The sequence below is a fragment of the Telopea speciosissima genome, chromosome 1, assembly GCF_018873765.1.
Source record: "Telopea speciosissima isolate NSW1024214 ecotype Mountain lineage chromosome 1, Tspe_v1, whole genome shotgun sequence".
Lineage (NCBI taxonomy): Eukaryota > Viridiplantae > Streptophyta > Magnoliopsida > Proteales > Proteaceae > Telopea > Telopea speciosissima.
Window position 1 is genome coordinate 35,699,774 of NC_057916.1, and position 71,683 is coordinate 35,771,456.

Below are 71,683 nucleotides of genomic sequence, written 5' to 3' on the forward strand. Positions count from 1 at the left end.
TGTGGAATTTTGTTCAGTTCTAGCTATTTTTACTTGCTGCATTTCTAAATCTAAACCAATCAGATATTGGGGTTAACAGTTGCTGTGGTCTGCTTCTTCAGTTGATTGGTGGCTTCCCATTAGAGGGCATTCTCCCATGAGGTCAAGGGATATACTCTCTCTTACCTAAAAAAAAGGATCTACTGTCCTTTTTGACATTTGTGCAAATAGGTATCTCTTCGCCTCTCCCTTTAGTGGTTAAAAAAAGACCCTTGTAGTTATAGACTTTGTAGTTAATCCATTGGGCAGTTTGATACGATTTAAGAAAAAAAAGAAACTTTCAGTTCCCAATCGTTATCCCCTTCAATCCGCCCCCTCCTCCAATTCCTCACATATCTTATCCCCTGTCCGAAAATACTGCTCAAAATGGGGTCCACTCTCTCCTATTAGAGGAATTGGAGGTACCTGCAAATTGGAGGTGATAATTATTTGGGATAAATAGGAAGTTCATTTCTATCAAAAAAAAAAAAAAAAAAAGAAAAAAAAAAGAGAGGAGGTTTACTGATAGTATTCATGTGTATCATCAATAGCTCCAGAGATCGCCTGTGAAGCCAAGGAATTGAATGTGGTTAATCTATCAGACACATGATAGATGGGGCCTTCCGTGCTAGGCATCTGCAAATGTAATACATTTTGAAGTAAAAAGAGGTGCTATGAAGTTTACAACATCCTCTAGAGCTGCTGCCGCTTCAAGGGAGGGGAGCTATTGGTGTTGTATCTTGACCACCTCCTTGTTATTAGATTCTACTTGAAGATGGTAGAAACCTAAACAAGAGCTTGGGAGAGAGCATACCGGATTGCTAAAGCTTCACCTTGGATAGGTTAATTAACTAAAAAAAGGGGGAATGGAGATAGCTTTTACTTGGCAGCCCAAATGACTTCTGAAAGCAAAACCTAGTCCGTCCTTTGATTTTCCTTGTAGGAGTGTTGAATCATAGTTCACCTTGAGGAATCCCGATGGGAGGGAGAGGTTTCCATTTGTTATTTCATAGATCCACAATTGGAGCAAGAGTAGATCTTTGATTGAGATACTAGTAGTTGCTGAGTAATATTCAAGGTATGCTCTTTCTGCTTTTATTTTTGGGAGGATATCCATTGACAAGATATGCTTCCAAACCATTTCTGGAATTTGATCCCATTGATGAGTGTGTAGAAGCTCCTGAAGCAACCCAGGCATGGTTTAAGTAAACAGCAAATGATACGCTGATTTAACCGTAAAAATACCATTTTTCGAAACCCCCTAAACATGTTTGTCAATACGAGGGAAAAGACGAAGATTAATCTTCAGGATTGCTTCTCTCACCACCGGCTGGAATAATTGTTGTAGCAAATCAGTTTTCTAAGACCGAGCAATAGGGTCGATGAGTTCTGAAGCTTTAGTTACTCTGCAATCAGAAGATCTTTGGTGTGGAATCTTAAAGTGCGGGAGATATGGCACCCAACTGTCCAGCCATATATCAACATTCTCTCTAGTGCCAATTCGCTAAGCAAACCCGCCTTCCAGAGTGTTTTTCTGCCTTCCAACAGACTACGCCAACTCCAGGAAGGTTTGTTGCCCAATTTTACATCAAAAAAATCAATCGTAAGGAAGTAGATTGATTGACTTAATATATAGAGTTCAATGGGAGTCGGGTAATGACCGTAAACGCTAAGACACCTTTGCCAATAAAGCTTGATTTTGAAATCTTGAATCTCCAAAGCCCAAACTCCCCCCCCCCCCCCTTCTCCTTGGAACAACTAAGTCTGGACCATGAGATCCCATGGATCTTTGACCCCTTAACTGAGTCTCCCCAATAGCTAACTGTCTCACTGACTACAATACAACAACTTAGCCTTATCCCAATTGAATGGGGTCGGTTACATGGATTCTTGTTCTTCAATCAACTCTATTCGAGGTCATACTTGATACAATGTCTAAATTATGTCTATTTTTCCTCAATACTTATTTCTAGGGTCATTTTAGGTCTACCCCTAGCTCCTTTAATTCCTTCAATCTGAATCAAATCACTCCTTCGTATTGCAGCATTCCAAGGCCTACGTTGAACATGGCCATGCCACCTCAGAAGACTTTCTCGTAGCTTATCGTGTATTGGGGTAACTCCCAAATCAGCTCTAATATGGTTATCCTTACTTTATCCTTTCTAGTTTTGCCACACATCCATCTCAACATCCTCATCTCCGCTATGCTTAGTTTATCTATTTGAAGCTTCTTAACTACCTCACATTCTGCCTCATACATTATAGCCGGTTGTATGATTATCTTATAAAATTTTCCTTCAAGGATTTAAAAGAATACGTCAATCACACAACACTTCGGTCGTATATCTCCACTTCATCTTCCTATTTTAATTCTCTGTGAATCTTCATGCTCTATATCACCTTTTTTATTTATGATTGAACCCAGATATCTAAAATACTCACTTTGCGATCTCTCTCATCAATTTTCGCCATCTTATTATCCATCTTAGTGTAACTAAAGTTACACACCATATACTCCGTCATCGTTTTACTTATCTTTAAATTTGTTGTTGATTCCAAGGTTGATCTCCATAACTCAAACTTAGCGTTAATCTCTATTTTTGCCTCATCTTCAATATCCCTAGTTAAATCATCTATAATAAACGCAAACAAATAAAGACTTAAAGCTGATCATTGAAATAATCCAATTTTAATTGAGAATTCACTACCTTGACCTCCCATAGTTCTCACACTAGTCACCATGCCATCATAAATGGAATCTTATCCACATATTTATACCAACAACCTCATCAATACACTTAATTGGTTGAAGATAAAAAAAAAAGCCGAAAAAAGGAATGAAGTACAATAATAGAAAAACACAAGAGAGTAGCTATGGTGGGGTCTTATACTTGCTTGGTTGAGTCACTAGCGTGTGATGAGGTCTATGCTTGTCTGGTTTTCCTGCTATTTTCATGTTGACTTTGATGTGTATTCTAGAAAGTTAGAAACTCATTCCACATAGATGAAAAAGAGATCCCTGCATATTTGCAGTGGAATCTCACCAACCAAAGTTGAAATACCATATTGGTTTTTATGGTAGATCATATCTATTAGCTTTGATAAGTGGGAAAACTTTCGGATTCGGGGATCTAAAAGCTTTTAGTTGCTGAAATCGAAAATCCCTCATATTATATGGTTTGAAAGGTTGATATTCATCATATTTGATGGTGAAATTTGAAGTTGGGGTTACTACTTTTGGGAGGAAAAGCTGCCTACCTGCTCAAATCGGTTGGAAACATTACAGCTAGGGAGATCCGGAACTCCTCAAATCCAAGTTCTTTTGCTCTTCACGCAATCTGAGGTTTATTTTTGTGATTTCTCCTTTGATTTTTTGAATTTGGTAATGATATTATAGTATGTTGTACATAATTTGTAATCAAACTTTTTTTGTCTATCATACAATATCGTGACAATATAATAAAAAAATCTAATAATGTAATTTTGTAGAGAGAGAGAGAGAGAAAAGGATAGAGATAGATGACGGGGTGGGGTTGCAGAGGAGAGGAGGGGAGGGGGAGGGGAGGGGGAGGGGAAGAGATCACTGGCTGAGATGGACATGGAATTATCTCTCTTAAACCCAGATTCTTTCCTGATGATGAGGTAATTCATTAGCAGTCGCGATGCTTCAGGACCCTAAATTAGAGGGTAGTTCATCGTTCATCAAGGATGGCAACTAATGTCAATACATAAACAAGTAACCATTGTAGACACAGGATGTGCCAGTTTCCTGCTAGAAAACATTTTTCATGCATACATAAACAAATGTCAAATGGCACTTAATTCAACTCAACCAAGACCATTTTGCAAGACTTGAGGTCAGCTGATTGCATGACTCAAGTCTCACCATTTCCAGTGTAATCAAGCCGACATCTTGTGGTAACTTGTAAGCAGGTTTGTTTAATTTAGCCACACAGATGATAAAATTTCCGACAATAATAATGTTCTTCCCAATTGATGTTCCAATCAAGAAATATCCTTGGACACAAGCTGCGACTCTATAAACAACTTATATGAACTGGTCCATAATTTTTCTGCAAGTTCACGGTCATAAGAAAGTTTTGAGGAATTGACTGTCCTTCCTCTTCCTCCAAAAAAGTACTCTCCAGATGATTCCTGAAACGAAGAGTTAAGTATCAAATACTTGAGACTTCTAAACATATCAAAACCGAAAAAATTGTATAGCAATGTTCCAATATGCTTTTTGAAGCAACATGTTTCAATCTCTCTCCAACTTCATCAGTACAGCAAATTCAATGCCAATCAAACTCATTGAAGAATGTCACCACTGGAGATTCCAGTAAACAATTGTTAAGGAAAAGCATAATGTGGTTGACTCTCATGCCAGTAGACAAGTTATACAGGTTCAGCATGCTCTTTGTTCGGTTATGTCCAAGCTCAACACTTGTTGGGAAGGAACTCCAGCAGGACTTTTTTTTTTTTATCGTTATATTCAAGTCTTCAGCAGGTTATAAAGGTTTGAAAGCCTCTCCTTCAGTTTTGTTCAAGATCAACCTGGATGCACTGGGGGTAAGAGGATGTACATAGACTTGACATGGAAGGAGACTCCACCAAGACTTAACTTTCTTCATTATATTTGGGCCTTTCCCTTGGCAGAGAGGTCTTCAGAATATCATTCTTATGGAGAATTTCAGCTTGCTGGTTACATTTGCTGTGTTCTTTCACAGAACACTGAAACCGGACATTAAATTGGCTGATGATATGTCAAGGAAGATATTGTTATGCCATTCAGTTTCTTTGTGCTGCTTGGCTTTTCTTTGTTGTGCTTTGGATCTTTGCTGCTCAAGTCTTATATGTTCATTCTTTGCAACAAATTCTGTCATTCATTAATAAAAGGAAAAAAAAAATTCCCCACTTTGAAAAAAATTTAAAATGGCAAGTTGGGAAGAGTCACAAGCTTGCCATTCAGCATCGAAAGCATGATGATTAGTCGCCAATTCAGGTCAACACCTGATAATTAATCAAAGTGTCAACCTAAAATATCTGATACTAAAATCCCGAGGGGCAGCGGTCTGATCAAAACTCTAGACAAAGGGCCTTTTGGCATTTCTACAAGATGTCAAGCACTGAAATTCTTAAAGATTACATACAGATCAGCAAAGTAAGCCAGTAAGGGGAAAAAGAATTATATAAATCAAAACATTTCCAGAAATGTCAAGTTAGAGCTTTTCACATATGATAGACCCCATTTTTGCTAATAGTAAGGGCAGAAAGATATTTTATTCATTATAGAAAGCTTATCTTAGGTAATTACTACAGTAAAAACTACATAAAATGTCCAAGGGAAATAGTGGAAAGGGGTTAAGAGGATGGAGGAGAAGATGGAAAGATTGAGAGAGAATCCATTGTCCATGAACTTAGTTGAGTTGGTACGGAATATGAAAATCTCAGCCCAGTTCTTCTGCCCCAACCACTGACTTCTTTTCTTTTTTTCTTTTTAAATTGGAAGTTATGGTTCAACTATTTCAATCAAATATTCAACCATGTCATTTTTTTTTTGGATAAATATGGTAATATATTCAATAAAGCACAAAACGTATAAGCAGCTCAGAAGAATGAGCAGGAAAAAAAAAAAAATACAAACTGACTGAAAAATATCTGGAGCACCAAGTCTACATACTCTAGAGAACAGAATAGGAAGATCCCAAGAAGCCACAATCACCCTATTCCAAGGGGTATCCTCACATAACCCAATTGGATCACCCAGTTTGCTTCTTATCTCAAAGGATATTGAGTTCCAAGTCTGGTCATATGATCTCAAAGGATATTTGAGTTCCCCACAATTGTTAGATATTGAGATTCTCTTTTATAGAATGTTGATTACAAGGGGGCCTACTGTATTGGCAGCTTAGCGACATATGATCCCTTTGCAGCTCACTTTTAAGCAATATACCAAGGGTGCAACTTCAGTAGGCTGGGTCAGGTTGAGTGCCAACTGCACAAACAGAACAGTCTACCCATAACCAGACCTCCCAGAGGTACTCAACCTGCCCGACCAAACCTTAATTCTTATCTAGTAGATACCATCTCAACTCAGATCATATCTAGGCCAGGTTAGGCTTGTATGACCAACATTTCAAGTTAGAAGCAAGAGTGTACGCATTGAACTCACATAATCCTGCAGTAGAAAGTAACCACTAGTTCTCACTATGGTTATTTATAATTCAGTGAACCACACATGTTGGGCTTGCATTTGGTCGGGTAACTGAGGCCCCAATCCATGCACAACCAATAAAGACAGTCAAGTTGGTATTTCCTGATAAAAAAGCCAACCTAAGATCTAAAATTTCAACCTAACCCAACATCTCTTATGTCAGATTTGCTTTAAATGCAAGCCAAATTAAAGCCGGAGACTAGATATGAGTGACGAAGGGAAAAGCAAACTTACTGGAGGTGCGAGCGTTGCATCAACAATAGACTCAACCCCATTTTCAGGAGACTGCAGGAGACCCAGGAGTCTTAAAACCATAAAAGCCAGCTGAGAAAGACATGATGGAACTTCCCGCATGATGTTAGTTTCTACAACCCCAGGATCCACAGCACTGTAAAATTGCACAAAATTGTTTTATGAGGAATTCAAACAATTATAGAGCTAATATGAGAAAAATTGATGAAATAAAGAAAATCAAAGCTTTAAAAATAGTGTGAGCACTATATATCGGAATTACCATTATAATACGCATTATAGGGACATACAGTGCACATTAGGATGATGTGCCCATTATTCCCTTTGGTATAACAGCATCAAAGATCATGTTGAAGATTTACCTAAGATACATGCCCACCAATAAATGGTCGTCATCATCTGAAGGCTAATAGTTTACCTAAAAAATGTCCTAGATGACAGGCACACTCTAGATCTCAACTCCTTTTTCTCAACATGTGTCCCAAATGGATTTGGACAACAATCATTAGTTGATTCATTTCAAATAGTCAGATTGTGGGTTTATGAAAAAAAAAAGACGAACTTCAAAAATACGTACAAGACAGAGACTTTGCAAGATTTATCTTTCAAGTATAGTCGCCGATGAAGCTCATAAGAGAACAGCAACAAGCAAACTGTAAATTGAAAACCACAAATGGTGATTAGAGTATAAACAAATCAAAGTTGATTTTATTTATATTTTTAGGGACATCTGGCTCACACTTAGAGTATTCATAAATATGAGCACACGGATACTGTTTTGATCTTGAGAAATACTTCCCAGCCAAAGTTTCCTCATCCACTTGTGTACCAGACACTGCAGGAAAGCAAATTAACATAATTAACTTTATATTAAATGACCCTTTTAGAGCTATCATGTAGACCATAACTAGGCTGTCGAGTTTAATTTTCAAACATAGAGATAAATAAAGCACTTGATTTCACTAGAAGACTGAATAAAACATAAAAGATCCTAACCGATCAGGCACCAAGTATGCGTAGATCCAAAGGTCAAGAAGTTGGATCATAAATGACAACCATGCAGGTCTGCTAAATTATAAAGCAAGGGAATAAATGTTGAGTAAGCCATTCAATGCAAGATCTTCTCAAGGAATCAAATAGCTATTTAACTCAAAATCTGTGGACTTGAAACTTTGCATAACTATTAAAAGCATGCTCACCACATCGATGGGTAAATGATGTAACATTAACTATCCGAGAAGGAACAGGGCTGCTTCTGAGAAGTGGTAACAGTAGATTAGTCAGAGCAAATGCACCAATGTAATTTGTTCCCATCATCCTGGAACATAAACAAAAAGTTCTCAGAGGGTCATGCTTTTTCTGGAGAGTCAATACCTGATTTCTACCATACAGGCAAATAACTGACAAAAACACAGCATTTAAAGCATTAAAAATATTTAAACAAACTCAAACTTGCTTAGGTTATAGACTTATAGTGGAGAGAGGGATTCAAACTCATGCAGCCTGACTTGCTCATTCACTTGGATGCTGAGTGGTGAATTGGAAAGCAGATGACTTCGCCAAGAAAGAGGTGATTAGACCTTTTATTTTCTTTGGGAAAAGCTTCCTTAATAGATTGGGGTCAATTTTGATGGTTTCTTGATTCTATCGTGGTAGTGTATAAGTCACCAATTCTTTGCAAGGTGTATTATGTTTTCATCATCAATAAAGCTATTGTTAGTTATCAAAAAATAAAAATAAAAATTATATGTGCTAAACTGCAACTGTGTTGAGTCGATGTGGTTTCAGACCCTACCTATATTAGTAGTGGACTATGTTCATCATACTCCCCCCATCCAACGACGACTTTTATCGCCTCTAGTTCTCATCCCAGTACCCCCTTTAAACACTGAAACATGTCTTTCTTTAATCCGACAGTCAATATTGAGAGACAAGAATTTAACCCTAACCTGATTTTCAAACCCAACCCTCCTCTCTCCGAACATTCTAAGACCAACCCTGGATGGGCCTGGCCCAGTCCAGTTCTAATTGGAACTAACCCAGCTCAGAAGTGAACTGGCTGAAGCGGCAAAATTTGGCATTTGACACCCATGGTTACGTCAACATTCAAAGGATTCGATTCACCAGCGAGATCCTGTCGCTCGACATTCTCTGCTATTGAATGATCCCTTCAAATGCCGAACGTAATCCATGAACCGTCGACCCTGTTAAGTCCACCTAACGACAAACACTAAGTTCTGTTCGACACTGAAATGCCTGACTCGACATCGAAGCCCGCTCTTCAACATGGCTTCGATGGTGAAGTTCTTTTTTGTTTGTCGAACTTAGCCAGTTCGATGTCGGATTCTGGGAATTCACAAAAAATGTGGACTGTATATTTTTAGACTCTGATGGCTATTGCATGTTGGGGATCACTCTTAGAGGCCAAGAACCATCTAGGTTCAATTCTTGACCCCCAAGGCACTCCTTGAATATGATAGACATGGTTACTTGCTCCATTTTGATTGGCCAAGTGGCGTTGGCACCCTTTTGCACCATTGATGAGAAACCACCTCATGAGATGCAATTTGGACGATTTGGAAGGGGTTTTTTGACCCTAGGATGTGTTAAGGAGTTAGTAGTCCTCCTTAAATCTATAAATACAAGGCTTCTCACGTTGAGAAGGATCTTTTGGCAAACTCTTGGATTATTGAATCCCTCTTTGGCTAAGAGTGAGCTAGAGAGAGAGCTAGTTCAACACTAATTGGTGGATGGTTAGATCCGAATTTGGGCTTCTCTCTTGAGTTAAGAGCAGCCTCCAACCTTCCTCTTTCATGGTTCTTCAATCAAGTAAGGGTATCTCTCCTTCTTTTACTTATTTTAATTGCATCTACTCTTGTGTTCATACACCTTTCTTTGTGATTACATACAAAAGGTGGTGTATGATCCTACCTCCCTAGGTAGTGGTCATTCACCCATGTTGTAATGATTTTACTCCTTGTTTATGTGTGTTCCTTATGTCTTCTAACCATGCACGTCTCATTATTTCTCTAGCTTTCTTAGGTTATGTTTTGAATGTTTTGCATGTTGAGTCTAATTCTTCTTATGCTTCTGTGACGCTTTCATAACGATGATCTCTTTTAATGTTTACGGCGGTAGTAGAGCTTCAACCACAATGGTCTGAAAGAGAATCAGTGCGGGAAGAATGCGGCCTAGGAGTAGTTCCAGAATCGGTCAGTCAGAGTCGGTGAGAGCCAGCAACTGGCTATTGCTTATATCATCAAAGAAAAACAGGACGTAAAACATGTACAGATCAGCGATGCATTAGACTCCCAGATATGGACAAGGTGCATATGAATCGAAGAGATTTAAACTTGAACATGAGAAATAGACATGCAACGATATTAAGGCATGAGACTTAAACTATATGCATGCATGGAGAACACATTTCATTAAGATGACATAAAACAATATCTACTGAAAGATGATCATCATATATCATATAAAGCATTAGGGAATCCACAATCATGAAAACCATCATAAATTAATGATGAGAAACATAGAAAATAACAAAAACTTAACTTACCATGCACAGACCTAATCTATAGATGCATAGAGAATAAGAACGATGATGTATTACTACAAAGGAAGAGAAATCCATCCATGAAAAGAAATAATTATATTAGAATAGATATTTTTGTCGATTTTTTAGGGTTTTGCCTTGATCTTATGTTTTCTTCCTTCAAATCCACATTTCCAATGTTTTCTTTGTGTTTTTACCAATGATTTAACTTCAAAAGGATTTTTCCTATTTTTTGGGAACTTTTTTGGATTTTCTAGTATTTTCCAAGTGTTTTCTAGCCCTAGTGGGCAAGCCTTGGCACAACGGTTAAGTTGCTCTATTGCAACCTGTTGGTTACGGGTTCGAAACTTGCAAACAGCCTCTCCTGCGAAGCAGGGAGGCTGTGTACATTTGCCTCTTCCAGACCCTGCAGTAGCGGGAGCCTCATGCACTGGGAAGCTCTTTAATACTAACTCTAGTTTTGAAGTCAGCCACTTTGGGTATGTGCCATAAATCCTAGCTTTTGCTTTTATGCATTTTATTTATTTTCTTTTGCTGTATTTTAGTTTTATCTGCATGTGTTATATAGTTTAGCCAATTAACACTAAGACCGGTTTAAGTGAGCAGATGGGTGCCTAACACCTTCCCTAGACCGTAACATTGACTTGTACTCAGATCAACGGTTCGACAAGTCCCCATTGAGTGGTCATGGAGTCATTTTTTGTTTAGTGTGGGTCCTAGACCCTTATCTAGGTGGCGACTCTTGATTTGATTCAACTCCCTCTTCCCAAAGAGATGAGGTGGAGGACAAGTGACATTGCCCACCATCGTCTGTTCTCACAATCCCCCCCTTCTTCTCTTCCTTTTTCTCTACAGTGTTATTTTATTAATCCTGCAAAAGGTCACCAACAGAGAGGAACCGAGACTCCCCTGTTTCTCTGTTTGTTTGTTGTTACAACCCTTCAAGACTGCTCCATTGATTCCTTCTGAGAAGTTGGTGCAGAAGACTGATATACACCCTGCAGCACCTAGTGTTTGGAGTTCTCTGGCAGGATTTTCAGACCTTGATATATCTTAATCTGGCCATCAGCTTCAGGCCATATTCTGGTATATTACTACCCTTCCTGTACTCCTGTACCCTCCAATCGATGATGGTTTGAACTCCATCCTTTGGTTAAATAGAGCTGTGACAGTAAGTTGCTATTTTCTTCACATAGTTTCTAATTCTGTGCAAGAGCCATTACTCCACATCCAGCCGTCCTTTGAGGTTGACCTTTTGAAGTGTTAAAGGGTACCCCAGATCCTTCTTTCAACAGAAGTTTGGACTCCATCCATGGTGTCCATCGATGGCTGCAGCTAATTGAAGTTTAGACCTTTAGTTTTTAATTTTGGAGTGCAGCTGGCTTGAAGTTTCTGTCCATTGGATTACCTTGGGCTTGATATATGTTATTCCCTATATTGAATGGCTGTTATGTTGTTATTTTGATTTGGGGGAGGGGGGTTTACTGTGTTGATGTGGAGTTATAGCTAGGTTACTAATTCTGAAACCTAGTTGCTATTTTGGTGGACTTGCATTATTTCACTATCCCACTGTCGGATTTAGATCACTTTATTGAAGACCCTAGGGAGACCATCTACTAGTTAGATTTAGGTTAGGGAAGTAAGTAGAGAAGAAGAAGTTTGACGAAGAAGGGGAAGACAAGAGAAGAGGTAGGAGAAGAATAGAACAGGTTGTAATCGATTGTGTTGGAGAGTATTCTCCATACACCTATATTAATCCAAACATAATAATAAAGAGAGAATTACATTCACCTCCCTAGGGAGGTACTAGAGAAATAAAGAAGAAAGAAAATTACATAATAAGATAACTAGTAATGTAACTAGTTCCAAAACTACCCCTGTTACATGAATTCTAACACTCCCCCTCAAGCTGGAGAATATATATCATGCATTCCCAGCTTGCTTAGGAGAGTACTGAACTGAGGAGAGCCAAGAGCCTTGGTGAAGATATCTGCCAACTGATCCCCAATCTTCACAAAAGGAATACAAATACAGCCAGAGTCAATCTCCTCCTTGATGAAGTGCCTATCAACCTCAATGTGCTTAGTCCGGTCATGCTGAACAGGGTTGTGAGCAATCCTGATGGCAGCCTTGTTGTCACAGTACAGCCTCATGGGTCCTTCAGTGTCAAACCCCAATTCCTGAACAAGTCTCTTTAGCCAGATGAGTTCACACACCCCATGTGCCATAGCTCTAAATTCTGCCTCGGCACTAGATCCTGCCACAACATGCTGTTTCTTACTCCTCCATGTGACTAAGTTACCTCCCACAAAGGTACAATAGCCGGAGGTGGATCTCCTGTCTGTAATGGAACCAGCCCAATCGGCATCTGTGAAGCCTTCCACTCTCAAGTGATTGTGTCTTGCATACAACAGTCCTTTCCTTGGAGAAGACTTCAAATACCTCAGGATGCGATACACAGCATCCAAATGGCCACTCTTGGGAGCATGCATGAATTGGCTGACAACTCCCACTGCATAAGAGATATCTGGCCGAGTCATAGAGAGATAGATAAGCTTCCCTACTAGCCTTTGATACTTTCCCGCATCAACAAGAGAAGGACCACAGTCCTCTCCTAGTTTGTGATTCTGCTCAATAGGAGAATTTGCTAATTTGCAACCTAACATCCCTGTCTCTGTCAACAAATCAAGGATAAACTTCCTCTGACATATGTTGATTCCTCTTTTGGTTCTTGACACTTCAATTCCTAAGAAGTACTTCAAGGGACCTAGATCTTTGATTTCAAATTGCTGTGCCAAGTAACTCTTCAAATTACCTATCTCAGCAGTGTCATTTCCTGTGACCACAATGTCATCAACATAGACAATAAGAGCTGTGATAGTACCATCACCCTTCTTGGTAAAGAGAGTGTAATCAGCTTGGCTCTGGGAGTACCCATTCTTCAGAATGGCCTATTGGAAGCGCTCAAACCATGCCTTTGGTGACTGTTTGAGACCATATAGAGCCTTCTTAAGGAGGCACACTTTCCCTACAGCGGAAGGCATCTTAAAGCCTGCATATACACTTCCTCTTCCAAGTCGCCATGAAGAAAGACATTCTTCACATCCAACTGATATAAATGCCAATCTTTATTGGCAGCCAAAGATAAAAGGACTCTTATTGAGTTGTGCTTGGCCACAGGAGCAAATGTCTCCTGGTAGTCAATTCCATAGACTTGACTGTACCCCTTGGCCACCAACCTTGCTTTGTATCTCTCAATACTGCCATCAGATTTATACTTGATTGTGTAGACCCATCTGCATCCAACTGGGACACGTCCCTTGGGAAGATCCACAAGTTGCCAAGTACCATTCTTCTCAAGTGCCATCATCTCCTCAGACATGGCTTGTTTCCACTTTGGGTCAGACATAGCATCAATGACATTCTTGGGAATAGAAGCAGTAGAGAGAGCAGTGATAAAGGCAAGACCTGTAGGAGAAAGTGCATCATAGGAAACAAACTGGGATATAGGATTAGTACAAGTTCTTTTTCCTTTCCTAACAGCAATAGGAAGGTCCAAATCAGATGGAGGCGAAGGAGTATCACCTGACTGAGAAGGATGGATCTCAGGATGTGGATCTGGATCTGAGGAGGACTCTTGGTAGGTCTTCTTTCTTGTTTTATGCAAGCCTTCACCCTTTTGGTATGTAATGTGGTAATCCTTCTCCTTACCAGAACCACTTTCAACCACCAATTCAGTATTCTCCCCTGGTTGATTATCAGTGTCAACCACATCTACAGTCCTGTGTTTTCCAATGTCAAGCATAAAAGGAGATGTAGGTAGGGGTGAAAGGAAGAAATCAGTAGCCTCTTCACTCCCACAATTCTCCCCCTGAAGAGGATGCTGAGAAGGAACAAAGAAAGGAACAGGCTCAAGAAAGGTAACATCCTTAGAAATGAGACAGCGGCGGGAGGATAGGTGATAACACTTGTAACCCTTGGTAGTAGAAGAGTACCCGAGGAAGAGGCATTTGAGAGCTTTGGGGTCAAGTTTAGTGCGAGCAGATTTGTTAACATGCACATAACAGACACATCCAAAGACTTTAGGAGGAAGAGAAAAAGCAGAGACCTTAGGAGATAAGATGTCCAAGGGAGATTTGAAATTAAGGAGCTTGGTAGGCATACGATTGATAAGAAAGGAGGCAGTGAGAAGAGGCGCAGACTAGAAGGTCTTGGGGACATGCATGCCAAACAAGAGACTACGGGTGACCTCTAGTAAATGGCGATTTTTCCTCTCAGCAACCCCATTTTGTTGGGGCATGTCAACACACGCTAGCTGATGGATAATGCCATGAGTAGTAAAGAAGGTTTGAAGGCCACCAAACATGTACTCTCCCCCTTTGTCAGAGCGGACAATTTTGATTCGAGTCTCAAATTGAGTAAGAATCATTTGATAAAAATTCTGAAAGGCATCACAAACATCACTCTTATGCTTTAGAAGAATAGTCCATGCGGCACGTGAAGAATCATCAACAAATGACACAAAGTAACGATAGCCAAATAGAGAGGTAGTAGGGGAAGGACCCCAAACATCAGTGTGCACAATATGAAAAGGAGAAACAGTTCTATTGCCATGAAAAGGATATGAAGACCTACAATGTTTGGCAAACATACATGGTTCACATTGAAAAACATGAGAAGAGGCAATAGAAGAAAATAAATGAGGCAATTGTTTCCTCATTACAACAAAAGATGGATGGCCAAGACGGCGATGCCATAACATAACAGAATCCATAAAACTACTATCATTACGGCCACACACATAGGATTGAGCTGTGGGCAAAAAAGGGTAAAAAAAATAGAGGCCTTGCTCCTCACGTCCACTACCAATAATCCTCTTCGTCACCAAATCCTGAAAAAGACAATGAGAAGGAAAAAATGTGACACAACAGTTGAGAGATTTAGTCAAATGACTCACAGATAAAAGGTTCAGTGTAAGGTTAGGGACATAAAGAACAAAAGAAAGGGAAATAGATGAGGTCACAGGGATAGTACCCTTACCAGAGATGGAGAAAAGGGAGCCATCAGCTACCCTAACCTTATCCTTACCAGAGCAAATGGTATAGGAATCATAATAATGAGACGTACCAATCATGTGGTCTGTAGCACCAGAGTCAATGACCCAAGACTGAGCGGCAGAAGAAGCTGAAGTGGAGACCTGCAAAGCTGAGGAGGATGAGGAGCCAGCAACACTGGATGTAGAAGATCTGCTCAACTGTGAAACAACCCTGCGGACCACTGCATCCATAAAGGTGGAGTCATCTTGAGGAGCATCAGCCTCAGTTGTCACTGAATGAGCTCGAGCTCCCCCTCTACGGCCACCACGACCACGTGTACCAGGAGGACGACCATGGAGAGACCAACACCTATCCTTGGTGTGGCCAGTTCGTCCACAATGATCACACTTAAATCTGTCTCTCCCAACTCCACTGGCACCCACTGCCTTTACAGTACTGGCTTCCTCCCGGTTAGGCCGTTGGCCTCTACCACCTCCACAGGTGTCCCGAAAAGAACTGGAATTAAGAGCAGACCTCTCATGAGATGATGCAGGTGCTGGTGCCATAGTAAGCCGCCGAGTCTCTTCACTCTGTAGGTAACTGCAAACCTCACTAAGAGAAGGGAGAGGAGACCGGCCTAACAGTTGGAGTCTAACTGGCTCATAATCAGGATTCACACCACCGAGTAAAGAGAAGACACGCTCCTTTTCAAGAGTCTGATACACCTTAGCCTCATCCTCTGGGTTGGTCAAATGAAGGTCTCTGTAGTGATCATATTCCTCAACAAGACTAAGGAACACACTATAGTACTCAGAAATAGTGCGGTCACCTTGCTTCAATGAGTGAATTTTTTGGTGGAGCTGATAGACTTTGGCAGTATCACCTACTCTGTCAAAGGCTACAGAGACTATCCCAGATAGCTTTGGCAGTTTCCTTCCTTATAAACCTTCTCCCAATCTCAGGCTTCATGGATAAGATCAACCATGTCATAATTGTGGAATTTTCGGTCTCCCATTTATCAAAAGTGGGTGAACTAGCCTCTGGAGCCTTGATAGTGCCTGTGATATAACCAAGTTTTCCTCTACTCCTAAGGGAAAGTCTCAATGAGTGTGACCAATCCAAGTAATTGGTACCATCGAGTTTCACAAAGGAAATCTGTTGGCGAGTATTCTCATAAACCAACTGAGGAGCTGTTGAAGGGGGCTGTGAATCAGCCGAACCAAGCTCAGAAGACTCTGTACCAGCCATCATGTAGGGGAAGTGGTACTTGACCATAAACCAGATAAAAAACAGCAAGTGGGGAGTATAAACTCTACCCAAATAGAGATTCCAACTAGGAAGAAGCTTCAAGATTGCAAATACAGATATGCATAACCATCTCTCAACCAAACAAGAAGCTCAAAGTACCCTAGATGCAAGAACAGCATTATCGGATTTACCTGGGCAGAGGAAGAACACCACAAAAAACTGAGTTGTGCTCAACAAGGAGATGCATCCATCAATAAAGGACACCAGAGACAGAAAGAGGATCCTTTTTCGATCCTAATGGGCTACTCCAACCACCAAAGCCATTCCCAAATAAGGAGGTGCCAAGGTCTGCAACTGAAAGCAGCGGAGATCTGAGCAGAAACTGGATCCAACGAAAAAGAGTCTGTGCTCAGATTGGATCTCCAAGCAGCAAGAGGAAGCAAAGTCACTTAAGTAGCACCCTTGGGCGATTCTAGAGAGCTACTCCAATCCTCAAACCCATGCTAGAAGAAGAAGATACAGAGACTGCAATAGAAGGCTGGCGGTAATCCTAGCACAGGCTAGCAAGGCTTCAAATCATCAAATGGGCTGCATCAAGGCTCAACCAGCAGCTGTAATAACTTGAATAAATCATTCTAAGCCTATTCCATAGTGCTCTCACAGATTCTTTACATAGGAGGCTTCTCCTTGAAACCCTTTATGCCCTAGGATTTCAAAGAGAAGGAAAGAATGAAAACAAGAAGCTGGATTCGACTCTCAAACCGTAAGGCTCTGATACCAAGTTAGATTTAGGTTAGGGAAGTAAGTAGAGAAGAAGGAGAAGTTTGAGGAAGAAGAGGAAGACAAGAGAAGAGGTAGGAGAAGAATAGAACAGGTTGTAATCGATTGTGTTGGAGACTATTCTCCATACACCTATATTAATCCAAATATAATAATAAAGAGAGAATTACATTCACCTCCCTAGGGAGGTACTAGAGAAATAAAGAAGAAAGAAAATTACATAATAAGATAACTAGTAATGTGACTAGTTCCAAAACTACCCCTGTTACATGACTTCTAACACTACTGCTGTTAGTTTAAAGCTGATCAGATTTGTAAATTGGGACTAATCTTGGTGTTCAAGCTACTGTTTAGTGAGCCCTCCAATTTTGTTGATGGGATTGTAACTTCTATGATAGTGTTAGATTGAATCCACCAACTTGGTATCAGAGCTATGGCAGAGAGCAGTACAAGACCCCAAACTCAGCTCATGATCCTTTAAATCAAATATTGGAGATGATGCAACAGATGTCGGCAGAAAACAATAAACATTTTGAAATGTTGACAAGCATGGAGCAACGGATGAGTACCCTTATCCCTACACAAGGCAGCTTTGAAAATGTAGGGGTGTTAGGGGGCAGCCTACTCATTCTATAGCCAATAACACTCAGAAATTTATGGGTAGAGGGGCATAGAGAATTCAAACACCTCAACCTACCTTGGAGGTATATTTGATGATGTCATGCTTTGAATGTAGCAATTGTGGACAGCATAGACACTTTGATGATTCTCAAAGGTTACCCTGGAGTTGAAAGAATATAGTGGAAATTTCGACCCACAAATTTTCTATGAACGTTCTGGATGATCATTTTGAGTGATATGAGCTGACAGAACCAAGGAAGATGAAATTAGTGCGTGCAAAGCTTATTGGGCTCGCAAAAGAGTGTTGGGATAATCAAGAGCAAAGGTTACACATACGAGGTGCATCACCTACTGACCTACTACTTGGGATGAGATGAAAGAAAAATTGAATGACAAGTACCTTCCACAAACTTTACGAGCACAACTGCATAATCAGTTAAATTCCTTGAGGCAAGGCACACTTCCTATCACTGAGTATATACAACAATTTGACTCGCTTGAATTGCAGAGGAGGATTGAGGAACATGACATAGCTTCAGTCACGATTCAAGTTACGGTTATGGCCAGAGATTCGGCGAGAGCTTGGTGTGGTTGACATCTATGACATATAAGATTGCTTTCAGAAGGCTCTACAGGCTAAGGAATTGTTAAAACCACCTATGAGGAGACTTGGTTTCCAAGCCGAGGAGTATACTAGGACACCTAGTAGTGTTGCTTCAGATGGTCATACTGATAAACAGACACATGCTCCCACTGTTACAAAAAAGGGGAAAGCTCCCATGGTGTGGAGGAAGTGAGGTCAAGCATTATCATTGTCTCAACTATGGTCATTTTGCCAAAATTTTCCCTTATCACAGCCAACATTGAAGCCAACCTGGATATGGAATCTTATGACGGAGTCCCTGCTGACGATATGGTCGAGAGCCGAGGAGTATACTAGGACACCTAGTAGTGTTGCTTCAGATGGTCATACTGATAAACAGACACATGCTCCCACTGTTACAAAAAAGGGGAAAGCTCCCATGGTGTGGAGGAAGTGAGGTCAAGCATTATCATTGTCTCAACTATGGTCATTTTGCCAAAATTTTCCCTTATCACAGCCAACATTGAAGCCAACCTGGATATGGAATCTTATGACGGAGTCCCTGCTGACGATATGGTCGAGAGCAACCAACTAGTGACAATGAAGATGGTTAAGAGGGAGCTCATGGATCGCATGTCTTGTTCTTGGTCCTGTCAACTGAGATGACTGAATACAATTTTATTTATTAATCCTGCAAAAGGTTTCCAACAGAGAGGAACCAAGACTCCCCTATGCCTGTTACAACCCTTAAAGACTGCTCCATCGATTCCTTCCAAGAAGCCAGTGCAGAAGACTCGTATACACCCTGTGGCACCCTATGTTTGGACTTCTCTGGCAGGGATTTTCATACCTCAACAACAACAACAAACTCAGCCTATCCCAACTTAATGGAGTCGGCTACATGGATCCTAACAAAACAAAGTAGGGCAAACTGCAGTGTTATTATTATATATAAAAAAAGGGGAGTGAGATGGAAAATAAAAAATGGAAAACGACACATGAAGGATAGAAAATAAATGGAAAACATGAAAGATGAAGGATGAAAGTAAGAGGAAAAAGGCACAACCCAACGAGTCAGGAAAATCTCAGCTAAATGGGGTCTGCTACATGGATCTTTGCCCTCCAATAGGCTCTATCCGAGGTCATACTTGGTACAAGGCCTAGACTATGCATGTCCTTCCTCACAACTTCTCCTATGGTCATTTTAGGAATGCCCCTAGCTCTTTTAGCTCCTTCAATCGGAATCATATCACTCTTACTGGGGCGTCCATATGCCTTCGTTGAATATGGCCATACTACCTCAAATGACTCTCTCGGAGCTTGTCATTGATTGGGGCCACTCCCAAGCCAGCTCTAAAACGATCATTCCAGCCATCAACTTCAGGCCATATGCTGGTATATTACTGCCCTTCCTCTACTCTCCAATCGATGCTGGTTTGAGCTACATCCCCTGGCTGAATAGATGACAGTAAGTTGCTATTTTCTTCACATAGTCTCTAATTCTGTTCAAGAGCCATTACTCCACATCCAGCCTTCCATTAAGACTGATCTTTTGAAGTTTCTGTCCTTTGGATTACCTTGGGCGTCATATATGTTATTCCCTATATTGAGTGGCTGTTATGCTGTTATTTTGATGGACGGTTTACTATGTTGATGTGGAGTTATAGCTAGATTACTAATTTTGAAACCTAGTTGCTATTTTGGTGCACCTACAATATCTCACCATCCCACCGTCAGATTAAGATCACTTTTGGGGATATGGAAGACCCTAGGGAGACCTTCTACTGCTGTTAGTTTGGGGCTGATCAGATTTGTAAATTATGCCTAAGTAAAGAAAAATAATGAAATTACTGATCATAGCCTTCTAAGGTGAGATTGTTTTGGCATAAGGAAAGAAAAATAATGAAAAGGAAACAGAAAACAGACAAGATAATTACTGATCATAGCCTTCATTTGTGAATCTACATGATGTTGCAAATATCCCAGCATTGTTGATCAGGACTTGAACTGAAGGATGCATATTTGAATCTGAGAGCCACTGCTCAAGTGCATTTTTGAAATTCATGATTGATTGGAAACATGACAGATCAATCTGAAATGCTTTGAGATGGGCATCAGCATTCTGTTTCCTGATCTCTTCGACAGTCTATTTAACCACCAGAGAAATGCACATGTAGAAAGAAATGAAAAGGATGTAGTGGAAAATGATAACAAGACTTAGCTTTGAACTGTACCTTAGATAGAAGATAGGAAGAGCGTCCACCTGCAAATAAAAAAATGAAGTTTAGTTATTAGATCAGATATTGATAAAGGAACAATCTATTTCACACAATAAAAGAAACTGCTTCATGTATAATTTGAATGACAAAAGCAAGCCAATGCAAGGTTCAATCATCCAAAAGTCTCCATCAAAACAGAAAGAAAGAAAAGGCATCCTACATCAGCCTTATTAAGATCAAAGCAGATAAGTCTATAAATACACAGGAAAAAATGAATCTATCAGAATCAGCTAAAAAATGGTCAGATTCTGTTGACATCTTGATGTTAATCATGCAATCAAAAAACCATTGGATTGTTACTTCAAATTTACACAAAGCTTTTATAATTATTTTCCTAATGCTACTTAAAATAACTAACATAGTGGTGAGTTTAGCCTAGAATCCTTCGGAATTTTTTTTCTTCCAATGCGTGCAGCTTGTGTGTGTGTGTGGATCAGTGGAAGATAAGAGAAGTTTCATGTTCCACTCCTAGTTTACTGACTCACATCCCTACCTTCTCCCATCGTTACCTGACCAGTGACTGCCACCATTCCAACTCTAATCCATGATCTTTCAATGGATGAAAATGCTTTCGACATGGGGCTGTGGAAATAGCCTATCAGTATATGCATGACAGTGTAATGGGTAAATGCATACTAATTGTTTAGTCATGAAGCTAACACAAACACTAGCATCCTGGAATAGAACTAGGTTCGGAACTATATAGTACGTGGACTAAATCTAGAAAACAAAGCCCAAATGGCAGTTGAGGCTATCAACTTAATTATTTCACCGAATACTATGATATAACCTTTAATCACCAAGGTACTCCTACAATTCCTTTTATAATTTTGAGTTGTCATATTTCCAATCATGAAAAAAGGGGGTGGGGGTTGGGGGGGGGACTAGAAATACACTATCTTGTGCATAAATTTAGGATCCTAACAAACACGACGAGTTTTGTGACGTGAAGAATGAAAATCCAAGGTCTTGAGAGCAATATCATTTTTCAAAATCATGTTTTCGTAGATACATTATCTGCAGATATACTGAATACATGGCTTATGGCCTGGAATGAATGAACAACACATGAATAAAAAAAAATACAAAATAGTTAAGGATACCAAGAACGACATGGAAGCCTTCACGGGAAAGAGCATGGGCAGATGCAGCACCCAAACCAGATGTAGCCTGCAGCATCAAAGGAGGATAAAGTAATGGGTAAGGGAGAAGAAAAGTAAACAACAGAGGGATAAATGATGGATGACATACGCCCATGATGATACAGATGGGCCTGGTTGGTGCGTTTGTTTTGGAAATTGAACTGGGAGTAGGCAGCGGCGGAGAACAACGCGGGTAGGAGTGAGATATCCGAAAGAAGAAACCTCTGGAGAACAGCTGCAAGTAGGAGCAGACAAGAGCAAGTGTCCAAAACACTGCCATTCTCCAGAACTCCACACAGCAAACAAAATTCAAAGCGTCCCAACAGTCTCGCATCCTTGAATTCGTCTTCATCTCCCTCACCCAATTCTCGAAAATCCTTAACCCGAAATTCACCTGGAGCATAAACCATAAGAAGAAATACAAGAAATTCAGAATTCTAAACAAAATACGCATCAAATGACGGAGTGGAGAGTGTAAATGGAGTTTCAGGAACTAAAACTCGTTGTATTTGAGGAATTTCAGAGGTAGAAACCTTGTTGAGAGAAAGAGAACTTGTAGGACTGAAACTTGTTTGCACTTTCCAGGCACAAAGTTGCAGACACTGAAGGATAGTCGGCCCAGCACACGTTTGCGGATTAACAACTTACAGAGACAGCCGAAGATGCCAGAATCATAAATTGAGTAATGCCATACTCAGGGGATTGAGAATTGACGAACTACCATAAACCAATACCAATCTGAGGTGTAGATCATGCGGCTCTCCCTCCACTCTCGAGTCTCTCTTGTCCGTGAGACTGTGACAGTCTCCATTGCGTACCATGCGTGTTACAACTGATTCGAAAAATTTCCATGAAATATTTCGGCATTCTAACTCGACTCACCCTCCTCAAACCCTGGCGAGTCAAACGAGTCAATCCTGGTTACCAGCGAGTCATGCTGTTTTTAATAGATTTTATATAAGGCCAAGAGAAAGTTTACCGATTATGTAGCTCCCGCACCAGTGGAGGGCCAATGAGAGTGCACATAGAGGCATTTGTTTGGATGTGATTTTCGATTTCACTAGGGGTTGAACGGTCCTTTTGCATACTCCTGTGTCAAAACACAATAATCACATAGAAGCATTTGTTTGGAATTTTTTATTTTTATACCTTTTATTCATACATTATTAGAGGAACGTTTGAAAGACATCTCTACAGGTGTAATTAGAAATTGACACCTTCTTTTAATTGTCCCATGTCTTATCCGCAAAAGGATTTTCAAAAATAAGTTAAAAAGTGACATATTATTATATCATTATCAAAATGTGTTAATCATGCAAAATTTTTGAATATATATATGAAATGACATTATTACCTTGTTAGAAAGAAATTGTGACATACCAAAAGGGCCAAAAAGGTAAGGCTACAAATTTGTGTGTGAAAGATTAAATATCAGGGACAACATATTAGTGTTTGGTTCAACGAAGGAAATAAGACAGAAATCAACGTTTTTATGATGTGTCTTCCCAACCTTTTCCCATATGATTGAAACCCTTGTTTACAAATTAATCAAATTTCATTGGAGAATGAAATGCTACAAAAAAGGTGTTTATAATTCATCAGATTGCCTTAGGTTGGGTGGTAATTGAATATGATTAATTATTTGGGAACATTAATATGGTAATGACATTATTTTTTAATTATTGGTTAAAGTGCCTTGTACTTTTAAATTTAAGATTTGGCAATTGACAGAATCAGGGTAACCAATTTTTAGATAAATTCAGGATGAATCCACATAATAGACTCAGGGTAACTAAACAGTTTTTCAGGAAGAATCAGGTCACAGAATCAGAGTAACCAAACAATTTTTCAGAGAGATTCACGTCACAGAGTCAAGGTAACAAACAGTTTATTTTTTTGAAATACGAATCCACAGAAAGTCCATTTAAAGATCCCCATTCATAATCAATACATGCTCCCACAGATTTACGCAACCAAACGCGGTGTTAGGGTATCAATAAGAAAACCTCTTACATGAAAGGATTAAAAGCAATGTCATTTTTGTCTCCTACTTGTGCCCTCACCCACTCCCTTCGACTTTTCAGTTTTCAGTTTTCACGTATCTTTTGTTCCTTAGTTCAGTACAAACTACAAAGGCAAGAAGAGAGGGGGCAAAACTGTTATTAACTTAATTTTTGAACCGTTTCCACTCTCCTTTATTTCAAGGTGACTGGCCCGGGCTCCAATCTCTCTCTATACCTTGGAAATTTTAATTATAGATTCGAGAACTTCAGAAGGGAAGAGTGTGTTGATGGGATTATCATTCCATCTCTTAATTAGTTCCATCATTTAAGATCGAATTGTTTCCCAAAATGGCAAGAGTTATTCTGAGATATGGTATTAGGGATAGTATAAATTGGTTGTGAAGACAAGCTTGAACCAACTTGTTAGGAAATTTGCTTGTGGCATTAACGTAGCTCATATTCTTTAGGTGAAGACAAGTTTGAAAACAAACTCTCTCTTAAGAGATTTTTACAAAGCCTTAATTATCTGTAATGGATCTAAATACAAGTTCAACATGGAATCTTATATCTGGTGAAACGTACACTGAAAAACCTGGTCAAATTATACAGATAATTTCCTGCAATTTGATAGCAATTTTTTTATCCACCAAAAAAAGTTTTTTAAAATTGTTTACTAAATCTCTTTCTAGGGAGTGTTTGAAGCTCTGTAATGCAGAGTTTTTTTTTCCCCCTATGTTCTGCATGTCCACCTATCGGTCATCTTCAGCTACCTTTATAGCTATGTGATGTCTCGCTCCTTCAAAACATAGTACCCTTATCGATTCACTTTTGACCATCACTTCTCTTCCATGTCCATCTTCAGTCACCTTTATAGCTATGTGATGTCTCGCTCCTTCAAAACATAGTACCCTTATCGATTCACTTTTGACCTTCACTTCTCTTCCATGTCCACCTTCAGTCATCTTCAGCTACCTTTATAGCTATGTGATGTCTCGCTCCTGCAAAACATAGTATCCTTATCGATTCCCTTTTGACCTTCACTTCACTTCCGAGTTCTTACCAGGTTTCATCACCTTTCAGGTTCATTTGCATTGTTTTGTGTCTCAATTTCATGCTCTTCTCTCTTTCTCAACGAAGAAAATTGGCTTTGACATCAAATTTGTACATGGGGCAGTGCAAACCCAAAATCTCCTGGAAGAAGATGTTTCAATTTGGATCAAATCTTTAATTCCTTTTCTGCATCCTCCACCGGCAACATATATTCTTCCAACTACTAAAAAGTACTTGAAACGTGATTGATAAAAAAACAAGCTGCTTGTAAACTCAGGAGCTATATAAAAAGCCAGAGTCCTCAAGAACCCTATACAAGACATGCAGAAAACCCCCTCATACTCTCAATAAAAGAGCAGTACCACCCCTACAAAGATCCTACAACACAATTACTAAACCATATACAAAAAGAACCAACATAGATATTGCAATCAGTAGTGATAAATTGAGAATAGTCATTGTAATCATTGACATGATATGTAGGTTCTACGCTTGTATTAAAAGCTTTATAGGATTTTAGCTGATTGTTAACCACTTCAACCATGTCTAGTCTGAACCAAATCTTGCTGACTGTTTACTAGTCTCAACGTATGGCCTTATTATGGGATAATGTTTACTACAGGAATATAATGAAAGGATATCATGATCAAATGCAATGTGGTACTAAAAAGCATGCCTAAAAAAAATATTAAAAATAAAATGGTTACTACACAACATCTGTGCGAACCTAAATGCTGGCTATTTTTCTGCCATGTGGACATGATTATTTCACATTTTGACAAGTGGATAGATTCAAGATCCATTGGCAGACAACAACAACTCAGCCTTATCCCAACTAAATGGGGTCGGCTACATGGATCCTTGCAAAGTCAAAAACAATTAACCATACTGGTAAAAAGAAAAGAGCACAACATCGACAAAAACTCAGGGATATCCTACCTAAATGGGGTCGGCTACATGGATCGTTGCCCTCCAATCAGCTCTGTTCAAGGCCATACTTGAGACAAGGCCTAAACTATGCATGTCTTTCCTCACTACTTCTCCTAGGGTCATTTTAGGCATGCCTCTTTTAGATCCTTCAATCTGAATTTCTGTACTGGTGCATCCCAAGGCCTCTGCTGAACATGACCATGCCATCTCAAACGGTTCTCTCGTAGCTTCTCATGTATAGGGGCTACTCCCAACTCAGCTCTAACATGGTCATTCGTTACTTTATCCTTCCTAGTCTTGCCACACATCTATTTCAACATCCTCATCTCCACCACACTTAGTTTATCTACATGCCACTTCTTAACTGCCCAACGTTCCGTACCACACAGGAGTTCTAAAGGAATAAGCCAATCACACACTATGTCAATTGCACTTCTCCACTTCATCCATCATATTTTACTCCTTTAGGAAACATCATTCTCTATATTGCCTTCTTCATTTATGATAGAGCCTAGATATCTAAAATAATCACTTTGAGGTTACCTCTTTATCAGCAATATTGACCACCTCATTAACCGTCATAGTGTGGCTAAAATTGCACACCATTTACTCCATCTTTTTTCTACTTATCTTAAGACCTTTTGATTACAAGGTAGATCTCCATTACTCCAACTTGGCATTAATCCTTGCTTTTGTCTCATCCACCAACACAATATCATCAGCAAAGAGCATACACCAAGGAATCTCATCTTGTATGTCTCTAGTTAAATCATCCAAGATAAGTGCAAACAAATAAGGTCTTAAGGTTGATCCTTGATGTAGCCCAAGCGTAATTGGGAACTCACTACCCCCCCCCCCCCAACAGATCGTACATTAGTCACCACGCCATCATACATATCTTTAATTATGTCCACGTATTTACATGACATCCTCTCTTCTCTAGAATGTGCCAGATTAGCTCTCTAGGGACTCTATCATAGGCTTTTTCTAGGTCAATAAAGACCATATGAAGATCCTTCTTGCCTTCTGTATACCTTTCCATGAGTCTCCTGAGTAAGAATATAGCTTCCAACGTGGATCTACCTGGCATAAAGCCAAATTGATTATCCGAAATAGTAGTTTCCTTCAGCAACTTAAATAAGTAGTTTGATTAGGATTTCAATTGTTTTGCTTTCTATTTAAAAAATGTAAGAGCAGATGCTCCGGACGATTTATGCAATTGAAAGTTTGTTTGATTTGCAAATTCTGAAAGATTCAGTGGTGAGAAACCAACCCCAGACAGGGATTTTGTTCTGGTTCAAAGGGTGGGAAACCTGAGTTTGTTCTTGCTGTTTATTATTCTGTTTTCTGGACTTCCAGGTTGGGTGTGATATTCAATCAATACGCTACTCTGATCTGATTTGAGTTCTCTGTTTCCATTCTGTTTATATTCAGGGATCTGGGATACATAGTGGATATATTATTTCAGTTATTGAAATCTCTTAGATCCCCTCATTAACCACCTTGCAGGTCCCCTTTTTTTCACTGTTTTCAGCCTCCCATCTTTTATAACCACAGGGGCTAGACATCAGGCCAGCGCCAAACCCAGGAGATCGACTCTATCTGGGTTTGGGCTGCTTCTGATTGTCTGTTTGTTTTTTTTTTGGTAAATAAATATATTACCGAACCCCAGGGGGGGGGGGGGCAGGGAAAAGAGAACAAAGAATCAATATACAAAGGGGGGAGAGGGGCAAGAACAAAGAAGCCCACTAGGCCGACAACCAGCCTACACAGGGGGGGGGGGGAAGCAGGCAGCCTGCCTACGCAGAGGTGGCTGACCGCAAGAGGGCAGAATCAAGGCCCCAAAAAACCAAAATATGCCTGTTCTTAGTGTTGTCCGTGGAGGGTCTCTGGCAGATGCAGCTGAGCTTAGAGGACACATCAAATTAATATTCCTGAATTAAGTTTTCAAATTAATATTTGTCCAGCCTTTGGATTGTTTAATTACTTTGGGGTGTTAGATTTAGATTATTGAATCAAAGGTCTGATCCAAATTTCAGACCAATCTGTGGATCGGATTGGGTTTAATTTCAGTTTCACTGTTCCTGAGATGTCCACCCATGAGATCATTGTTTTCTAAATTACTCCCAAATCGCTTATCGGATCATTCCCATCTTTTGAAGGATTCTTATCCTTCCTATTAACTATTGTTTCCTAGAGGGAGTTTGTCTTGGGATCTTGTCTGGGAGGTTTTCTTTCAAACCTTTTCTAAATTACTCCCAAACTGCTCATTGGATTATTTCCATCGTTTGAAGGGTTCTTATGCTTCCTATTAACTATTGTTTCCTAGAGGGGGTTTGTCTTGGGATCTTGTCTGGGAGGCTCTCCTTCTCCTCTCTTCTCTTCTCTTCTCTTTTCTTCACAGGTTCTGGTTATTGAGATCAGGTTTTGTCAAAATGCTCATATGAAATATGGGCTAATTATGGGCTAAACATCCCACATGTCATATACTAGTTAGTGGTTAATATTAAAATGTCAGAAGATGAGAAGACTCAGAACAGTGACAATGGCTCTGAGAAAGTGAACTAGTCAAGTATTGAGGACTATCTAACATAGTCAATTTTTAACATAGGAGATAAACCACAGCCCCACTACAGATCATTGTGTATGAAGTATTGCTCTTTCAAAGCACTTGGTTTTTCTCACTTTCATTTTATGTTAGCCAACAGCTTGAACCAAGACACTGGCATTTATAATTCAGATTTGACACACTGGTTTTTCTCACTTTCATTTTATGTTGGCACATGAATACCTCGGTGATGGAGTGACACATACCTGTAAGAATTTGAACAACCAGTCCTAGTTCTGTGTAGCATAGTATTGAGGAGCCAATTCAGGTAACCATAATGGGTCAATTCTTGTAACGTTGCGGATGTAATTATGATTTGTTTGAACCAGTTCATTGAAAATTATGCACTCTGGCTTCATCCGGAATAACATTGAAGAAGGATGGATTTGCACTAGCTGACTACTTGCCAAAGCCCTGAGAATATACAAAGAAAGGCATGAAAACATTGAGTTATCGGATTTGGAGGAGATACAACTTTCGAAAGATTCTGAGGAAATTGGAATGCCATGAACACTTTTTGAGAAACTAATACAATTTCTACTGGCAAAGAATTTTGCATGAAATCATGAATCACTGGCCAAAAAAATAAATAAAAGTCCCACACCATACCATGGTGGTTCTATACCTGTATGATCCATCAGGCTGCTTCAATGCTGCATTGAGGAAAAATGAAGCAGCAAGGCATCTACGGAACTGAAGCATGTCATCTCCACAAGAAGCAATGCGAAGACTCATTTGTTCAACATGACCTCGTATTTGACTGCAAAAGAGCATATAAATGAGCAAGAATTCATGTCTAAAAGAGAAAATATTAGTATCAAGGAACATTTAGACAGGTCTGGGGATGTAAGATCAATTAGTGGGATCCATCATATACTATGGTGTTACCCTCCCTCTATTTTAATTTGGAAGGAACAGGTGAGCAGAGACTAAAGGTGACGTGTACGCACAAACCTACATATTCTCCCACTTTAATGAGCACAAAAATTGTTAGTGAACAATCTCAAAACGAATATGCACACACAGGAAATGACACCTTCAAAGTGCACCTGGTACTAGATGTCCCAAAGCAGTTCAACATTTTAAGAATTAAACTCAAATTTTATTGAACAAGGAATTTTGAGGGCTCTAAGTGAGCCAATGAGCAAGCACATGTGCAAGCGTGTGTGCACGAGAGAGAGAGAGTCCAATGGACAAATGGGCCTGCTGTAGGAGTTGACACCTGCACTTAGTGTCTAAACCCGCAGAATCACTGTTTGAGATTCATCTGCAACAACCAACCTTTAGTCCCTTCACTGGTAATGGTGTTCACACTTTAACCACCCTTACTCACATATTAGGTACTTTAGAAAACCCAAAAAAGGCAGAAACAACAACAGAAGTGAACGGGATATTCAGATTCTTTAGCACACAAGAACATGATGCCAACCTGTGAATGTCTAAAGCATGGAGCAAGGAACGGTAATTAATGAAATTTTCCTGGCAACATTTTCTCAATCCCTTCTCAGTTGCTTTTTCTCTGTTGTTTGCAACTTTGGTTTTTCCCAAAGTCTCAGTAGAAGCACGATATACATTCACCAAGGTGAGATGGTCCCCCTCTAAGCTTGAAAACCTTTTCCATGCAGCTCTTGCCTGCCAACAGAGGAGAAATATTACCATACCTGTAATTCTACTAATAAAATATTACTTTAGAATTGAGATTGAATTAGAAGTAGGAATAGAGCAATTTTCACAGGAAAAATGGACTTTATCACAAAGGTTAAAGAGCCCCAGGAATTGCCTACGAATCCAAATCCCCAACCAGAAAGTTCATTTTTAACCTCTTCAGATGCAGGCATTCAGCCCTTTATCAATCAAAGAAATTATATTTCTTCCTTTTTTTATTTCAGGTAATTATGTTTAAACTTCTAGCAAATCTAGGTACACGACAGAACTGATAAAACTAACCATTTGAAGAAATAATATGGCAAGGTAACCTTAAGAAGACAGGCCATGTGAACCTTAGTGGTTGGATGCTTAATTCTTTCTCCAGAGATTGGAATCATTGCACGCGAGTTAGAGACTGAAAGTATAAGCTCTCTACAGGAACTATCAATCATATTGTGAAGAAGGATGGATGGCTCCGGGAACTTTCAAAGTTTTGGCTCCACTGAGGTTCTAAAGGCTGAGTAAGAGTATATCTCCTTCGAGAATCTAATGGTGGGGGGAAAGATAAGTAGATAATCATCACTCATAAGAAGACGCACCTGAGAACCTATTAAGAACATACTTTCAATTGATAAAAAAGAAAACATGCATTTAACGGTGAATTGAGTCAATGGTGTTAGGTTTTAGAGGAGAAAGAGAAGAGAGAAGAAAAGCTCCAAGGGAGGCAAAGTTCAAACACGATTTGGTGTAATCTGTTGTGTCTCTCAACTTGAGACAAACAGCCTTATATTGAGAAGAATATCTAATTACACTCAGGCCCTTAGCCTAATACAAATAGCACATAACATACATAAGTAAGTGTCTAAGTACAAATATACCCCTAAAACTAAGTACTCTTAACACTCCCCCTCAAGCTGGGTGGTATATGTCATACATACCCAGCTTGTCTAACATAAAACTGAAGTGATGAGAACCAAGTCCTTTGGTGAATATGTCTGCCACTTGTTCACTTGTCTTCACAAAAGGGGTACAAATAGTCTTAGACTCTATCTTCTCCTTGATGAAGTGCCTGTCAACCTCAACATGCTTTGTCCGGTCATGTTGGACCGGATTATGTGCAATACTTATGGCTGCCTTGTTGTCACAGTATAGACTCATAGGTTCTGTCGTCTCAAACCCCAATTCTTGGACAAGCTTCTTCAACCACAAGATTTCACACACACCATGAGCCATGGCCCTAAATTCTGCTTCACCACTTGACCTAGCTACCACAGGTTGCTTCTTGCTTCTCCAGGTGACTAAGTTTCCCCCAACAAATGTACAGTAGCCGGAGGTGGACCTTCTATCAGAAATAGACCCGGCCCAATCTGCATCTGTATATACTTCAATTCTCAAGTGACCATTCCTAGAAAAGAGAAGACCCTTTCCAGGACATGACTTCAAGTACCTGAGGATCCTGTAAACTGCATCAAGATGTCCCACCTTGAGTGCATGCATAAACTGACTCACCACTCCCACAGCATAGGTAATGTCAGGTCTGGTGAGGGAAAGGTAGATTAGCTTGCCTACTAATCTTTGGTATTTTTCAGCATCTACAAGTGGTTCACCACAATCTTCCCCTAGTCTGTGATTCTACTCAATGGGGGAGGAGACTGGTTTACATCCCAAGTAGCCTGTCTCTGTAAGAAGATCAAGAACAAACTTCCTTTGACAAACATTGATCCCTTGCTTGGATCTAGAAAACTCAATCCCCAGGAAATACTTCAATGGACCGAGGTCCTTGATCTCAAACTGTCGAGACAAGTAAAGTTTAAGCTTTGAGATTTCGGCTTCACTGTTTCCCGTGACCACAATGTCATCAACATAAACAATGAGAGCCGTAATAGTGCTGTCCTTCCTTTGTATAAACAATGTGTGATCAGCTTGACTTTGAGTATATCCGTTTTGCAGGAGAGCTTGTCTAAATCTCTCAAACCAAGCCTTAGGAGACTGTTTGAGTTCATAAAGAGCCTTCCTAAGATGACACACTTTCCCACTGTCACCAGTATGTTTGAACCCAGGAGGAGGATGCATATACACTTCTTCTTCTAGGTCACCATGTAAGAATGCATTCTTCACATCCAGTTGGTACAAAGGCCAATCAAGATTTGTTGCCATTGAGAGAAGTACCCGGATGGAGTTGTGCTTGGCCACTGGAGCAAAGGTTTCCTGAAAGTCAATGCCATACACCTGTGTATAACCCTTAGTGACAAGTCTTGCCTTATATCTCTCCACGGTACCATCAGACTTGAACTTGACTGTGAATACCCATCTGCACCCAACAGGGACTCTCCCTTTAGGGAGCTCAACAAGGTCCCAAGTATGATTCTTCTCAAGTACCAACATCTCTGTGTTCAGTGCTTCTCTCCATTTTGGATCTACCATAGCCTCTGCTAGATTCTTAGGAATAGATATGGAGGAGAAAGCCACAGAGAAGGCTGTACCTGTAAGGGAAATAGAATCATAGGAAACAAACTTGGCAAGGGATTAGTACATGCCCGAGTTCCCTTGCGGTGGGCAATAGAAAGGTCCAAGTCTGAGGATATAGGAGTAGAAGAAGGTATACCTGTCTCAATCTGAAAAGGTGAAATAGGAACAGGATAGGAGATAGGAAGTGAGACAGACTCGGGAACCTCTTCACCTGCAATACCACCACCAAGCGATGAACACTCCCCCTGAAGAGGTGACTGAAAAAAAGGTATGGTTTCAAAGAAACGGACATTTTTGGAGAGAAGCCACCGACGAGTAGGAGGATGATAACATTTATATCCTTTGGAGGTGGAGGAATACCCGAGAAAGATGCACTTTAGAGCCTTAGGATCCAATTTAGTTCGGGCAGATTTGCTAACATGTACATAACAAATACAACCAAACACCTTTGGAGGGAGAGAGAATGAAGAAGACCGTGAAGGTAGGACATCAAGAGGAACTTGAAATTGTAAGACACTAGACGGCATGCGATTAATAAGAAAGACAGCAGTGAGTAGTGTATCAGACCAAAAAGTTTTGGGAACATGCATGGTAAACCAAAGGGACTTAGCTACTTCAAGAAGGTGGCGATTTTTTCTTTCAGCCACCCCATTTTGTTGTGGGGTATCAACACAGACCACCTGATGAATAATGCCATGGTTAGAAAAAAAGGTTTCCAAACCACTATACATATACTCTCCTACTTTGTCAGAACGAACAATTTGGATCTGGGTTTGAAATTGTGTATACACTAACTCATAGAAATTTGTAAATGCAACATGGACATCACTTTTATGTTTCAACAAGTACACCCATTTAACCCGAGAATAATCATCAATAAAAGAGACAAAGTAGCGGAAGCCACGCAAAGAGGTAACAGGGGAAGGCCCCCAAACATCAGTATGTATAAGATGAAAAGGTGAAGTAGATCTATTACCATTGGATGTATAAACTGTTTTACAACTTTTGGCAAATAGACAAGGTTCACAATGAAAAACATGAGAGACTGGAAAGGAAGTAAACAAGTGAGGTAATTGTTTCCTCATGACAGAAAAAGAAGGGTGTCCCAACCGACGATGCCAAAACAAAATATCCTCTTGAGTATGTCCACCTTCTAGCCCACAAACATAGGATTGAGGTTGTACAACAGAGGAAGCACCAGTCTCCAAAACATATAAGCCATCAGCTTCATGACCACTGCCAATTACCTTCCTTGTCACCAAATCCTGAAAAAGACAATGGGTAGGAAAGAAGGTGACAAAACAGTTCAAAGATTTAGTCAATTGGCTAACGGAAAGAAGGTTAGTATCAAAGTTGGGAACATGAAAAACAGACTTCAGGGGTAAGCAAGGTGTAACCTAGATATCTCCCTTACCAGAGATGGAAGAGAATGTACCATCGGCAATTTTTACCTTATCTTTCCCAGAACAAACAGAGTAGGAATTATACAGCTGGGACCTACCAGTCATATGATCCGTGGCGCCCGAGTCAATAACCCAAGGTGTGATGCCGGAGGAGGAAGACGCCTGTAGTGCAGTAGAAGGAGGAGCTGCAAGTGAACTGTCCAGGTGGGCTACAACCCGGCGAAAGGCAGCAATGTCAGCTGGGGAAAGAGAGGATGAATCAGCTTCAATGACCCCAACATGAGCCTTAGGCCCCTTCTTCCGCTGTCCCTTCAGTCCCCCAGTGGAACCAGGTGGGGGCTTCCCATGGAGATCCCAACAGAAGTCCTTCGTATGTCTAGTTTTACCACAATGGTCACATAAGAATCGGCTCTTCGAAGACCCCTTAGCAGCCCCCTTATCTGCTCCCTTAGTGGAGTCCTAAGGGATGGAAGAAACAAGAGCAGAGCGCTCAACAGTGGTGTTGATACTAGTTTCCATGGCACCCCTACGGGTTTCCTCACTCTGTAGATATCCACACACCTCCTCCAGTGAGGAAAGACTAGGTCGGCCAAGGATTTGTACCCTTAGAGGCTCAAATTCAAGATTCAGGCCACCAAGAAGAAATAGTACCCTCTCCTTCTCAAACAACCTGTGTACCTTGACTTCATCATCAGGACACAACTGAAGATCTCTATAGTGATCATACTCCTCCCACAGGCCCACAACAAGACAATAGTAGTCAGAGATGCTTCTATCACCCTGGCGTAGGCTAACAATCTGTTGGAGAAGTTGGTACACCTTTGTAGAGTCTCCAACACGATCAAAGATACGGGCTACACTGTTCCAAATATCTTTGGCAGTCTCTTTACCCATAAACCTCTGTCCAATCTCAGGCTTCATTGAGAAAAGAAGCCAAGCCATCACCAGAGAGTTCTCATTGTCCCATTTGGAATACCCTTGATCGGAAGGAAGAGGTGCCTTGATGCTGCCATTTATGTACCCCATCTTTCCCATACACCTAAGGATCAGTTTCATGGATCGAGACCAATCTAGGTAATTGGTATTGTCCAACTTGACAATGGGAAGCTGCACATTGGGGTTATCATATGAAGGGACAGAGGATGATGCAGCAAGTGGGTCTACAGACAAAGGCAAGGCTGTTTCCTCATTTTTGTCACCCATATTTAACTCAAATCAAATGTTTAATAAGTCCAAACAACAGTATTTCAACCACAGCCACTGCTCCTTGAACACAGCAGTAAAAACAGGCAAAAACAGAGACCAGAAAAACTAAAAAAAGGCTTGTAAAACCCAAACGAAGCAGCAAACAGCAGTGGAGCGACAAGGGTAAGTCTTCCTTACCCAAAAATGATGCTGTATGGCCCAAAGAAAGCAGCAAACAAAGCTCAAACTAAGAGCTGGATCACTCCAAGAGATCGGCCCTGGTGGAACTGGGAGAAAAACTGTCTGGCCGAAACTCAGATTCTCTCCTCTGATGCTACCAACAGACTTGAGAGGATCAAATGATAAGGAAGAAGACTTCGAAACAATTCTAGAGCATCTGGTTGCTCCCTATTTGGTTGTCAAACAAGGAAGGAGAAGCTTGGTGAAGATACCCCAAGGTTTCCTTCGCAAACCAGCAAGAACAAGGAGATTGCAGCTCACTCCAGCCTTCCACACAACCTTCAAACTCCAGGAAGAAAGTGCTCTGATACCATGTTAGGTTTTAGAGGAGAAAGAGAAGAGAAAAGAAAAGCTCCAAGGGAGGCAAAGTTCAAACACGATTTGGTGTAATCTGTTGTGTCTCTCAACTTGAGACAAACAGCCTTATATTGAGAAGAATATCTAATTACACTTAGGCCCTTAGCCTAATACAAATAGCACATAAAATACATAAGTAAGTGTCTAAGTACAAATATACCCCTGAAACTAAGTACTCTTAACAAATGGCACATAACTCTTCTAACTTATCACGAGGAGCATAAAAAATGGATTCCACTGAAAGCATAGCAACAGTTATCAACATTTCTTCTAAGCAATTGAAGTCACTTGCTAAGATCAGAGCTCTGGAATAAATAGGGTCCAAGGGCAACCGGGACATTTGATGCCCAATCGGGTTTGACAATTTATAATCATCAGTAAGAGCACCAAGCAAGAATAACTGCTCCAGAGATTTGACAATAGCCATCCTGTTCAGTATTGTAGAAGATTCAAATAAAGCTAACAAATAAATAATTCAACTTCCAAACAGGAAAAACCTTGAAGGAACAGCAAAATTTAGACTATTTAGTTGAAGTGGACAATAAGCTACCAGACAGTAAAGATATAAACATAGTGAACATAAGGGTTCAAGAAATTAATATGTAAATAAGTAATACATTATCTCATGATAAAAATCAAAGACACTTGGATACAACTTAATCTAACCAACCAATTGGAAGAAGCAAAAGATGTTTTTTCGTCTTTCTTAGATGGCTAAAACTAATATTGTAATCCCCAGTGCCTACTAAGATTGCCTTCTTTTTTGCATGGTTGGTTCTGGCAAGAGTCTTACACTGGACCATTGCATCCATTTAGGAATGGAACTCATCAAAGATAGATTCCTTCACCAGCATGATGGGAACTCCTTAACCATTTTTTATTCGTTATGTTTTGCAACGAAGGTATTCTCTGAATTCTTCTCTCTTTTGGAGTTCATTAAACACTTTGGAAGGGTAGTCAATATCTTCACTGGTTGGCACATAAGGGCTTTCAAGAATAGAAAGCATCTGTTATGGAGTATGCTTCACGTTGTCGTATGTTATCGAATTCAGAGAGAAACGAGTGGCAGAATCTTTGGGCATGAGATTAATGATCTCGAGAGTCATCTAGAAAGCTAGAGATTTCCTTCTCTTTTGATCTTCAACCTCTAGAAATTAGACTATCTATTTGACGGATCTTCACTCCAGGGACTTAATTAGAGAAAGAGTTTTGTGTGCATGCATGCGCATGTGTATTGGTTTTAAACACCTCTGTGGTTTTTGGTTCTTCTATAACCTTATTGAGTTTGTGAGTAGTTTCCCCGGGTTATAGTTGGGGCTTCTGGCCCCTTCTTTAAAGTCGTACCCTGTGCACGAGGCTCCCGCCACTGTGGGGTCTGGGAAGGGTCATAATGTACACAGCCTTACCCCCACTTCTCAGAGAGGCTGTTTCCACGACTCTAAAACCTGCAACCACTAGGTCACAATGGAGCAACCTTACTGTTGCGCCGAGGTCCACCCTCTCTCTTCTTGCCCCTTCACGTTCTATTTATAGTAATATACTTAAATAAGTAACAAAATAAAGAAAGAATCAGGTCCTCGTCAAGACAAGACACAAATATCCTAATAACTTCTACTTCATCTAAAGCCCAGTATGTTCAGTATCTTATAGTTGGCCCACCCCTAAAAAAAATTTAAGCATTAATGACTGCTTTGTTAGTAAGGATTAGAAAGGGGTTATTTTTACCAAAAGCAGGCTCACTCACAAATCCAATATAAATCTGGTGAAAATATAATATGCTTAGAAATCAATAAAATTACAAGAAGATCATTTGCACTGGAGGTCAAACCAATGCAAGGTTCAAGTTCCCCTACACACCTTGATGGTTTTTCCATGAAATCAAACTCTATAATATCATCAACACCCAAAGCTTTTAGCTGTAATATGACATTTGAAAGGTTGCATCGCTTGATCTCTGGCACAGTCGAATCCCTAAGCTTACTAAATTCACTCTCTGGGTAAAGCCGGAAGCACTTCCCAGGTCCTTCACGCCCTGCACGGCCACTGCATTAAACAGACAAATATGACAATACTGCTAAACAAATGTAAATGTATGCAATTGTATGTGTATATTTCTATGTGAATGTGTTTATCAGAATTATTTGTCAAAACTGCTGTGCTTTTTTATGGAATGAAGACAAAGGATCTCAATGGTTTTTAACTAGAAAACCAAGGTCCTAAAAAAAGAGTTAAGAGGACCAGATATAGATGAGACTGCTTCTCCCTCCCCAGTTGCACCCTCCCTAGTCTCCACCCAACTACCTCCTGTTTCTCCAATAAAGGGGGGGAGGAGAAGAGAGAGAGAGAGTTTGCCAGAGGTGACCCACCCAATCTCATTGCTCTAACCATCCATCCATCCATCTTGCGAGTCCAAATTGTCTGGTCTTTGTCAGGGTACAAATTGCATCAGTTTGACTGATTGATTGGACAGTTTTGAGCAAAAGCACTTGATTCATTAGATAAAGGTGATAATAACACCATATTCTGCCATAACAAATCAATGCAAAGCAAAAGGTCAACTCCTAGTAGACTTCATGTCAAAGACATCATTGTCAAAGATAGAGATGCAATTTGCCGATGCACGGTGAATTTTACTAGGAAAGTATATTTAAAAAGGAATTCCTTCTCATCCTAATTGTTGGACTGGAGCTGAATTTCATTGGTGAAGATTTATAGATTGGTTGTAACATCCCTTGCTGGAAAGAATTCAAAAACGCTTTGGATGTTAAGGGGATAAATCTTTGAGAATGGATGGGTTTAACTTTGCATTCCTTGAGCATTGTTCAAGCATCATCAAGTTGGACATTATGATGGTATTCCGGGAACTCAACAAAGATAGATATTTGGAATCAAGGGGGCAATGCCACCTATACTTCTCTGTTTCCAAAGGAGAGGATAAAAAAGTTGAAAGGACTATAAGCCAAATAAACCTTATGGACTCATCCTATAACTTTATAAGATTAGCTCCAAGGTGCTTGAGAATTCGAGGGGGCTTTGGATGGGATCATTTCCCTCCACAAGGATTATTTCAAAAGAAGGCTTTGGGGGTTGGGGGAGAGATGGTGTGCTCACTGCAAATGAGACAATTGACTCAAGATGAAGTGAAATTCTAGGTTTTGTGTATAAGTTAGATTATGCAAAAGGCATACAAACAAGGGTTTTATACAGTAATGATCAGGATGCAGTTTGGCCAAAGATGGAGCAAATGGATGGAAATGCATTATTCATGAACAGCTTTGCAATATTGATTGAAGAATTGCCTGAATCCTTTTTACCAGTACATAGATAATTTGAATCTCCACAAACCCAACCCACCCAACCCCCCCCAAAAAAAAAAAGAACAGTTTATGAATGATTACTGCATTTTTTTATATTCAGTAGTCATTCCTTGTGAGATTCATGTTTTGAGATTGAAAATTTTAGGTTGCAAAACAAGGCTAATACATTTATTCCGCCCATGTTTATTAAGTGAATGTTGAAATTGATAGGTTTACTAATCATTTACCAATCAATTCCAAATGGGTTTAAAGATCGGTCAGATTGTCCAATCTGCATTGGTATCAGGTGGGACCAAACTGATCTATCATGTAGGGTTGAAAGACTGAGCCAGTAGCAGTATCAGGATTTTGCTCACTAGATCATCCAATCCATACTGATCTGGATTGGTATTGGCCAAGAGAGATCCAGAGTGCAATACCAGTCTTTAAATAATCATACAAATTTCTCCTACAATATTGAATATATTGTTGAGGGAGCTATGACTCCAACTTTCCAACATCCATTAAGATTGTCTTCATGAGCACAAGAAATGAGCATATGATCTAGCAGGTATACCTCCTCTGAAGAGCTTGAGCTTTCGAAGTTGGAATTACAATCAATGACTCTATCCCTGTAAGTGGGTTGTAACTACGCGCTTTCATGAATCCAGGGTCTATAACATATTTAATTCTATGAATAGTGACTGATGTTTCAGCTATATTTGTTGCCAATATGACCTACACATTGACAAAACATATTAACTGGTAATACAAAATGATGTCACAAGTGGAAAGACAATACATCAAAAAGGTAAAAAGACTGGCCACAGTAATCCCTAATACAACAAGAAATTTCAGCAACGAGAACCTTCGACTCGTGTTGAAAGCTCTATCCAGCTACGTGGATTATATCCTTCTTCAAGGGTTCTTTATTTGTTAAATTACAAACAATTTTATAAACATAAATGTACAGCAAGAAACTCGCTGCAACCTACAATCTACATCCAAGTTGTAAAAGCAAATTACGTAACCCTTTCAAAGTCGCACAGTTTTTTCCCCCAAATGAATAAACAAAAAGGAAAGAAAACACATGGAATAATGGAAAAGGGCAATCCACAAATGACCTGAAGAGTACAAATACAAGAATTGAAGAAAAGCAAAATCATGAGGCACAGTGACATGTGCCAGTCATTATAATAATGTCTTTGTTTTTTTTATTTTTTTATCATGTAATCATTATTATAGCTTTTACTGCAGTTCCAGGTCACTTGCTTGAATCACCAGGTTCTTTAAAGAACCAGATGGTTGAATAGTTGTTGGTTATGAGACTGATTCGGTCCAAACTGTTACGATAACAAGTAATTCATTGAATTAATTAACTGATTATATAACAACAACAACAACACCAACAACTCAGACTTATCCCAATTAATTAACTGATTATATATGGAAGGCTCAAGATTTGTTTCTTTGATGATATTGTGAAAAAAATAAGAAACAAAATGGCAGGCTGGAAGGGAAGGCTTCTCTCTTCTGGGGGATGGGTTACACTCTTGAAACACGTCCTCTCTTCTATCCCCATCCATGTTCCTGCAACGTTGGACCCGCCAAAGGTAGTCACTTGACGGTTATATGGGATATTTGCAGATTTCCTGTGGGGAAACTCGGAGTGGGGAAAACACAGGCACTAGGTGTGTGTTGGAGGAAGGTCTGTAGGCCCTTTGATGAAGGGGGCCTGGGGATCAAACTCTTGGAGGATGTTGGTATTTCTCTCAGACTCAAGGGTCTGTGGAGGGTCCTATTTGATCAATCATTATGGAGCACGTTCTTCAGGGCTAAATTCTTTAGACACCTACATGTTTCCCTGGCTGGTTCACATGGCACAGGGTTAAAAAGGTTGGTGTAATGCTCTGGTCTTTAAGGGGCTGCTGCTAGATAGATCTCGATGGCTGCTTGGCTCTGGCAATGTCTCATTCTGGCTTGATAACTGGTCAGGGGCTGGCACTCTCTTGGACTATGTTGACAATGGCCTTCAGATTGATACGGAGTTGAGTGTGAAAGATGCACTGGGGGCAGACGGCATTTGGAGGCAGGATATATTAGATCTCATCGATTCAGCTGCTGTTAGAGATCGCATCTTGAATGGAGAATTTGCTCTTTCTGATAGAAAGGATGTTCTAGTGTGGTCCCCTACTAGTGATGGCTCCTTTACAACCAAGTCGGCCTGGAACGAGGTTCGGAGTGTTGCACCGGTGATCCCCTATGCAAAGTGGCTATGGAACCAAGCTATTCCGCTGAAAGTGGCTTTCTTCTCTTGGCACCTCCTTAATGGTAAAATCCCCACGGATGAGACTTTGATGTCGATCGGCATACCCCTTGCGTCTAAATGTACTTGTTGTGGAAGCCCTCGGAGAGAGACAACTGACCACTGTCTGGTGTTTGGCAGCACGGCTTCTAAGGTGTGGGGTTACTTCACTCGTCTGTTTGACATGCCTTCTGTCGCACAGGATGTCAGAAGTCGAATCTCACTCTGGCAGAACTTGGCTAGTTGTAGCAACCTCAGCGCTTATATCACAGGAGTTCTACCCTCTTTGATTGTTTGGGAATTACGGAAGGAGAGGAACAATAGAAGGCACGGAGAAAGTAGGCGCACTGCTGGTTCAATAATTGAAAAAATAAAAGCCTGGGTGAAAGAAATCAATCTTCCCTCAAGGGTGGGTCGGATAGGGTCCTTGAGGGACAGGCTAATTCTGCAGTGTTTTGGCCTTGTACCTCCATCACCAAAGCTGAAACGCCCTCTTCCTGTTTATTGGTGCCCACCGTTTGCCTCCGTAAAGCTTAATGTGGACGGTGCCAGCAGGGGTAATCCAGGCTATGGAGGAGGAGGAGGGGTCATTAGAGACCCGGATGGTATGGTTTTGGCGGCCTTCTCTAATTTCTATGGTGTCTGCACTAACTCGGTTGCCGAACTTCGGGCCTTGAGGGATGGCTTGATCTTGTTCCTGGACCTGGGGCTCCTTGATGTGGTGGTTAACTCGGATTCAGCTTCTACTGTCAGAATGGTTAACCATAAGAGGTGTAACCTCTGGAAAGGTTGGCATTGGTTCCAGGAAATATTGGCTTTGGTCCCTTCTACCTAGGCCTATGTTTCCTTTGCTTTTCGGGAAAATAACAGGGCGGCTGATTGGTTAGCCAATCACACCTGTGACTCCAGGGCTTCAACTACATTCCAGCAAGGCTTTATGCCTCTGGGTGCTTTTCAGGTGTTACTGAGGGAGGACAAGGCGGGACTGCCTGTTTTCAGAAATTAATTTTTGTGGCTGTCTTCTTTGTTCGGGTTTGGTATAGCTCTTGAGAGTCCATGAGTGGTTTGCTCCTTGGGTTGGGGTAAGGCGGCATGTCCCCCCCGTGTATTCTTTAATTCTTTAATTGAATTTAAATAAAATTCTGGGGGCTGGCCCGGGTCCCAGGTAAGTTCGGGTTAAAAAAAATATATATGGAATAATCATATCCCCTTCATATGATCCCACAAGGATATCCACATGAATTTGAAATTTTGTAGCAAGCAATATTTGAGCATATGAATGGATTAACCATGGACACACGAATTATAATTTCCCCTCTCAAAGGGGGAAATTTTGTCTATGGCTGAGAGGACTTTATAACCTGAGAACTAATGTTGCATGGCTCTATAGAAAACTTTGCTCAGATCAACATAACAGGCCAAGTATAAGGCTGATTAAATGGCTGGAGCTGGAAAAAAATGTTTGAAATAATATAGCTAGGAACATCTTATCAATTGGTAAGGACAATTGTATTTCCAGATAGCAACCGTGGAAGGACAAATCCATGTTTTCATCAAAAGCCAATTTTTGGCTCAGACGATCTCATTGGTTGCATACATATGTATCCCTGTTAATAGAAAAAATGCACCAGGCTTCTGGTGGGTGCAGGTAAGACAGCTAGGTCACATTAATCCACCCATTTGCATTACATCATTCAATACCCCCCCCCCCCCCTTTTTTTCCATAAACCACAAAACCATAAAAAATCTAAAGCATAGCCAAGGAAAAAATAAATATATCTCTATGCCTCTTGGTACATGTTCAGACTATTAAAGAAAAATTAACATATATCATTACAGCTACCTTACGAAACCCAGAGGGTGCCGGTCTGAAAACTTGCATTTGCTGCTCTGAGGGAAGAGATGAAAATATAGGACAAGTCAAAAGCTTCTGAGTGTCTTCCGGTAATTGTTGAACTCTCTCTCGGATAAGTCTCTCCACAGATTCAATCTCTTCTTGTCCAGTTAAGAATACAAGTATAACGCCAGGGCCCTCCTCCAAATGAATCTACAAAAGAATAGAGCTATGATAATCATATATTTTAATAAAAAGATCATTACAATTAAATTTTGCAACACAAGGCCTAAAACTTCTGTAGAAAACTCGAGATACTCTTTTTTCATTAAAAAAAGGTCAAACTAGGTTCAAGATGCAAAACCCAATAAGGAAACTCGACTACAGACTCAAGAAACAAGGCCAGATGCTAGCATATTGAAGTACAATTTCTTGTAATCATATCAAAATTAATAAAATAAATTCAGCACCAGACCAAAATTATTTAAAAAAAAATTGTTTTGGAATCTATTAAATGCTGATGGTAACTTACTAAGCGTTACTCAACTAAGCCAGTTTCAAAGTCATAAAGCCCAAATATAAATGCCATACTAAGAAAGTAAAATATGAAAAACATAACGGTGTAATGTAAATTACCTGAAAAATAGTAATCAAGGTTGCATCAAGGAAATCTGGCTCAGCGTAATGGGTATAAAGTATATCTATAGGGTATGGTCGGCCTTGGACATGAACAGCTCTTGCATCCCCGAAGTATTCAGAGAAACCTTTTGCGTCCAAACTTGCAGACATTATGATTAATTTCAGTGGAGGTAGTGTTGTACCCTGGCATGACTTCAGAAAACTGAGGTTCTGAGCATCATTTTCTTTTTTCAGACTTGTTCCATGGTTAACTTTCACCTTTTCAAAGTTAGCATGTTGACTTGTGGTTTGTGACCTCACTTTTTGTACATTTTTTAATAATCCTAGTAACACATCAGTATGGACAGTTCTCTCATGAGCCTCATCAACAATGATAACTGAATACTTAGAAAGTAATGGATCCAATAGTGCTTCCCTGCATAGATCAAACATTGGATTAGTCCTCAACGGCAAAGCTTCAAGTTAACAAACAGCTCCAACTACAATTCTTCAAGGTTCACTCCTAGACCACTCCCTACAATGCAGTTCTCTGATGAGTTTCTAGAACTAGAAGCCTAAGGAACTAGGCTTGAGAAACTCAGATTAAACCAGAATTGCTGTGACAGATTTGGAAATCAAATTTCAGAAGAAAATGAACAACAATAAATCCAAGAATCAGTCTGGACTAATATTCTGGTCGAAGATCAGAATAATGGAGAAGAATAACTTCCCAAATTCTGGATCAAATCTGATGGACAGCTCTGAAGTTTTGGGATAGTCCTATTGGGGGTAGGATTCTAGAAACAGAACTCAAATTAGATATCCAAACTGTATTCAGGAACTTTAAACAACAATAATTATGAACTGATTTGATGGATAAACAGTGGCTTGAAACTATATATGCAAACAGAAATCAGATCTGAAAGATCAGACACGAAACTGAAGAATACAGAAAATCCTAGTGAGAAAAGGATTTCTGGAAATCAGTGTAAATATTGGATTTTTAAGTACAAAACAGTAGCAGAACTTTAGAACAGAAACCGAAAGCTTAAGGTGAAATCAGATTTGAATTCCAGTGGTTAAAATTTGAGTCTCAAAGAATTCCTTGTTGCAATAGAAATTAAGGGGGAAAAAAACTTGGAAGGAAAACTGGGTTTTATGCAAAGATCAGAACCAGAACATTAATGGAAGTTTAAACAAGTGGATAACAATTTCAGACCATTAACTAGTATCAGATTCAGCAACTAAAAGAAACGAATGAAAGAAAAGTCGTTACTCACTTGGAACTGATGGAAGGATTACAGAAGAGAAGAAGAATAGAATAGGAGGATATGACTAGGCTTCTCACCTAGCCTTGCTGGAATCCCACCAGCAGTATTGGAGTCTCACTAATAAAGTAGTGGAATCACACAACAAGATTTTGAGTCCCACAGAAAAGAGCAGCAAAAAACCCATCTTCATTAATAAAATTAGTGTACAAGGCTGGATCTTCTTACAAACTATATAGAAGACTCAAACCCTTGAAAGGAAAGGCCTAAATCAATCCTTAACTAATAAGGTAACACATACTGACTAGGAAACTAAAATAATGAAGGAAACTGACTCAAAACAGGACCTGACTAATAGGAATCCTAATCCAGCATAACTAAAATACTTAATAACAAATAAAATAAAAAAATAAAGACACTTACTCAACTAATTCCGTAGGCCTAGCTTCTACCAATATTATAGGCCCATTAAAGTGGCCCGTTACAATGAAAACACATTGGATCGAAAGCCCAACAAATACATAACCCAACCTAAAGCTTATTTCTATTAAAATAAGCATAAAAAGACTTGTTCGCTAATTGCTACCATTTCACCTAAAAGCTCGAACTGTTAGGGAAGGGCAGCATCAATGTATACAGAAACCCACCCCCGCACATGCGGGCCAAAATCCCATGGTCCTTGCACATGGAGCTCATGTGACTCTTCCGATGCACTTCCCAGGAGTCGAACACTTGACCCCCCTGCTCTGATACCATGTTCACTACCGTCTACCCAAAAGCTCAAACTGTTAGGGAAAGGGCAGCGTCAATGTATACATCAACAAGCTAGTCTGATTCAAAGGTCACACCCCTAGCCATAGCTTCTTAGTCTGGAGAACCCTAAACCTTTGCCTCCCCATCCAAGCCTTCCTCCTTCACCGTAGAATCCCAGTCTCCTTCGCCATAGCTTCTTAGCCTGGAGAACCCTAAACCTTTGCCTCCCCACCCAAGCCTTCCTCCTTCACCGTAGAATTCCAATCTCCCCTTCTTGCATCCTCTGTTGGAACGGTTCTGAAGACAATGACCACCTTTTCTTTGCTTGCCCATTTTCTTCTACCATCTGGCAAAAAGCCCTTTCTTCTATTTGGCGTCGCAGCAGGAGACCCCTCCCCTTCGCTAGAGAATAGCTCTAGATGGTCATGACCTTCCCTGGATGTTCTATATGCGACACTGTTGGTAAGCTTGTGTTCGGCGCTGTCCTGTACCACATCTGGATGGAGAGGAACCTTAGGAGATGGACCTCCAATTCTTGGTCTTATGATCAAATTTGGAAAGCCATCTCTTTGAATGTTTCCTCTAAGTTGACTCTTCTCCCCCATAAGGCCTTTTGTGACTCCCTAAGGAACAGGCATATTGTTGTTTCCTGGGGTTTAGATAGTGCTCTTTTACGGCTCCACTCCCTTTCTTAGTTGGTTTGGGGCGTTTTTCTCCCCCCCCCCTCTCTCTTTGCTTTCCCCTTGTATATTGCCCCCCTCCCTCTCTCTTTTCCTCATTTGGTAATATATTTTTTTATCCACCAAAAAAAATTTATACATCAACAAGACACTCCTAATCACTCTCACACGCTCACGAAGTAAATAAACCCAAATGTTAATTTCAGCCCAAAAAGAACTCTTAAAAACTTATTCAGTATTCTGATCTACCTCAACACTTAACTACTAATCGCGTATACTAACTTCACCCCCATTTTATGGGTCTATAAATTAGGCCCATTACAATGAAACTCAAAAAAATAAAGGCCCAACCTATAATATAACTACTACCCAAATGCCAATTTCAGCCCATTGAACTGCCACCAGCACCTTGTGGACCTCCTATGCCATACGGGATTAATGTCTAATGCAACTGCATCATAAGGTCTAGCAAAAGTCCTATAAAAAAACAAGTTCAAGTTTTACCTCAATAGCAGGCCATCTGTCATGTATTTGATCCTCGTTGAGCTGGAAGTCACATCCTCAAACCTTATCGAGTACCCAACCTTCTGACCCAACTCAACACCACATTCCTCTGCTACACGTTTTGCAACAGTGACAGCAGCAACACGACGAGGTTGAGTGATCCCAATAATTTTTCCATCACGACAGTATCCCCCATTAAACAAGAACTGTGGTAATTCTGTAAAAAAATTGTCATTTAGATGAGAAATAACAGAAGGTTATAAACGATATTGCTAGAAAAGTGGTGCTCAATCCCTAGAAAGAAAGCAGGAAAAAGGGGGAGAAAATAAAGAACTACACGGTGAGCTCATAGAAATGAAAGTAAAAAGAGAGATGGTTATATTTTCTTTCCTGTTGAGAAAACAAAGATATCACAAGGCTTAAAGACAGGCTTCCAAATCCAGAAATGATTATAATGGCATGACCCAATAAAAGATCAATACAAGAGCTTATGCAATGAATAGATAAAAAATAAATGATAACTCTCACTCAAACGATGGATCACTATCTCACCTTCATAGGAGCCTGTTCCCTTTGCAAAGTGAAATTCTCAGTTTGGATGGTTCTGTCTACTTTGAATTTTTCTAATACCATTTATCATAGTTATCAAGGCGCCGCCTAAGCATCAAGGCTCTTTCTTGGTTCCAAGGCAACAGCACGCCCTTGTCACCTCAGTGCTCCTCCAACACCTAAGGTCGTCGTGCACTGGGTCCACCATTTTAATCTTTGCTAATTCCATGTTCCCATGCTACCCTCTATTGTCAGGATGTTTAAACACTATTCTATATTTAGTTTGTATAGGAATTAAAATAAATTTAGTCTCGACTGTCTGTCCCCAATCAAATCCTAACCTCCACTATGGACATGCTTAAACTATATCCTGTATTTGGTTTGCTTAAATTAGAAAAAGGAAATCAATGCAGGATAACTTTAAATATTTTCACCTAAACCAAAAAACAAAACGTTTATGGCTCCACATGCTTTTGTTGTCATTCCATCAGAATAATCATGCTCTTAGTTCTGGTAGAGTAATGCAATAAAATAAAGAACTAAGCCATCTGACTTTTAACCACGAGCTATATAGGAAGGGCTGGGCCATCATTGATCTCATTGATGTCTCTACACATGGGTCCCAAGTCTGATTTTGACATGTCTATATTAAAAACTCGTCAAACGGAATATCCATTTATGTACATAAAATTATGTTTTTCCTGTGGACAATAGACCATTGAGCAATTGCAATTTTATTTTCTCTTCTCCCTGGTACATATAAGGTTCAACTCACAAAATAGGTTTCAGATCAATGAATAGGGATGACCATCAGCAGAAATCTGGATCAATTTCTGAAACTTATTTTTAAATGAAATGAAATTTTGTTGGGCAAAAGGCCAGAAAAGAGGTATACATATATACATATATGCATGCACTGTTATAAACCCCCATGTTGTGGGCCATGTACAAAACAGAAGAAAAAACATATGGAGATCTCATTTCATACTATTGGACATAACCCTATATAGATATATGCTGTCTATCCACCCCAATCTTGAACAGTACATTTGCTAAGGAATTGGTCAATTTTGATCTCCATGAGAATGAGATACTCCCATGGTTACATAGGATTCTGGCCTTCTAATTAGATTTGCCAGCCTCCATGGAACTTGCTCTTCCTTCAAGAAACATTTGATAACTGAAGACGAATCTCCTTCGATCACCAGATGTATCCGTGGCTGGTTTGAGAAGATTCTTAAATTCCCCAATTACTTCTTGAATTTCTGCACAATTAGAAATTTAGAATCTGCCCTACCAATAGTACCTGAGAATACCACAAGAATTTTACCATCATGATCTCTAAATACACCCCCCCAATCTGCTGGCCCTGGGTTTCCAAAGCCACTTCCATCAAAGTTGAGCCTTACCAAGGAAGTGGTAGGGGCCATTCCACAATCGCCCTTTCTTTAGCAGGCTGGAATCTCACTTTCCCCATTCCCAAATGATGCAATAAAAATGAATGTTTTGGAAACTCTCTGAAACTAAAGACCAGTAAAAAAGGTGCAAGTCCAATTGCACAGGTTCCAGGGAAAGGTAAATCCTAACCTTGGGCATTTTTTGCAAAGTGGCTGCCGTCAGGCTCAAACCTCCATCTTTATTCTGACAACACAAGCTTTTATCATTGCACCAAGCAGAACCCAAGAACCATTTCAGACTCTAGATTGAAGATGTCTTTTGAAATATAAACCAGAATTTGAAATTTTAGGAAGCTCTAATGTTAAATAAAAAAACCAGATCTGCAACTCAGATAAGAGAGGCCCTTCTCGGACTCCCCTAGGAATAGACATATTTGGACTTTTTGGGGCCTTGATAATGCCCTTTTGCGGTCCTCCTCCTCTGTGTAGGCTGGAGGAACCCCCCCTCCCCCCCCCGGTTATTTTCTATTCTTCCTTCTTGTACTTTGGTTCTTCAGCTTTCCCTGCCCCCCCCTGGGGTTCGGTAATATACTTATTTACCAAAAAAAAGAGAAGCCAAATCAATTGACATAATCAATAAAGAAGCTGATATAACAGATTAGAAAATAAGAAGAAAAAAGAAAATTGAGTAGTGTTAAAAGATTAATACTAGTACCGCGACGGTGTTTTTTGTAACATTCTTGCTGGTTTGGGTCTTATATGTGTTATGTTAGTTAGGGGGATCATACTTGTAATTCTTATATTCTTTTTGGTTATATAATACACTGTTACTACTTACTACCTATTGGAGATAACCCTATTCCCTCCAGTCGGTAGCTCTAGCTTCTCTACCTATTCTCTTCTTCACTCTTTCTCTCTCAGTTCTCTCTTCTCTTCTTCTCCTAGTATCCATTGTTGGTTGTTCTAGGTCTGAACTTGTCACACGGTATCAGAGCGCTGAACAATCAGTAACTTGCTTCAAATCCTTCATTTTGGGAGTCTCATCAAGGCTTGCCTTGTTGTGGTTCTCAGCAGCCTATGCTGTTTTGCTTGGGTGTAAAACCCTAGTTGATACATTACTAAAAAATAGGGTTTCTTATGATGTTGATGGTGTATATATACATGGAGCACTACTGGCACCTTGCACATAGAGATTCTACACTACTGTTGAGGTTTACATCAGATATTACAGTTAAATATAGCTTGAGGTTCCTCTCCCTTTTAGCTGGCAACTTGATATTGGACATATCTCCTGATCTAATCGATGGAAGGATGAGATATTTAGGTTTATCCCTATGCACTAAGACTCCTCCATTGATCCAAAGATGGTGCTGATCAGATTTCTCTTTCTCTCTCTCCAAACTCCCCTTCCCCCTCCCAAGACCACAGAGGCGGAACCAGCATTGGGAATGGCCCTTTACCTTAATACAGACTTGAAACAAAACAATCTTATAGCCTTGAAGTCTTACCACCTTTAATTAAAAAAAAATCAAAATTACTATTAAACTCCACCTAATAAAAAATTATCAAAAAAAGCGTCATGGTTCCCATTGGGTGGGTGATGTTAAGTGAAACTAGGGCTGGAAGAACACTAATTAAGCAAGTAGGAAAAAAATGGTTGAAGCCTGAAGGCCTTGGTATTAATGTAGAAATAAGATATGGAACCGTATAGGATTTTAGGGTTTCAATCAACAAATCAGAAATTTAGAATAGGTTTTAGAATAATCCAGAAGCCAAATAATGTACCAAATAGAGTTTAGGTTGAATATTAGCGTTTAATAGGAGAAATTCGATATCTCATGAACAACTGATAGGATATAGCTGAAATTTAGGTCAAGTAGCCCTGGTACAATCCTTACTGACCTACAAAATCACACTGAATTCAAGAACAATTGAGGGTGCAATAGTTATTGATGCATAGGAACCTTATAACAGTGCAGGGGTATAGCAAGAGGCTAGCAGAGGCTATAAATATGATCAATATTCTGGGAAATACGAAAAAGAAGTAAAACAAAAGCAGATACAAAAACATGGTATCGCCCAGGACTGACAAGCAGCACTTTGACATGACATGACATGAGATAGAAACTAGAAGAGAAGGATCGATACCATCAAATAGCAGAACTAGAAGCTTGAATCAACAAGCATGTAAGTTGAGAACTGATAAGCAAACAAGCACCAATTGAGATACACAACTCAACCACCAGACTTCCATTCAAAACCATTGAGGCAATACATGTGTATACCAGCAAATAGCAGAACTAGAAGCTTGAATCAACAAGCATGTAAGTTGAGAACTGATAAGCATACACAACCACCAATTGAGATACCCAACTCAACTACACACACACACACACAAAACACTTTCGAAGCATTCTGCTGCTACTATCTGCTATTTTATTGTCTTCCCTACAAAAGCCTGCAGTCTCTGCCAGAAGAACAAAAAAAAGTCACCAATTAGGTTTTTTCTTTTCGGTAGTTAGGGTGTTAGACCTGTGGCTTGACAATACCAGTTTCCATGAAGGGGTGGTATTTGTGTCAATAGAGTGAAACTTTTGAGATTAAAAAAGTGATAATTGGGACCCGATCAACCATTGACAACTTAGTAATCTATACAAGGGACCAAGTCATCAACCATTTGGATGGGACTCTCCTAACACATGCTTCTAAGTTCAAACAGTTGGGTTTTAGGTTAGAGATGTAAATAAGAGAAGGAGGAGAAGTTGAAGGAGAAAGAAATGAGGAAGAGAGGAAGAAGAGAATGGAGAGAGAGATATTTCGGTTGTGAATCTCGTGTGTGAGAGAGATCTCTCCACACCTATATTACTTCATTAATAGAAAAAGAGAATATTACATACACCTCCATAGGGAGGTAAAAGATAAAAAGGTAAAACATAGAAAATACAAAATGGAGCAACTAGACAAAAGGCTAGTTCCCAAATTACCCTTATCACGTCGTTTTAACAAGTCTAACACAAACTGGGGTTTACGACGCCTTAGACGGTGAGCCACGTGATAATTCCCTCCTTTTCTCACAAACAGATAGAAAGAAAACGTACAAATGCCGAAAAATTTCCTTGTATTTGTTGGAATATGTACTCCAGAATACAGTGGGGGTTTTTATGTTATTAAGTGTAAGTCGGCTATGTGGGTTTTAGTCCCACATCGCCTATTTTAGTCTCTTGTAACTTTCCCCTATATAATAAATAGAGGGGCTTACCTATCAATTAATACAAGCAATTATTCTCTCCTTCTCTCTTTTCTAGCCCACGATTCTGCCAACATGGTATCAGAGCTGGTCTGATCTCGGTTAGAAAAAGAGAAAGAAAACCCTAATCCATCTCTTCAATCGACTTCTCCCTTCTTCTCCCTTTCTCGGCTTCTCCTTCTTTTGCTCTTCTTCCTCTCAACCTTGCAAAGGGGCAGCACTAATGAGGTAAACACAGCATATCAATGATTTAGTTGTTGCTCCCCTCCCTTTCTACCTTTTTCTTATTAAAAAAATTCTGTTCGAAATCTGCTGGACCCATACCTGTGATATTGGAGCTGTCCAGAATTTTTGGAGATCTGATTTCTACCTAATGAAGACTGATCCTCCATTGTTGGAGCCCCCTATGCAGCCTTTTCCAGCACTCTTCTACCCCATTCCAACACTCTTCTACCCCATTCCATAGTCTTCCTACCCTTTCTTTCTTTGTCTCCATCTTTTATTAACTTTTTCAGCCTCCATACCCAAATCGATCTCAACTTGTCAGGGTTTTTTTCAAAACCCTGACTCCAATCGATTTTGGGGTTTCCCTGTTTAGATGCAGCTGATTTTTTAGGGGTGATTCCCTACTACTACAAGCCTTAATCGACCTAAGTTTGAACACTTTCTGATGGCTGGATTTGTTTTTACAGCAAAACCTTCTCAACCTGCTATTTTTGGGTACCTGTTAAAACCCTGACTCAAATCGACATTAAGGTTACAGGTTTCAGTTTTTGCTGATTTTTTGAGGGATGATTACTCCAACTACAATGACCACTCGACCTCAGTCTTAGCCTCTTTCCAAGTGTTTGAAGACCCCTAACCCCAATCGATCCTCCTTTTCAGTGTTTTACAAAACCCTGACACATCGATTTTAGGGTTAGGGTTGATTGCTGTTGTTGGAGTTTTTTGGAGGTGTTTCTACCATCAAGAGGGACATTCTACTTCAACTATTCATGGCTTGAAGAAGTTATATTATACAAGATAGCTGCTGCCCTATTTTTTCTGCAATTTTTGGTATTTCTCCCACTTGAAGATCAAGTCTCAATCACCAAGGAGATTGGTTATTCGAACTGGAGATCCATTCCCACAGTTGTGGTCAGCATCTATTACCAGAAGACATCACCTTTGACAAGTCATCATCACTTTTGTTGAAGCCCCCTTCCCTACAACCGATCTTCACTTTCAGGTTTTTTTTACAAAACCCTGACTATAATCGATCTAAGGGTTAGGGCAGTCCACTCTTGCTGATTTTTTAAGGAGAGTTTTATAACCATCAGAGGAGTATTCAACCCATATTTCAGCAACATTCATCAGTTCTTTTTGGCAAAAATTCAGGTTCATTCTTATGGCTTGGTTTCTCCAATTATCAACCTATTGTTTTACTTGTTCCTATGTGGCCGGCTGCTTCAACTACCTATGGATCTTTCGGGTTCTTTATCTTATATTTGCTGGTTCTATTGAGCTTTACTACATATATTGCTGGTTTTATTGATTGGCTTCTGTAAGCATGACTGGTTAACATGTTACTGCTGCCTTTATGTGGACTACTGCTGCCCTATTATTGAGACTGAGTATCCTACTATTGGAGATCGAATTTCTTTCATTATTGAAGACTCGTATCTACTACCCTAGAGATCAGCTTATTTGGGATTACAACAGTGTGTTCCAAGGTTATTGGTTGCAACTACGAACTTATTCAGTTATGTGAAGCTTTTCTGGTTCATATCCGGCTCCCTTTGAGAGCTTGATCCTAGCATTGTTCACAAATTCAGATCTGATCCAAGTTTTTTGTTGAAGCTTCTTACATCCATTGCTGTCCAAATATCTTCGTCAGTTCTATTTAGCATGTGGGAGTTTATAGTTTGGAATTTTGCACACTAGTACTTGTGTGAAAATCTATCAAGTTTTTGCAAAATGGTACCTTCTCCTTCTACAAATTAGACCTGTTTTTTTATAATTCAGATCTAATCATTGGAGATTGGTGTTTTGGAATTAGTTTGATTGATTAAAAGAAGGTTGTAACTTACAGTGTTGCTTTGTCCATGGTTCATTATCCCACTGCTTCTTTTCACTTCACCACATCCCAAACCATACCTTTGGCCTATACCCATAACCACCTTGGAAGTTTATGGTATTCTCTAAATTGCCATTTCTTCTCTTTCCATTACCCTTGGCACCTTTTGGAAAATTCTGGAATATTATGTTTTTGCCCTATCACTTACATCATCTCTGTTATGTCCACGTGTACTACACGTGAGGGGGGATTATGTACAGTATACTGCAGCCATTGCAGAAAGCAGAACTTGTAGGAACACTTGGTGCAAAACATAAAAGATCAGAGTTTTCACCATTGCCAATGGGTATCTACTTTGGGGTGAGTTTGCCGTAAGGGGGAGATTGGTATTAAAGTATTGAAGATGTTTGGTGATTGCCTGCCTATATGAGGTTCTACAGTTGGGTTGATTTTTTCCGCTGCTTGACCTTTTCTGCTGCTTGATTCATCTGCTCGCTACCCTAGTTACTTATCTTCAAGATTATCATTCAGAGATTCATCACTGGACAGTAATAGAAGATTGGTGAAAGCTGCCTTTTTTGGAAGACATTCCAGTCCCGGTTTGCTGATCAAGCCTACCCAAGTTTTGAAGATCTATTTTTTCAAGTTCTTGAAGGTTTATTTGGGAGCTGCATTCGTCTTGAAGGTGGATTCTGCTACAACTTATTTTTTCCCATTTTGTTCAAGTTGGGCATTAGTACCTTGTATGCGCCAACTTGAGGGGGAGTGTTAACATTATTATGGAGTTCTTTTTTTCTTTAGTTCAAGCTGGATTTTCTTTCTTTAATTCTTTGTATAATCCAGCTTGAGGGGGAGTGTTGGAATATGTACTCCAGAATACCGTGGAGGTATTCTGGTCCTTTTGGGATAGTTTTTATGTTATTAAGTGTAAGTCGGCTATGTGGGTTTTAGTCCCACATCGCCTATTTTAGTCTCTTGTAACTTTCCCCTCTATTATAAATAGAGGGGCTTACCTATCAATTAATACAAGCAATTACTCTCTCATTCTCTCTTTTCTAGCCCACGATTCTGCCAACAGTATCACATACAAGCAAAGTCAACATACATTGAATAGATTCCCTTATTTATGTATTCGAATTTTTAAATCACACCATATAAAAGACAACTTTATTTGTGTTTAATTTTTTACATTATTTGTTTTTTCAGCTCAATTTTTAAAGGTTTTATTGAGTTTCAAGTCCGATCAATATCTGAACTTATCTGTATCCTCTCTTCTTCTTCTTTTTTTTTTGTCCTCTACCAGTATTACTTGCTATGAACCTCACATCCTAAATCCCATTCTGAGACTAAAACCTAAAATAAAAAAGGAAAAAGGAACTCACTATACTCCAAATTAGAACTCCTAATGACAATAGGACTCTCCCCAACACTTTGATTCTAATAGCTATTCTCATACATAATAGACAACCCAATACAAGGGCTTATAAAGTTTGCCCAGTACAATAAGAAGCCATAAAAATTACCCCAAGGCTGACATAACTTTTAAAACTATGCCCATAACCAGGTCTAAAATCTGGCCTCTTGTGAGGCAGAAAACAACAACCACAAGCCACAAGGCCTGCCAATGCCCAATCTTACTTGGCCACCTGCATCAGTGGGTACCTTGCCCATCCTTCCTTACAGTGGACAGAAGTCAGAAGGATGCAAATGTGCCAAAACGTATGCACACTGACACATGAAGTGTCCTTGTTACAATGGCCATGAGTTTATTCTGATGGATTCTGAGACTAGTGGGATAACTCTAAAAAACAGGATTGTAGGGAAACAAGAAAAGGAAAGTGACAGAGAGAGAAGAGAGGCTTCTGGAAAATTTATAAACAAAATATATGGAAATGAGAGATTGTCTGATGTAGGATATCAGAAATTTCTCCAGATTGTCCAATATGAATCCAGATTTATGGAGGGAGGTTAGGAGCTATTGAGCTAGAATAATGGGGGATAAATAGTTCAGACATATGCTGCTTTTGTTAGACACTAGGAAAAATGGTCTTTCAAGTGGTCCAAAGTAGCATCACAGTTTTAAGTAAAGTTAAGGAATTAAGAGATAACAGGTGGTTTTCCCCAGTTGATCATAGCAATATAAAAAGTTAAACCAAAGAACAGCCATCATGTGAGATAAGATGGAAGAAACAGTCACATTTTCAGGAACCATTCAGTTAGGACATACCAACTAAAGGATCCAACAGATGGGAGTCAGTATGCCACACCAACTTAAAAGAGAAGGATCCAAGGTTACATAAGAAGTCTTCAGCAGGAACTTCAATTCATCATCCCTCCAGCAGAGCACTTAACAGGAAGTTAATAGGATAGTGAAGCAACGAGAGGAGTGCAGCAGCCCCTTCCTTTGTCTCTTTAGACTTCAAAAGAGGAAACCAATCTCTCTTAATCCTTAAAGACTTTCAGACACTTACTAAAATGGCTTTTAAGGATATTAAACTCTGTAATTTTCAAGAAATTAAAAAATGCAAAGAAAACAAAAGAATATTCTGGTCTAAGGAAAATGCTGCTGGTATGACCAACATCCACAACAGCTGTACGGTCAACCTTTCTGGGGTATTGACATGGAGCTTGGGCACTAGATGTAAGAGAATAGAGGTGGAACCTTTCACTCGGTAAGGTTCCATGTAGGCGTTTCTTGGGCCCATGGTGTAAACCCTAGGGCCTTCTGCAAAGTAATAATTTCTGAAGTGGGAATTCATCTAGGCTTCACAATGCTTGAGCTAGCCAAGGCCATGGCATACTGACAAATGACCCAAGTTTTATAACTCTTTGCAACTGTTGAACGCACGAAGAGACCTACAGAGATATAGGATAAAAATATGAAAGCAAACAGACATGCCTGGTTAAATTAAAATAAAAGTTAAAGAGTTTTGAAACATGACTGACAAGATATAGTTGCATGAGATTGGACAAAATTCATGGCTGAGATGATGAGATAATGGCCAAATATTGAGAAGGGTATAGCCTGAGAGGAAGATTCAGAACTGAAATCTTAAAACATGTTAGAGGTGGGCACAAGATTTCCCAAATAACAGATCCTGAGGTCTTGGGTTTCAAATTTAATCACATGATTGGAAGAACCCTGGTAGGACCCAGACCTGGGATGGAAACTAGGACAAAGGGGGAAAAGTTTGAATATATAACTCGTTTAAAGGTTTAGAATACTAAAATTAGAACAAAGGTTGATTTTACATGTGGTTGAATGACCAAGTTTCAGAAAACAAACTTAAAATTTCAGATTTTGATTTTTTACCTGTTAGTGAGAACTTCTATTGATAGCAAAAGTCCAAACCTACATAATATATGCATTTCGGATTGGATTACCCATTGAAGACTCTCAACTTGTATACAAGGTAGACGAGATATCATCTTTGAACTCTTTCGAAATGGAGTACTAAAAATATGATTATGTTCTCCCTTTACTAGCCTTCTTCTTCCAACATAATTATTGTATGTAGTCATCTACTAACAAAATGCCCTTATGCAATATATAGAAATCACAAACCTACACTCATGATACTCATTAGATTTCAGATAGGAAACAAAAGCGGCATAACGTATTTGACCAAGTTTTCCTTGAGAATCTCTTCATCGGCCACTTTTAGTGGTTGGATAGGACTCTTGGAACATTGCCAAGGGCATTTTGGACTTCGTACAATAGTGGAGTAATTATGAGATCTCAGTGGTGGGATTCTCTTCACCCATTGTGAAGAGAAACTTTCTCCTAATGTATATGTAGGACAGGAATACTTACGAGTACTTTTCCCACTTCCAGTTTCACCAACTATGATCAACGTGTCATTTTTCCTCACTTCCTCGACAAGTTGTTTCTCAACTAAGAAAAATAACAGTTAACCAGATGTAAATAAAAACACAGTTAAGGAACAAGCTCAAAAAAGTAATTCTAATTTCTAACTAATAAAACCAAATCCTGACTGCATATGAACTTCACGACATAAATCAATCTCCTCACATGCTTTTTCTCCTTTTCTTTATTTTTGAACAACAATCATAATAAAGGAACAAGATAAAAATCATATTGAATTTTAATTATAAAGGAAAAATTAATAACAACAAAGAGGGAATCATACAAGCATACGAACTTGACTGTGTGATAATGAACAATTTCTTCATCAAATTTTTTTTTTTTTGTAATGTGATACATGCATTGCAGTCTACAGAAACATCCCTAAAGCTGTGTATAGAAACTTGGATTATAATTTTAACTTATGAATTCAAAATTTTGAGATCTACAAATCCCTTGAATCTTCATATTGAAGCATCATTATCAGAAGGATTTGACCACAAATTCCCAAATTCATTATTTGGTACTCAAGATTATGATCATTTGGAATTGGAACTCTATTAATGTGCATTAAACATATATAAAAGGGACATGATCCAGATTGTGAATATCAAATTATTTAACATTGACAGGATCCCACTAGTGACCTCCATCAGAATATTGATATGCAACAACATTTTGGTCATTCTGCAATGTTGGTGAAACCACTGATGTTTCTTCCTTTATGACAAGTGTTCCTGGAACAAGAAAATCTTGATCAGGTCTTGTTTTGACATCCATTGCAATCACTATACACCAGCGTCTCAGTTACATTTAGGGTAAGCGGACTACATAAATGTGTGGTACATAACAAATCTTTCTTAGACAAAAAACAATTATTGTACCCTTTTCTACCACAACCGTACCATCAATATGCTATAAACGTTTTGGTCATTTTACAAGCATACTGGACCTTATCGGTGAGTCCAATGCTTTGACAATCCCCGTGATTGGTTCCCATTTTGGCTGTAGATAGGCTATGGGCAATGTCATTGAAAACACACCCAGGATATGGACATTATGGTCATTTCGCAATGTAATTGAACAACACCAAAGTTTTTCAACTTTTGTCAGCACGGAAATAACAGTACTACATGGAACTTTTAATTTTTTATTTTATTTTTTTTTTTGGGGGGGGGGGGAGAGGGGAAGGGGTTGAAAGTAGAACAAGTTTATGTAAGCTTGTGGGGACAAAATATCTGGTACGTTATGGAAATATTTTGGTGATGATGGAACATTAGGACAAATGTAGAATCCTTACGCAAGTGGTTCCTTTTTCCTATAAGTTGCAGGCAGTGAAAGGAGAGAAATCAAAGAATTTTTGAGGATAAGGGCAGTGACTTGTTCATGATATGCAAATCTGCCCTCCTTGATAATATATTGGACTACTATGAGTTGGGTTTTAGGTTAGAGATGTAAGTAAGAGGAGGAGAAGTTGAAGGAGAAAGTGAGGAAGAGAGGAAGAAGAGAATGGAGAGAGAGAGATATTTCGGTTGTGAATCTCTTGTGTGTGAGAGAGATCTCTCCACACCTATAGTAGATTAATAGAAAAAGAGACTATTATATACACCACTCTAGGGAGGTAAAATATAAAAAGGTAAAACATAGAAAATACAAAATGGGGTAACTAGACAAAAGGCTAGTTCCCAAACTACCTTTATCACATCACTTCTAACAACTCTAACACTCCCCCTCAAGCTGGAGAATAAATGTCATGCATTCCCAGCTTGCATAGAAGAGTACCAAACCGAATAGAGGTAAGAGCCTTGGTGAAGATATCCATCAGTTGATCACCAGTCTTCACAAAAGGAGTACAATACAGCCAGAGTCTATCTTATCCTTGATAAAGTGTCGATCCACTTCAAGGTGCTTGGTCTTGTCATGTTGCACTGGATTGTGAGCAATACTGATGGCTACCTTGTTATCACAGTAGAGTCTCATAGGGCCTTCAGTGTCAAATCCCAGTTCCTGAACAAGTCTTTTCAACCATATGAGTTCACACACTCCATGAGCCATAGCTCTAAATTCTGCCTCTGCACTGGATCTGGCTACAACATGCTGTTTTTTTGCTTCTCCATGTAACCAAATTACCTCCCATAAAGGTACAACAGCCGAAGGTAGATCTCCTGTCTGTAATGGATCCATCCCAATTGGCATCAGTGAAACCTTCTACTCTCAAGTGATTGTGTCTTGCATACAACAGTCCTTTCCCTGGAGAAGACTTCAAATATCTGAGAATGTGATACATAGCATCCAAGTGGCCACTCTTGGGGGCATGCATGAATTGGCTCACCACTCCCCCTGCATAAGAGATATCTGGGCGTGTCATAGAGAGATAGATAAGCTTTCCCACTAGCCTTTGGTACTTTCCCGCATAAACAAGAGAAGGACCACAATCTTCTCCTAGTTTGTAATTCTGCTCAATCGGAGAATTTGCTGGTTTGTAGCCTAACATCCCTGTCTCTATCAACAAATCAAGAACAAACTTTCGTTGACATGTTGATTCCTCTCTTGGTTCTTGATACTTCAATACCTAAGAAATACTTTAAAGGACCCAGATCTTTGATTTCAAACTGTTGAGCCAAGTAGATTTCAGTTTGTCTATCTCAGTTGTATTATCTCCAGTGACCACAATATCAACAACATAGACAATGACGGCAGTGATGGTACCATACTACCATTGCCCCGCTTGGTAAAGAGAGTATGGTCAGCTTGGCTCTGGGAATATCCATTCTTCAGAATAGCCTGCCAGAAGCGCTTAAACCATGCCTTTGGTAACTGTTTGAGGCTATACAGTGCCTTCTTGAGGAGGCACACTTTCCCTTCAGCTGAAGGCATTTTGAAGCCTGGTGGAGTTTGCATGTACCCTTACTCTTCCAAGTCGCCATGAAGAAAGGCATTCTTCACATCTAACTAACATAATGGCCAATCTTTATTGGCAGCCAATGATAAAAGAACTCTTATAGAGTTGTGCTTAGCCACAGGGGCAAATGTCTCCTGATAGTCAATTCCCTAGACTTGACTATACCCCTTGGCCACCAACCTTGCTTTGTATCTCTCAACAGTACCATCAGATTTATACTTGATTATGTAGACCCATCTGCACCCAACTGGGATACGTCCCCTGGGAAGATCCACCAATTGCCAAGTACCATTCTTCTCAAGTGCCATCATTTCCTCAAACATAACTTGTCTCGACTTTGGGTCATACATAACATCGATAACATTCTTGGGAATAGAAGCAGAAGAGACAACAACAATAAAGGTAAGACCTGTAGGAGAAAGAGCATCATAGGAAACAAATTGGGCTATAGGATTAGTACAAGCTCTTTTTCCTTTTCTAATAGCAATAAGAAGGTCTAAATCAAATGGAGGAGAAGGAATGTTACCTGATTGAGGAGAATGAATCCCAAGATGTGGATCCAAAGAGGACTCTTGGTAGGTCTTCTTTCCTTTACTCTTTAAGCTTTCACCATTTTTGTAATGAATGTGGTAATCCTTCTCATTACCAGAACCACTTTCAAGAACCAATTCTTTTTCATTGGTAGTATTCAAACCTGATTGATCATCTGTATCAACCACTTCCCCAGTCCTGTGTTTTCCAATGTCAAACATAAAAGGAGAGATGGGTAGAGGAAAATGAAGTAAATCAACAGCCTGTTCACTTCCACAATTCTTCCCCTGAAGAGGATGCTGAGAAGGGACAAAGAAAGGGACAGACTCAAGGAAGGTGACATCTTTAGAGATAAGGCACCGGCGAGAAGATGGGTGATAGCACTTGTAACCTTTGGTAGTAGAAAAGTAACCAAGAAAGCGACACTTGAGAGCTTTGGGATCAAGTTTAATGCAAGTGGATTTGTTAACATGCACATAACAAACACAACCAAAGACTTTAGGAGGAAGACAAAAAGCAGAAACCTGTGGAGATATGATTTCTAAGGGAGACTTGAAATCAAGAAGTTTGGTCAGCATGCAGTTGATGAGAAAGGAAGCAGTAAGAAGAGCTGCAGACCAGAAGGTCTTGGGAACATGCATGCTAAACAAGAGACTACGGGTGACCTCCAATAAATGGCAATTTTTCCTCTCAGCAACCCCATTTTGTTGGGGTGTGTCAACACACGCGTGCTGATGGATAATGCCATTATTAGTAAAGAAGGTTTGGAGACCACCAAACATGTATTCTCCCCTTTTATCAAACCAAACAATTTTGATCAGAGTATCAAACTGAGTAAGAATCATTTGATAAAAATTCTGAAATGCATCACAAACATCACTTTTATGTTTTATAAGAACAGTCCAAGTAGCACAAGAAAAATCATCAACAAATGACACAAAGTAACGATAGCCAAATAAAGAGATAGTAGGGGAAGGTCCCCAAACATCAGTATGCACAATATGGAAAGGAGCAACAGTTCTATTAACATGATATAGATAAGAAGAACGACAGTGTTTGGCAAACATACATGATTCACATTGAAAAACATGAGAAGAAGCAATAGAAGAAAATAAGTGAGGTAATTGTTTCCTCACTACAACAAAAGATGGATGGCCAAGACAACGATGCCATAACATAACAGACTCCACAGAACTACTATCATTACATCCACACACATAGGACTAAGCTGTGGGCAAAAAAGGTTCAAAAAGGTAAAGGCCTTGCTCCTCACGTCCACTACCAATAATCCTCTTCGTCACCAAATCCTGAAAAAGATAGTGAGAAGGAAAAAATGTGACACAACAATTCAGAGATTTAGTTAAATGACTCACAGATAGAAGATTAAGAGTAAGGTTAGGGACATGAAGAACAGAAGTAAGGGAAATAGATTATGTAACAAGGATACTGCCCTTACTAGGGATGGAGGAAAGGGAGCCATCAACTACCCTAGCCTTATCCTTACCAGAAAAAATGGTATAAGAATCATAATAATGCGCATTTAGTTGAAAGGATACTAGATTTGTTCAAAGTGGTAAAGACTGAGCCAGGGGAAGGTGTTTGTAAAAGAGGGATGGAGAGGATAGACTTAAAAATCTATGGAGGGAAAAGAGAAGAGATAAGAGATATGTTCCAAGTTCTTCCACATAAGAGTTCATCAACAGACTTGAAAAAAAGGATTAGGAGGAATAGTTTGGGAAATGGTGAGACTTGGTAAGTTAGGAACCCAAGGATCAGACCAGATATTAATATTCAGTCCCAACTTGCCAACGAACAACTTTCCTAAACTCAGGGAGGATGGTTCTAATGCTGTTTTAGGTCCAAGACCCAAAACGAGGGACAAAAGATGGATTAAAGAGTGATTGATTTGGAAAATACTTCCCACGAAGAAGCCTTGCCCAGGGTGCATCTAGTTGACTAATCAATCTCCAAGCCAGTTTAACAATGATGGCTTTGCTATGATTGAGATGTAGCCGAATACCCAGTCCATCCACACTTTTAGGCCTAAATATTTTACTCCAAGAAATTGGTGTAAATCCTTTAGAATGGTTTTGACCCCTCCAGAAAGAAGCACCGATTCCATCAAGAGAGCTAGAAATGGACTTAGGAAAAAGGAAGCATGACATTTGATAAGTGGGTATTGAGTTTAAAAGAGATTTAGAAAAACCATTACTTAATTTGTCACATGTTTGCAAAACTTGAAATGGGCTTAACATTTTTTTTTTAATCATCAATTTTGATAAGCTTCTCTAATTTGATCTGCAATTTGTCTACGATATGCTTCCCATTGTTGGTTTGTGCCACCTAACACATTTGCAAAATTCACAACATCATCTTCATCACTATCATTGTCTTCTCATTCATCATCGAACGTTCCCCTCTTTGCTTTACAAAAAGTCAATCCAATGCCGCTTGCTTTTTAATAAAATTGTGTATGGCTACACAAGCAATCACAATCAAAAGTTATGTATGAAATCATATGAAGGCATCATCTTCAAAATAGGGTAACGCTTATTCAAGACTCCAAATGGCCGCTCAATAACGGTTCTTAAAGATGAATGTTTGAAATTGAATAGCTCCTCTGCTCCTTATGGTCTTCTACACTTAAAATCATGTTGATGATGTCAAAAATTTCTGAAAGGAACCATATACCCAGGCATATGTGTATCTAGAATCAACAAGATAGTATTTTCCTACAAAATTAAGATTAATAGTTAAAATTTCAATAGGTTCAGTCACAGTTTAATAATGATTACAATAATTAGAATATGAAATACTTGATGGCGGATGGGGGAAGTTCAAATAAGGAGTATTGATGGTTTCCCATAATATTCGATTGTCATGTGCAGTACCCTCCTAATAAAGAGTTGTTTACGTAAAAGCAATAAAGTATAGGCAACTCAAACACAAAAGAATTAAGTGAGTAACATGGAATAATGGTTGAAAAGAGTGACTAGCAATCGTAGAAACTGTGCTAGAAAGAAGGAACAATGGATGAGAGCAAAACCATTATGGTGCCGGGCTTAGGTAATCAACTGTGGTTACACCATGCAAATCCTTTTTTTTAAGAGATAATTTAGGCACCGTTCGACAACGTTTTGTTTCTATTGTTTCTGTGCCAATAATGTTCTCAGCAGGCATAGAAAAACCATTTGATAAATCCGTTTTGTTTCATGTGTTTTTGATAACAGAAATCAAAATTTTTAACAATTTATGCCCAAAAAAACGTTTTTGACAGAACAACTATTTGTTGTTTTTACCGCTTTGTGGTCCAAAATCTAAAAGTATTACCCGTGAAAAACCAACATTGACGAAAGGACTCCTTTTTTCTTTGGTGCAACGAAAGGACTCCTCTCTCAACTCTCGCTAGACCTTCCTGCAAACTCTCCTCTCTCAACCTCATTCTTGAAGAAAAATGTTGAACTCCATCTTCACCGAACTCCATGAGTAACGGTGTGAACTCGACCTGAACTCCACCGTACCTGGTAAGATTTTTCGGTTCATTTCTCTCTGTTTCGCCTCTCTTTTGATTTTAGGGCTTTTTTTTGTAATTTTCGATTCACTGTAATAGGCCTGAATTTAGGGCTTTTCATGTTGCAAATGTAGGGATTTTACCTCAAAAGTCCAGCTTAGTGCAACCAGTGATTGCAAACAAGGTAATCTCCGGTAATCTCTCATTCTTTCTCTCTCTCACTATCTCTCTGTCTCTCTAAAAACTGGTAATCCCGTTGCTGGAATCCGTATTGCAGTCTCTCCGTGGTCACATCCCCCCGTTCATCATCACCCTTCTTGTCTCTCTCTTCTCTTTTGTAGGACCATATCCCCCACAAGCCAGGGAAACCAACCCCTATACCCCACCCACACAAACCAACAAACAGACAGGGAAAGAGAAAGAGAGTCTTGTTATGCATTTATGCACCTCCATTGGGGTTCCTAACTCAGTTCTGTCCTAGCCTTTAATTGCCTTTCAGACCCAGAAATTTTCTTTCTCTTTTTCTGTAGAGATTGGTCAAAACCTGCAGCAAGCCATATCTAATAATGCAAGTGTCAACGTTCGACCTGAAGGCACTTTGTGATACATCTCTTGGGAATTTTCGTTGATTCTCCACACATGTTCATGTTCAGTTACATCTTCCTTCACTCGAGCTTTTAATTTTTTAAATTTTGTTTCTATTAATCACTTAGGAGTTTGAAGCTTAAGTACTTTAAGATCTTAAATTATTAAGTGGAAATAAGGTGGAGGTAACCTTACCATCACTTCAAGTCTTTGTTGCTGTTTTAATTAGATATTGCATTCTCTAAATCAATTTCTTTATTTGATTGTGTATTATTTCTCATGATATGATAGCTATGCCTTCCTAAGTAATTAAAAGTGAATGTTGGTGTATGTGTTGTATAGTTTACATATAGTTTTCTTTAATGCTTATGCTGCCAGTGAAGTGGAAGGGATAGTCGCTGACAAATATTTTAATGCTGATGTGATCTGTTTTGTCAGTTTTTCATGTGATCTGTTTTGTCGATTTTTCATGTAAATAGAAAGTGTCCATTGATAATTTAGCCCCTATTAATGAAATAGAGACTATACTACATCGCCCCATAATTTGAGTATTGAAGAAAGAAAGCTTGTAGCTTGTTTCTGTGTGACAACACTCATGGTGAGAGACCATTGGTTAGTGATTGACTGACCAAGGCCATAGGTGAGAGGCCTTGGTCATATCCCCTTTGCTGGTTTGTGTAGCCCTCCGATTCCTGTTAATGGATCCATGTTTCTATGGCTGTGTTGGATTGAATCCATCAGGTGAGGCCATCAATTTTTCTCTTTCTTTTCCTTTTCCTTTTCCTAGTTTTAGGCTATGGATAAAATAGTAAATTTGCATCAGAATCATAGTTGTCATGGCGTCTTGGCGCTGGAGAAGCTGCATGGCGACCTACGCCATGGCGCGTCCCTCTTCGATTTCTTCTTTCTTTCTTCTTTCCCTCTTCGATTGCTTCTTCCTATCTCTCTTTCCCTCTTCGATTTCTTCTTCCTGTCTCTCTGTCTCTGTTTTGCAACTAAGAAGTCGCCAAATCTGATTCCAGGAATTAAATACTCCTTGCTTAGTTGATTTCTGTGATGAGTTCTTGCTGGAATTGATAGAACATGATGTGGCGAAGCTTTTCCTGAAGGTTTAAACTGGACCGAGAAGAGTTGAAAGAGTTATTATCTCCTTCGTACTTTGCCTTTTTCCGTCCCAGGCTGAAGTCGTAAGGTTGAAGATAACCATAAATCCGATCGTGGGTTATTACAAATCCTTATTTTTTCCTTTTTCCTAAAGTACCCTTCTCTTCTTTTATTCCCCTTTGTCCATACTTTACGCATCCCTCCAAGTTTACCCTTAGTCATTAAATCAAAACCCTTTTATGCCCTTTCTTAGATTCTGCTTAATTACAAGATTGCCATCCTTAAAACTTGAGAAACAATAGAGAAAAAATAAAACATGGTTTGAGTATACATCTATTACACCATTAAAAATAGAGAAAATAAAAAATAAAACATGGTCGACATGCTCGCCATGGCGGGCGACATGTCGATATATCGACGTGACACCCCCCCACCGACTTGGATCGTCGTGACGCCGTGACAACTATGATCAAAATAACACTAGCCAATGAGTACATAAGTACCAAAAGATTCAACCTAAGGAAGATTCAGAAAAGAGCAAAATACAAATACTAGCAATGGTTGGTTCACCAATTCATGCTTCACACACAAATAAGCTCAGCCTTCAGGATGGATTAGTGAATCCTTCAAGTCCTTCAAGGGTCAGAAAAGGAATTGGGGATCAAATGATTTCCTTGTATGAACAAGACAAGCTACCTCCCTTCAAACCAAATGCTTGTACCTTTTTACCCCCTTTTTTTTAAAGAAAAGCTTTCTAGACATTTTAGGAGGTAAATTTATCAATGGACACTAAATTAGGCACCAAGTGTAAATGTAAGTGTTACAACAGAATTAAAAAAGAACCTATCCGCAATACCAGAACATTGAAACTTCAATTTATTAAGCAAAACAATGGAGAACATTCAGTTTAATCAGTGAAACACCTGCAAGGACCAACCTACTAATGTGAGATGTAAAGAAAAGGGATGGGAACAAACAGTAACACAGGATTGGGCTAAAAAAATAATCCAAATATCTCTATCGTTGTATTCTTTTGAGCTGTCGATGAAACCAAGCAGATGGTTAAACTAAAAATCAGAGTGTGTGATTGTAAGCACAAGCATATCAATTGGAACTTGTGGCCCAAAATATTAAACGTGATAAGGATATTTAGTATTGGGCCATATCCTTCTGCGTACATACAGTCTATACTTCCAAGCACAACATTCACAAATGAGGATAATTTCACTATAACTAAAAATCAAGGTCAAATTTGTACTATTAGGACATGGGGCCATAAATAATTATCTGATATATATATTTGATCTTTATGACTATATTTTCATCAAGATCACCTGACCTAAAATTCTGTAATAACAAATAAGACCAAATTTCTATATAGAAGTGTATCAGGAGCACATTTCACCTGGTTTGTTTGGGAGAATAGTAAATGAAACGGCAGGAATAAATAGAAAAAATCTCGACACATCTTTCCCGCTTAGGGAAGGTTATTAAAAGATCATTCAACTGTTCTTTTACTAGGTAATATACTAGGAAAGCAGAAGAAACACAAGCCCATAAAAGAAGACTATAAGGAGCAGGAGATATATTACTTTGTTGGCAATCAATGTCTCAAAAACAAAAACACCAAAGTGGATGTGTCTAGTTGAGATTCAATGCTGCAATAATCAAAGAGTAAATAGATGTAAAGAGTGACAAGCAATCGTATAAACTATGCTAGAAAGAAGGAATGATAGATGAAAGCAAAACCATTATGGTGCCAAGCTCTGGTAATCAATTGTGGTTACACCAAGCAAATCCTTCTTTTTAAGAGATAATTGTGCATAGGACAGGTCGCCATTAGCATATGTTGGGAATAATCACTCACTTCGTACATGAAGAGAATCTGGATTCAATCAATGCTCCACCCCAAAGAGGAGGGGGGGGCGTCCAAGTACTAGTACTTAATAGGCACACATGTGTCATGCGGCTCATGCCTCATGCCCAAGGTAGTCCCTCCATTGATATTTAAAAAGAGAATGGTGCAACAGTAATAAACTATGAGGAGCTGAGATCACACTTACAGGTTTACTATTACCCCAAAATTTTGTTCAGAAAAACTGTATTTACAAAGACAAACTACCCAGCCATCACCTTGTTTAAAATGTTTATGGAGTGAGCTTTCTGTAAAGCTTATCAATTCAAAGGTCAATAACATGTAGGTTTGGATGTTCTCAAGCTTCTCAATGCATCTTTATTTAGTAAAAAAATAGATGATTATATAAGTATTGAGAATTTTAAAGACAGGCAAGTGTGAAACTTATGGCCCTTTATTAGTATTTGTAGTCTAATATGGGCTTATGGCTGCTATTCATTGGTGCACTGGACAACAGGGTTTAAAAAAAAAGGAATTGGGTCCAGCTGATTCAGATCAGATTATGTTCCGGATCAACTGAAATCTGTTGGTAATCAGCCGGAATTGACCATAAACAACATTGCCATGCATCACAGATCCAATACGATTTCATCACTCAAATGCGTCATTACAACTGCATACAAAACCTGCAGAGATTACAACCTTCAGTTGTAACGATAAAGAGTAATAATAAGCCTCAGTGACGGCGTAAAGCTTCAGTTGTCTTAACCACAAAAACAGAGAACATGCAAAACACCTATGAGCCCGCTTGATAACCTTATGAGAAACAGTTTCTGGTGTTTTTCCGTTCTGAGAAACGGAAAAACACCTAAAAATCGCTTGATAACGAAGTGTTTTCTGTGACTGTTTTTGGAAACATAAATCAAAATTTATGCTCCCTGGAAGACTTTTGACAGAACATGTCCACTGTTGGACATGTTCTGTCGTTTCTTGGCTGAAAATTGGAAAAGTGTGCCTGATAGAAACTCCTATATTCGCGAACAAAGCTCCAACCTCCATCACTGCTCTCACGAACAAAGCTCCAAGGAACCTCTGATGTCCTCCAACCTCCATCACTGTGAAAAAAAGAACAAAGCTTCAATGAACCTGGTGTCCTCCAACCTCCATCGCTGCTCTCACACGAGCTCTCAAGTGAGAAAAACTAGCAAGCTTTACAAGGGGAAAACGGCATGCTCTGATCTGCGAAGAGAGAGCAGAGTCGGTTGGAGTCAAGAATGTGAAGGAGCTTCCCGGGATGACAAAGGAGATTGCTGCGAGGAGGTTGAACAATCGAAGGAGAATAAGTATCATTGATGGTACTGAGCTCTTGGATTGCTGAAAATTGCCTTCACCTCTGGGTAAGAGTTTGGTTCGATTCACTTGTTTTTTTTTTCTCATGTTTGTCTCTAGTCTATCCTTGGTTTGATTTCCGATCGAAGCCTGATGAGCATGATCGTCTCGACCTAGTCCAGTTCTTTTGATCTCATCTTTAATGCCTCTGTTCTCGACCAGAGGGAACGATTGTCAAGGCCAAGCCTCAAGCATGGAAATCTCATCTCTTCTTGTTATTTTTAGAGGGCCAAACGGAACAAACCCCTCCGTGCCATAAAACTGTCGAAACCTGAAACCAGAGTTGGAGGTGGGTTTTTTTTTGTTTTGAAACCCTAACTGTTTCCTTCTGTTTTGCGATTTGGGGAAGAAGCACTCCAATTCCTTTTGTTAATTTTTTTTTTAAAAAAAAAGGGTTTTTCTTGTTTCCAAGAACAGGTTTATCAAGTGGGTCAAAAACGGTTTCTCAGCACAAAAAATGAAAAAACTGTTTTGTTGTTTCTCAGCACATAACCAGAACAGAAACACCCATAAGGTTATCAAGCGGGCACTATATTATACCAGAACTTGTCCCAAATAGCTTCAAATACTTGAGAGGGATGTGGGCAAGAACCCACAAAACCAAACAAACACCTATATTATACCAGAACTTGTCCCAACTCCTAACTACAAAAACAACCATCAAGCAAGACCACCACATGTGAAATGCCAAATGTAAACCGTTATTGAGAGCTAAGGAATTCTGTAACAAACTTGGAGAGAAAAATGAAGGATTCCAAGAAATAACACTAACAACTAAGAAAATGGAACTAACATGGATTGAAACCCGAGGAAAAGTAGGCAACACAAACCCTAAAATCACACAAACGTTGCTTCCCATCAATGATAGGAAATCTGCAAAATTAGGCACACGGAGAGCAAGCAAGCTCACCATCAACATCACCACCTGTTATGTCTGCGCTTGGAAGATGCAGATGTGCTTCGGAGTGAGTTATTTATGTGAAATTAAGGGTCTAAGTAGTTATGTGGTTTTAGGAGTTAGAATTGCATGTACATGAGAATAATTATAGTCGTGGGAATTGTGGTTGTTGTGTAGTTATCTAACTGTTATACTCCTTATAAATAGCATTAAACATAATAGAGTGATAAGAATGAAAATCCCTAAATTGTCGCTTGATTTATCTTGAGAAGAGGGTCGACAACCTCCCAATTGTGCCAGGATGTCCGGTGGCTTCGTCCATAAAGCCCCAAATTTATCTCTCTTACTCTCTCTATTATTTTTATTTTATTTTCAGATTATCTTGCACGTATCAAATGGCATCAGAGTCAGGCACGGCGGAGGAAATCGACCAGTCCCGGGTCTATACAGGAATATCCCCCTCTGTTTAATGGCAAAAACAAGGTGATCTTCCAATCGTGCAAGATGAAGAGGAAGTTCTGCATCCAAAATTGTAAGTTGTGTTGGATCGTTTTTGGAAATTACTCTACCAAGATTTGGGATCTGGGTGGAGATTATTTAATTTTTATTGGTCCACACTTTCGTTTCCTACCATTGATCTTGAGGACAAGATCTTTTTTTAAGGAGGGTGGAATGTTATGTCCGCGCTTGGAACGTGCAGATGTGCTTTGGAGTGTGAGTTAGTTATGTGAAATTAGGGGTCTAAGTAGTTATGTGGTTTTAGGAGTCTAAATGTCTGTAGTAGTTATAATTACATGTACGTGAGAATAGTTATAGTCATCAGAATTGTGATTGTTGTGTAGTTATCTAAATGTAATACTCCTTATAAATAGCATTAAACATAAGAGATTGAGAAGAATGAAAATCCCT

General features: G+C 39.5%; 2 protein-coding genes across 5 annotated transcripts; both read right to left on the reverse strand.

Annotated features, from left to right (window-relative positions):
* Positions 1-3,814: 3,814 nt before the first annotated feature.
* On the reverse strand, positions 3,815-22,303 carry LOC122639949 (short-chain dehydrogenase TIC 32 A, chloroplastic-like). Of its 4 annotated transcripts, none has more exons than XM_043833025.1 (9): positions 22,269-22,303; positions 21,697-22,112; positions 20,549-20,577; positions 20,252-20,460; positions 7,684-7,802; positions 7,224-7,319; positions 7,047-7,137; positions 6,467-6,620; positions 3,815-4,173 (listed from the first exon to the last, which is right to left on the reverse strand). In XM_043833025.1, the coding sequence occupies exons 2-9, from the start codon at positions 22,085-22,087 to the stop codon at positions 4,024-4,026; spliced, it is 1,239 nt and encodes a 412-aa protein (XP_043688960.1). In that variant the 5' UTR covers positions 22,088-22,112; positions 22,269-22,303; the 3' UTR covers positions 3,815-4,023. The 4 variants fall into 4 exon arrangements, with proteins under 4 accessions (XP_043688960.1, XP_043688967.1, XP_043688951.1 ...); XM_043833032.1 differs by lacking the exon at positions 7,684-7,802 and having other exon boundaries at positions 20,252-20,298; positions 20,408-20,460; positions 21,697-22,165; positions 22,228-22,282; XM_043833016.1 differs by having other exon boundaries at positions 22,230-22,272.
* On the reverse strand, positions 13,560-58,779 carry LOC122648836 (pre-mRNA-splicing factor ATP-dependent RNA helicase DEAH10-like). The gene is made up of 12 exons (XM_043842104.1): positions 58,647-58,779; positions 57,949-58,044; positions 46,886-47,102; positions 43,699-44,116; positions 43,072-43,275; positions 39,501-39,661; positions 37,485-37,670; positions 35,824-36,055; positions 29,756-29,958; positions 28,952-29,086; positions 28,533-28,740; positions 13,560-13,570 (listed from the first exon to the last, which is right to left on the reverse strand). Exons 1-11 carry the CDS (start codon positions 58,777-58,779, stop codon positions 28,557-28,559), a joined length of 2,169 nt encoding a protein of 722 aa, XP_043698039.1. The 3' UTR covers positions 13,560-13,570; positions 28,533-28,556.
* Positions 58,780-71,683: the final 12,904 nt, after the last annotated feature.

Excerpts from the sequence above, each read along its gene's own strand:
- LOC122639949 (XM_043833007.1), bottom strand. The coding sequence starts at position 22,138 with ATGCTCCAGGTGAATTTCGGGTTAAGGATTTTCGAGAATTGGGTGAGG. Across the intron at positions 20,578-21,696 it reads AGGCTTCCATGTCGTTCTTG|GTGGACGCTCTTCCTATCTT; the intron begins GTATCCTTAACT and ends TTTTATTTGCAG. Across the intron at positions 4,174-6,466 it reads ATGCAACGCTCGCACCTCCA|GAATCATCTGGAGAGTACTT; the intron begins GTAAGTTTGCTT and ends TCTTCGTTTCAG.
- LOC122648836 (XM_043842104.1), bottom strand. The coding sequence starts at position 58,779 with ATGGATGTCAAAACAAGACCTGATCAAGATTTTCTTGTTCCAGGAACA. Across the intron at positions 47,103-57,948 it reads TGGAAGTGGGAAAAGTACTC|AATTACCACAGTTCTTGTTT; the intron begins GTAAGTATTCCT and ends ATTTTTTTACAG. Across the intron at positions 44,117-46,885 it reads ACAGATGGCCTGCTATTGAG|GGAAGCACTATTGGATCCAT; the intron begins GTAAAACTTGAA and ends TGATCTATGCAG.